We start from the raw sequence: 72,089 nt of genomic DNA on the forward strand, positions 1-72,089 counted from the left end.
GCAAACAAACCATGCTGGAACTGTGGGCAGGTTGGACACTGGGTCAAGTTTTGTCTTAATAAAAAAGCCAAGACTGGGCAGGCAGCTGTCAACATGGTTGTGGGAGGTTCTAACAGTGCTAGTACCTCAGGAGCAACTGGCGGGTATGTATCTGTACAACCCGAACTCCTGGCTATTTACAAACAGTATGATTGGTTGATTGACACTGGAGCAAATTGTGCACGTTTGTACTGATAAATCTCTCTTTGTGACTTGAAATTTCCTTCAGGGCGCATTCTGTCGTTAAAAACAGTTCATCATGTACCCACTGTTAGAAGAAACATCATTAGTAGTTCTATAATAGTTAGAGAAGGATATGAATTAGCTCTTAAATTTAATAAAGTTGTAATTCAATAATTTGTTATTTTTTCTGTAAAGGCTATTTAGACAATGACTTGTTCAAAGTTCGAGTTGAAAATAATAAAATTGATGTTTATGATTCTCTTATATTAAATGTGGAACCTTCTACTCTGTGGCATAGTAGGTTGGGTCATTTAAATTTTAATTCAATAAAACGAATGATGAAATTGAATTTAATTCCTAGTTAAAATATTGAACGAAATCACAAATGTCAAGTTTGTATAGAAGCTAAACAAGTTAGGAAACCCTATCAATCAGTTGAAAGGGATTCAGAAATACTTGATTTAGTTCACACTAATATTTGTGAGTTTCATGGAGTTTTGACCGAGGACCACAAACGATATTTTATCACCTTTATAGATGATTGCAGTAGATATTGTTATATGTTTCTTATGAAAAATAAGGATGAAGCCTTAGATACATTTATTTATTTAAAAATGAAGCAGAAACCCAAACTGGTAAGAAATTTAAAAGACTAAAATCTGATAGAGGAGGAGAGTATGAATCAAGTAAATTCAATAAATATTGTCAAACTTTTGGCATTGTTCATGAAGAGACTACTCCATATTCCCCTTCATCTAATGGAATGGCTGAACAAAAGAATAGAACTTTCAAAAACATGATTAACAGTCTCCTACTAACCTCCGGGTCACCAAAATATTTGTGGGGGGAGACTTTGAATACGGCTTGCCACATTCTGAATAGAGTCCCTCTAAAATACAATACGAATACTCCTTTTGAGTTGTGAAAAGGTAGGAAACCAAACTTCAAATACTTTCGAGTGTGTGGGTGCCTAGCAAAACTGCTAATCCTAGAACACAAACGAAAGAAATTGGATCCTAAGACTATTGATGTTGTGTTCTTGGGCTATATGGAGACAAGTTATTCCCTAAAGTTTCTGGTTATTAAATCAGAAATTTCAGGCATTGAGGTCAACACAATAGTCGAATTTCGTGATGATATATTTCTAGAAGATGTATTTCCTTTGAAAACAGGAATACCTTCAAATGTTTCGCTTGATGATTCACTTGTCTCCACATCTATTCCTGAACATGTGGAAAAGATGTCAAATGTGGGGGTTAGTCCTAGTAGTACTAATCAGACTCATGAGGAGTCAGATGAACCTAGACGGAGTAAGAGAGCTAGGGTTGTCAAGGATTTTGGAAGTGACTTTGTTACTTATTATATCGAGGATGATCCTATTACTTTCAAAGATGCTAAGGCTTCTTTAGAAGCCAAGCAGTGGAAAGAAGTTGTCAAATGTAAGATGGACTCTATTGTTTCCAATGGAACGTGGGTGTTAGTCGATCTCCCTCCTAGTTGTACTACTATTAGGTGTAAGTGGATCTTTAAGAAGAAACTAAACCTAATGGGACCATAGATAAGTTAAACGCCAGATTGGTGGCTAAAGGTTTAAACAAAATGAGGGAATAGACTATCTCGGTACCTATTCTCCGGTAGCTCTATTGACTACAATCTAGGTGCTTATAGCACTTGCTTCGGTGTATAATCTCCCCATTCATCAGATGGATGTGAAAACAACCTTCTTATATGGTGAACTTGAGGAAGAGATTTATATGGATCAACCTGAGGGGTTTGTAGCTCATGGCAACGAGCATAAAGTTTATAAACTTGTTAAGTCTCTATATGAACTTAAACAAGCATTCAAATAGTGGCATAAAAAATTTAAGGGATGAATGAATTAAATAGTGAATTTGGTATTTAAGAATCATTATAGCTACAGATTTTCTTTTATAATAGTATAAATTAAAATACAATTGCTTTATATAAAGTCTTTATAACTTTCTTTTTGTAATTCATAAAATCTTAAATATTTTATTTTATTGGCTTATAAGGTAATTTTATGTACTTAGATATTAAATTATCATTCCATCTAAAAATTTAAATTGATAATTAAAAAAATAATCATTTAATATTAACCCCATCATATGCAAAAACTGCACGTAATTAAAACTTCTATTTTTTATTATAAATAGGATAGAAATTAGTTAACCACTAATTGACATTATAATAAGAATGTGTAAAGTAAAATGTTCTATATAGGAAATGAAATTCACTTACTTCTTTTTTCCAATGTTTTATTAGTCCCATAAAGACGCAAAATGAGAGTGAAATATTCCTTTGTTTTGGAGACATTCCAATGTTTATTGGAAATATTGAAGTCAATTGAAAGCTACATCCACACACACACACACACACATATATATAATAATTATAATAATAATAATAGTAGAAAAATAAATTTCTCTTACCATTTATTCTATATATAAAACCATTTTACATACACAGTTTTATTTTCTTTTATGTTGACAAAAAGGATGATTATATAATTACGGACATCTATATCAATAAAATGAAAAATTACGTGGACTCGATCAATGAACTAATATTATAAGAAATTAAGTGAGACAAATTATAATAGTATGAGGACATTTTGATCACTTCACCACAAAAATAAATAAAAATTTAATAAAAATTAACAGATTGGATTAGTTGTTAGACGCCCGTTAAAATAAAAAAGTATTGATCGTATCTCCAGCAACAAAAGAATATTTGTAATTATATAAAATCTTAAAAAAAATTGTAATTTAGCCTCTAATGTTAAATGAAAGTGCAATTTCTATACAAGTAATTGTTAGTTTGTATAAAAGAAAAATTACTTTTGGTGACGAATAATTACTATGATTCAAAGTAAAAAAAAAACATAACAAATATTTAGAATAATCGAAGAGTTAACAGACAACGGGCTTAGTAAGATTTTAAATAATTTTTTTAAGAGAAAATTCAGTTTAGCCATATGTGATATTGTAAACGTGCAAATTACTCCAATATAAAGAAAAAAAAAAAGAATTAACAATTTATTCCCATGTATTTTTTAAAATGCAGCAATTTACCTCCTTATATTTTTTAATATTAAGCAATTTACATCCCTGATAGGACGTTAAATTACTTCATTTTAAAAAATACAAGAAAATAAATTATTTTTGTTTAAAAATAAAATAATTTATTTATTTACAATATCATAAAAACGTTAATCGCATTGAACTCAATTTTTTAATTCAAAGGAAGAAAAGTTAGTTAGTTGCATTAGAAAAAAATAATAATAGGAATATGTTAACCTTTTTGGGGGATAGACATCAACTGGTCCACGTTTCCGACTGTCCAATGTCTGGCCTGGTTTTGCTTTATATCGATTGACAATTTAATTCCAACAATCTAGAAATATGGCAAATCAGTCAATCAAACAATTTCTATTATATGCCTAAATTCTATTAATTATTATCATTATTATTATTAGGAAAAAGACTAATTTTAAGTCAATTGAATCTTGATTTTTTAGGCCCTTTCTTTACTTATTTAAATAATCTAAAATAATCCCTTTGCCTTTTACATTATCAGATACGATGGATCTCCTTTTCACTTTTCATTTTTTTTATGGGGTGATCAGATCCGAATGTCAATCAATCTGTTGAGTTTGAGTCTGTCTTCAATTTAGAATTTTTTTTTTTAATTTTTAAATAATTATGTGAGACTATTAATTTTAATTTATTGAACTATTGAGTAATATGCAGAGATGGTCGAAGTCAAGATCCAAAAGGCTTATTATTTACAAAACATAAATTTCATCCCAAGGACAGTTCAATAGTTCGGATACACAAGTTTTCTGTCGAAAGTCTCGTATTCGAATCTTGAATGTATGTGCGTGTATTATGTGGGTGAATGCAAAAAATTTAGAGAATAAAAATAAAAAAAACACAAATTTTATCGTGTCTGACTTTACCTGTATCCCAGTCCACACTAGCAGTCAAACCCTGTTCCACTTTAACATGTGGTTGGACTCGACAGCTAAAATCTTATTATTTTTTTCTTTTTAGTAACTAATATTTTTTTGAAGAAAAATAGGTCGATTATTTATAAGTATCCATCAAGTATTATTATATTTAAGATGTAAATTTATTTTTGCAAATATATCTATCGAATAGGAATTAAAATTTTTAAATAATAATATGATTTTAGATTTATCCTAACTCGATTGAGTTCATAAAGTTAAAATTCGAACCTGCCCCTATCTGTTTAGCTAGAGCCTCAATCCTCAAACCTGGCCTTGCGTAGGTGTAAATTTTAGCCTTGATCTACCGAACCCTAATTGCAAGTGATAATAATAGGGTGAGTACCAATTTATCCCTCTGTGATATTAAAAATGAGCACATTAACCCCCTATAAAAAAATAGCAATTTATCCCCTTGTACTTTTTAAAATGAAACAATTTACCTCCTTATATAGAAAGGTAAATTGCTCCATTTTAAAAATCATAGGGGGATAAATTGTTGTATTTTAAAAAATACAGGGAAGTAAATCGCTATTTATTTTTTCATACGGGGATAATTTGCTCATTTACAATATCACAAGAAAGTTGCTTACATTTCTCCCTATAATAATATGTCTCATCATAGGTATCAATTTTCCATAACATAATGGAGTCATCCAACTCATTTCATCACTAAAAATTCCAAGCTCAATTAAGGTAAAATCGATAGATGAACGGGCACGAAATTCAAGAAAACAAAATATCATCTCTCGGTTCAATTAAAATCTGCTGATGAAACTAAGTGATTTCAAGCCCACTTTCAGTCCGCTGATAGCCCAACCAACTTAATTAACACGTCAATATTACTTTCTATTTTAGAATGACACGTCGGACAAATGACACATTAGCAAGAAATAAACATATCAACTGAAATTTTGGGACAAGGCTAAGTTCGGTTCGGACAAATAGCTAACTTCCCTCTAAATGTTTGAGTATACTTATTTCAGCTTACTTAGTTCACTTACCTATCATATTATCTCATTTTAATAGCACTCCGCACCTTCTCCATATAAGTTCTTGCTAAATTCTTCTAAAAAATCATTACTGACCTAAGCTTGGAGTGCAAATCCATGTGTTGATCCCTAAATCTTAATATACTCAGTTGGTCCTTCGACGTTTATGATGTTGCTCGACTCCAAATATTGAGTATGGAGTTAAAAATTTTGACTTAAATTTATACATATAAAATGAGATGAAAATGTATTCAATTATTTTAGTGCGGATGAGTGGTTGCTCGTCAAGTTAATTTTTTTTTTCTCTAAATTGAATTAATTATGCCATGTGAAACATTACTTTTGTTGTATACTATTTCACGATAAATGTGATTAGCTTTCTAATTAATATTTTGAACTAATTCAAATTAAAATCTATATCGTGGCACGTAAAATCCTATCGTCGTCAAATATTTTATACTATCTATTATAAATTATTTGGGAAAAATACAGGCAACCCTCTTGTGATATTGCAAATGAGCAAATTACTCCCAATGAAAAAATAAATAGCAATTTATCTCCCTGTATTTTTTAAAATACAACAATTTACCTCTCTAGGTTTTTCAAAATGAAGTAATTACCTCCCTATATAAGGAAGTGAATTGCTTCATTTTAAAAAATATAAAGGGGTAAATTGCTATATTTTTTTTCATATGGGATAATATGCTCATTTTCGATATCATAGGGATAAATTACTATTCACCCTAAATTATTTTATTTTCTATATTATATATATATAATCTTTTTTTAGAATAAATAAATAGGTGTGAATTTCATTTTTGAAACATAAATGTGAATCCCAATTCACATGACATGCATACATGCACATATAATAGGAGATGTCTTGTCATTATAATAATAAAAATCTAAAAACTCTGAATTCACACTGGTGCGTCATCCAAGTGATCAATGACGTAAGCTTGACATGATGAGATTCTCCTTCCACCCCCTGGCGGGATTTTTCCTTCGTCTATAAATACCAGCTACTCTGCCCCGCAGTGTAAGCACACCACCACATAACCAAGAACCCAACCCACCCCACCCCAATGGAATACAGCGAAAACACCACCGCTATCGCCACGGCGGAACCTTCTCCCTCCGCCGTGTCTCCCACCTCATCATCTTCACCACCCTCCTCTCCACCGGTGATTCTCAGCCCATGCGCCGCCTGCAAGATCCTCCGCCGCCGCTGCGCCGAGAAATGCGTCTTGGCCCCTTACTTTCCGCCCACAGAACCACTCAAATTCACCATCGCCCACCGGGTTTTCGGAGCAAGCAACATTATCAAGTTGTTGCAGGTAATAATAACATTATCAAATTTCTTGCCCCTTATCCCTTTGACCTAATGCACCAACAATGTATAAAACGTACTTAAGGATCTTTACCCAATATTTGTTTTTCTATGTTTTTTACGCCTTATCTGTGTGTTTTCTTATTTTTTAATTTTTTATATATAATATATATACACTTATATTTATATATAATATAAAAGAGACATTATTTGATAATAAATAGTGTTTTTTATTTCTTAAATCACAAAATTAAACTTATACTACTTATTTTAAAATATTTTAAATTACCTCAAAATACAAATCCAAACATACCAGTAGCATCTGTGTTACAATTTCTTCACTTTATTTTTTTTCTATTTAAGGGTCAAAAAAGGCTTTATCTATGCTGCTAGTGAACTGCAGTATATTTATATGGTGATGTCATCAATATACGCGTTTATATATTGAATTAATTTCCGATGATTTTAATTTAATCATAAAACATTTCAAAAGGGCTCAAAAATTTTATTTCTTACAATGAATTTTAAGGTAAAGTAATGATGTGATGTTATTAATTTTTGAATCATTATTTTTAAGTGTAAAATCAAAAGTTTTATTTTTATTTTTATTTCATTTGAATCTTTATGTCAAGTCATATAACATAGAGATATGGAATAAATGAGGGAATAAAAGAAAGTAAAATAAACTTTATATTATTTCTATATATATATGAAGTGGAAGATCTTTCATGATCCACTAAGCAAGTCTTTGTTTTATCATTGTAGCTACCAATAAAGAGATGGAAATTTCGAATATGGTTTATTTTCAACATATTTTAGTTTGACCTCAATATTTTCCTACTCTTATTATTATTATTATTATAATAATAATAATAATAAAAGTTTCTTGTATTTATATATGTATTGTATTGTGTATATGAAGATTAATTGATCACTCTTCAAATTGGAAAGGGACATGTCTAAAGGTCAATAAGAGTAGGGCACCTAATTAAAATGACCCAAATTTGATGTTCAAACTCTAATTCAACTCTATCTTTTTTTAAGAAAGAGACAAATATACACAATAGGCTTAATTAATATACTTTTGGTCCTATAATTATATTTATTTGACACTTTAGTCGGGCTGTAAAATAATTCTTCACCCTTTTGAATTTCGTGACGTTAGAATAAAATTGGCTACAATAATTATAATATCACTTTTCAGATGCTGTGAAATTCCCGGCCAATTTTGTCCTTAAAATGACAATATTAAAAAAGGTGAATTACGGACCATATTACGACTCTAACAAGTTATAAAACTAAAAATACAATTAAATTTTATAATATCACGAAGAAAAAATATAAGGTATGAACAAAGAACACACGTGTGTGTATATATATATATATGTATATGTATTCATGAAATAATTGTTCAAATTCTTTTAAAATTTTTAAAATAACCTTTTGTACAAGTCAAATTATCTATCTCATCATCCTCTAAAAATTCCCAAAAAAAAAAAATTGTTTCCATACATGATTTACACCATAATCTTGAGCGATCATGATTTTGGTTTATATATAATCTAAATATTTTCTCACAATTTACTTGTCAAAACTTAAAAGATCGATCGATCATCTAGCTGATCACATTGCATATATATAGAAATAATTAGATTATTCAAGTTTCCAATATAAATATATATTTGTTTTTCAGGAACTTCCTGAGGCTCAAAGAGCAGATGCTGTGAACAGCATGGTGTATGAAGCCAACGCTAGGCTGAGGGATCCGGTCTACGGCTGTGCCGGTGCGATTTGCCAGCTTCAATACCAGATCAGTGAGCTCCAAGCTGAACTGGCCAAGGCTCAAGCTGAGATCCTGAACATGCAATGCCAGAACGCCAATTTGTTTGAGTTGATTGGCAAGCAAGTGGCCGCAGAAACTGATCGCCAGCCGCAAACACTACCTTCAGTTCATGAGAACACGACGTTTTTTTTCGATGAAAGTATTCTTGGAGTGGCTTGGGAGCCCCTCTGGACATGATGTTTGATCCAGTTAAGGTTGTCAAGAATTGACATATATATATACTTAGAAGAAAGAATCTTACCAAGAAATAATGGTTTTTGTACTCATGATGTACTAAATTAAGAGGAAGATTTGATGTGTTGAGGTTTGTGTATTAGACATAGACAAGGGGAGATTTGGACCTCTCCCTCCTACTTTTCCAAAGGAAAAGAGAGGTTAAAAGAAGAGGGAGGAAAAAGGGTCATTCGGGACTAGGAATTCTTGCATTTTGCATCTTTTGGGTGACCTAATGCTGTCATTTCAAGACAATTAATTCTTGTTTCGTATAATTATTTCCTTATCAAACTTTGATTTTTGACCAGGTGTTTGGGCTGATGTTTATTTTATATTTACTTCTTTGTGTATCATGATTAATCGCTTTGAATAATATTGATTGAATCAGTTATTTTAAGTGAAATAATTCCAATGTTTTCGTCCTAATTAATAATACGTTTAGTGGTAATTTTAGTCCCGTAATTACAGTTATTTGGCACTTAATTTCTGTAATTTTGTTAGAGTTGTAAGATAGTCCATTTTCTTATTTAGTGATTTCAGGACAAATTGTGTTGAAGTTTTCAAAGTTGACCAGAAATTTGCATGTGTCAGTTGAACATTGAGAAAACACATGTTATTGGTCGATATTTGATGATGCGGCAAATAGGTATGACGTGGCAACTTATGCCACATCACAATTTTTTCACATCAGCCACCACTTGCCACATCATCATAATTCAACCAATAAGATGTATTTTTTTCAATTTTTAACCAGCGCACACAATATATATTTTCCAGCTAACTTTTGAATATTTTGGACAAACTTGTTATGAGATAGCAAAATTAAAAACTGTGAAGAATTAATTTACAACCCTAACAAATCATAGAATTAAAATTTAAAAAAAAACTATATATAATTATAGGACTAAAAATACAATTAAATCTTAATAATATTAACCATGGACGGTACTTAAATCATGATTAGGTAGGTGGGAAAATATAGATCAAAGAAAGGGAAATAATTCATATACAGATGAACTGAAAATTATGCATAATTGTCCAACATTTTTGTCCTGATTCAGAAGATCAAATCAGAACAAACATACATACATATATATGTTTGTCCGAAAAGAAGCATTCCTACGCATGCACACTCTCATGTAATAAAAATGTCCTAATTATTAGCATCTATTTTTCACATGTTTGTAACATTTGTCATTTATCATTTATTGCAAGAGACATAAGTATTAATTTACCTTTGGAAAGTTCTTGTGGAGTATGTATGAGAACTAATTAATTTATTTTTCTCTAAGTCAAATATATATAGGAAAAAATGCAAGTAACTTCCTTGTGATATCGAAAATGAGCTCCTTATGAAAAAAATAAATAGCGATTTACCTCCCTATATTTTTTAATATACAATAATTTATCCCTCTGTGATTTTTAAAATGAAGCAATTTACCTCCCTGTATAAGGAGGTAAATTGTTTCATTTCAGATAATACAGGAGGGAAATTACTATATTTTTTTCATAAGGGAGTAATGTGCTCATTTTTAATATCACAGAAAAGGTAAATTGCTATTCACCCAATATATATATATATTTGACTTGTTAACTAATTGATATTAAGAAAAATATTTTAAATCCGACCAGCATAATAATTTTGCAGGACTCATTGCTAAAAGAGCGAATTATTTCCCACGTTATAAATAACGATAGCTTAAAAAGCATGGTGATTAAATGAATTATTATTTATCGTGGTTAAATAAAATAAATCAAAAAGTAAAGGTTCAATCACAGTTAATCAATATTGTTTTATAATTTTAGCTATGTCAGAATACTTATCATGATTTTTTAATTAGGACTAATATTTTGATCTTGCTTACAAAAATAATTAATTATTATTATGTAGTCGTGGTGAATTAGTATTTGTTATTATTTTTTACTTTTTGACCATATTGATTAATCATAACAAAAAGTTGTATTTCTTATATACATTGACATCTTCACGTTTAAGGTAGCACTTCATATCATTTGTTCCACGTTATATTTCATTACTTTTCGATTATTTCTTTCAAGGAAAATTCTTACCCAAATCAGGTTTGACTGATTTAAATCAATTACAGAGCAATTAGTGTGATACACCTGCCATGTAATTGATCATTTTTTCTGAATTATACACCAATTACATTGCAAGTGTATTGTACTTGTTATATAATTAATCAAAAAATAAATGTGATTTACCCCTCTTGATATGTGAAATGGACAAATAGTCCTTGTGAAATAAGAGTTTTAGCAAATTAATCCCTTGTATTTCAAAAAATGAAACAAACTACCCCGGATCAATGGTTTAGACTTTAGATAGGGGATAATTTGCTTCATTTTCTAAAACACAGGGGGTAATTTACTATTTTATTTTTTACAGGAGTTTTTTTACTTATTTCTCATATCACAAAAAAGTAAATTATATCATCTGAAAAAATGAAACATAATTTAGAATAAAGAATTAAGAAGAAGAGAAATTCAAACTGCTTTTTGATGATGGTGGGATGTTCAGATGATCTCTTTGTCTGTTAAAAATGTGACATTAATGTTGGTGGGCAATTGAATCCAATCCCAACCCCTTCTTCTATCCACATGACTTTTATATATATGTCAAAACACAAAGAGATGAGATCTTTTACATGCAGACAGTGTTGAATTCATAATCTTACAACCTTCGAATATTTCATCACTTTGACGTACTTAACTAAATTCTAACTTTTAACACCTTTCAATCTTCAAAAAGTAGCAGTGTTTTGTGATGAGTCTAAACCTTATAATATGTATATATGTGCATGTCGGCAAACCATGTGAATCCCCCCACACTCCCACTACTCAAACTCCTTTGTTATTTTTTTTAGTTATCGGATAATTATTTTTACACACTCTGATTTATAATTTATTTATACAAATTACTCCAACACCCCAATGATATTGACCTTTCTAATAGTTGTATGTATAATTATCCAAAATGCAAGATTTAAGGGTGTCAATGGGTAGGGTAAGATCCTACCCAAACCCATAACTTAATTCAGATAACCAAGCCGGATCCATTCAATATTTTTAGACCCAGACCCATAAAAAAATATAAATTGGGTTTGGATAGGATTTCTACTCATCAATACCCATAGGTTTATGTACTCAATTTGGACCCATAGGTTTATGTACTCAATTCAATTGATTATTATTTATCAATCGATCTAGTAAGAGTGTGCAATTTTCGATTAACCGAACAAAAACCGACTAAATCAAAAATTCGATTTGATTTTGGTTAGTTTTTTAGATTTCGATTATTCAATTCGGTTTGAATTTTTTATGCAAATTAACCGAACCTAACCGAATACTGAGTTTAAAATATATATAAATATAATTCAAATCTGCCACACCTGTTGCTTATTGGAGGCCACCTAGCCTTGAGAGGACAATGAGGTCTTGATCACTGTTTTGTTGGTTCTAGCATTCATCCATCATCCTTAGGAATAGTTCCTACGAACAGATTAAATGATTAGATTTTAAAAATACTAATTTTAAATTCAAAAGTTAAATTATTTTTTATACTTACCGTGACCTCTATTGCACTTGGACTGCCTCCTTTTTGTACCACTTCTCGAACACCTCCATCTGTTTGATGGGGGCGTTCGAGTTGTGCCTTCTTTTTAAAAATCATTTAAATTTTGCTAAATATTGCATGAAGGTCCAAATTTTGTCTAAAATTACTTTAAAGTCCAATCTTTTTCCTAAAATGCATAATTTTTCTTAAAAATTGCATTAAGGTCAAATTTTATCTAAAATATAGTAAGGTCCATTTTTTTTTCTAAAAATAGCATAAATGTCCAAATATTGTCTAAAATTACATTAAGGTCCATTTTTTCTTAAAATGCATAATTTTCCTAAAAATTGCATTCAGGTCCAACTTTTTCCTAAAAATTGCATTAAGGTCTAAATTTTACCTAAAATTACATGAAGGTAATTTTTCCTAATTACATGAAGGTCCATTTTTCTAATGTAGTTTCAGAAACTACATAAATTTATAATTGTAGAAATTACAGAAATTTATAGTTGTAGAAATTACATAACATAATTTTTCTTTACGAATTTTTTTTTTATAATCACTGAAAATTTACAGAAAATTTTTAAAAAAAAACATAAAATTACGAAAAAAAATTAAAAATTACAGAAAATGATTAAATTTTTTTAAAATTACAGAAATTTATTAGAATTTTTTAAAATACAGAAATATATGAAAAAATTACAAAAAGTATGAAAATAATTTATAAAAATTACAGAAATTTAAAAAAAAAACAGAAGATTACGAAAAAAAATTAAAACTTATAGAAAATGATTAAATATTTTTAAAATTACAGTAATTTATTAGAATTTTTTAAAATTACATAAATTTATGAAAAAATTATAGAAAATATGAAAAAAATTATAAACATTACAAAAGCGCAGCCGAACATTCCGTGCTCTTTAGCAAAATAGGGATACACCTGATCAAAATGCTTCCATGTCTCTGTATCGGAAGGATGACACATGGAGCCTACTCCGTCTAATGTGTGGCATGCCACGTCATGTGCTTCACAGTTGCTCTCAAAGTATACAACGTCTGCAGATGGGGAGTAAGCGGCAGGTACCTAATGATCGCATACGAGGACTTCTTCTGGTGGGGTTCTCGCTCTTGGGCCGGTTTGTACATAGCGTCTCCACAAAACTTGCAATATTCCAAATCGACGTCGTTCTTCCAGTACAACATACAGTCATTCTTACACGCATCAATCTTCTCAATGGGTAAACCCAAATTCTTTATCAACTTTTTCATATTGTAGTAATTTCTCGGTAGGGTGTGACTGGGGGCAATATTTTATCAGCCTACTAATATTCGATCATTTGATCTCAGAAATATGGTCGTCTGCCTTAGTATCCACCAACTCAGCAACAGATGTCAATTGAGATTAAGTGCAACCGTTCCATAATGGCTGGTAAACAACATGCACTACATTATAAAAACGGCTGCCAACCCTAAAACATAATCATAGGGACCACCCCATAATAATATAAACTAGGGTCGGCATCAATAAGGCAGAATCTTGTACCATCATCAGGCACACCATCGTGAGAAAAAGAAAATAACTCGGTCCGACTGCATAAAAAACCATCCTCTACGCCCAATTTATCTATTGTTCATCATCCTAGTTTAAACAATTACCCTCCTCATGAGGACCTAGGTTTTGCTTCTTCGGCACTGGAGGGGCAGCCACAGCATCAAAGTAATCATGCACCCTCTCCTCGTCATGAGAAATCCAATTATAATATTTTGGCATAAACATTTGCATTCACAAGTGATAACTTATATCGCTGGGTGTTTTGAACTTTGTGTTTTTGCATTTTCGACAAGGGCACATAATTTTGTCTCCATCCATATGTCCACGCTGACACTTGGCCTATTTTATGAAAGTTTAACCTCATCCTCAAACTTCAGTGTAAGACCTACCTTCCTGAGAGGTTCTTATGATACATTCATCTCCTTAGTTGTCATAGTATGATATATATCACTGCATATTCACAAGTATTTCTAATTATATAATTTAATCTATAAATTTGTAAATATTACATTACACTAATTAAGAATACATAACATATAAGACCAAAAAATTATAAAACTAAAATAATTAAACTATAATTAATTTAATTAATACAAACGGCTTAAATTAGTTATTACTTGGTCAACCAACTCAAGAAATCAGCTGTTGATGGTCCAAAAATTAAGCAATGTATGTTATCAAGTGTATATACACGAAAATCCAAGAGATATTGAGAGTGTGTGTGGTTAATAAGTAATTCTACAACAAATAAAATGAAATAAAAATAACTTGCAACACAAATATATATAAGATATTTTATACCGGCCTTTGGAACGAAACATATAGCTGTTGAAATATAGCCATTACAAAAAGTAATCATTATAATGTCCGCATTTTGAAAGGTTTTTGTAATACACTTAGATAAAAAAAAAATAGTCCATTTTCCCACGATTTTTGTAAGACCAAACAAACATAGCTTTTCTCACTGTATTTCACGTGGTTATTGTAATAACTCCTCATTTTTTTTATTGGTCGTTGCAAAATTAACTAACCGTGCCAAAAATCATATAAAAATAATAATGATCTCAAATAATTAACGTGTTTTGTAACGGTCTTTCTATTTTAAAACTTTGTAGCACATTGTTTATAATAGCTGACATTATAAGAAATGTTGGTCGTCCCTAAATTAATAAGCAATTACAGAAACTGTGACAAATTGTAACGTTCGTTGTGATGTAATGGCTTTTGTAATATATTCATGTTGTAACGGCCATGTAAAGGCTTTGGCCTTTACAACTTAGCGAAATTTATATTATTATTGACATGGTGTCAGCATAATTTATCCATTACAAATTTGTGCCAAAAATCGTCTGTATCAAAATGGCCTTGTGGCCTTCAGAAAATAGCTGTTATAAATCCCGTATCTTTTTTGTGAGTGACAAGGCCAATGAGGCATAGCTCAATTGACGAAGCTAACGCCACATGACTATATGATCATGGATTCGAATTCCACCAATGTGTGGGATGTTATTATACTTTAATAGTAGTTGTCATTCTACTTTAATAGTAATTGTTAATTAAATATAATCATACAATATGTGATAATTAGTACATGATTGTTATAGTTATCGATTATTGTTAGATATTTGATATTAATAATTATAATTGACATACTTAAAAAATAATAGTTCACCTCTTTTACTTTTAAAAAAGAGTACCATTAAGATTTGGTCAAAAAATCAATATGCATCCATTAAATATATATCTTATTAACGAGTTGTTCATCACCAAATTTTAAGACCTAATGGTCCTATTTAATGGGTTTTGAGAGACAAAATTCACGTCCGTCGGGCTCCCCGGCTCAAGGCGTGACTTAAAAAAATATACAACTTAAATGCAAGCCAAACGAAAGTTGAAAAGAATTCAAGTAATTAATTAAAAATATATTATCAAGCAAATCATGATATACCTGAAAATTTTGACTTTATATACATTTCAATCTGAAACTTTTAAATAAAAAATATGTATGTACACCTCAACCTCCTTATGATTAAAAATATTACATGCATACAAGAACCAACCATCATTTTAATTATAATTTAAATTGATTAGTCTGTTATATTAATTTATGCTAACTTTTCTACAAGCAGAGATAAGACTTGGTTGGGTCAGAAGAATTAAATAAAAAATATATAGTACATTTTAGAAGTTGAAAAACCATTTTTATATTAGAAATGGATTTTTAATCTATTAATGTTGCACTAACTCATTGACTTTGTACTCTTGAAGAATTTTAAATAATTCACTTAATTTAAGTATCCTATATAAGTACTATACATAATTAAATTCCAAGATATTGCAAAAAAAATGAGTTTATTATATATATAAGTGTGAACATTTGAATTAGAAAGATTATGAATTTTTTGGCCTAGTGTGGGCCGGAATAAATTTTCTATTTCACATTCTATTGCATCTTATATGCGATTAATTTATACACGTATACATGTATAAAGACATTTATATAAAGTGTAAACACTAGAAAAAAATTACTATTAGCTGTAATATTAACGGTTATGGCTAAAAATCATGGCAAATGACTACTATTAACTACGGTTAAATAAAACCAACGTAAAAAACTAGCTTTTTTGTCATGAAAAAAAATATTTTCCATGCGATTTGTGATCAACAACCGCTGCGTAGTTGTGGTCAATAACTATTTGTTACGGCTATTTATTAATAATACAGACAATTAACCGTAGTTAAATGTTATAATTCATCTAGTGTAATTAAATAAAATTTGTATGGTATATTTTGAACTCCTTGTAGTAGTGATATAAAAGGAAAAAATTAGTTACATTTTTTATCCAATAAAATATATTATTTTTCTTTTAGTCCCATATCTTTCAAAATTTTGATTTTAATCCCAACTACTTTAGTCTCACACTTTGCAATGTACGTAGCTAAGTAAAATATTTATAAACTGAAAAAGGCAAGAAGGAATAATAGGCACTATTTTCTATAAGATTAGGTATATAATTATAATTTAATTTCAAATCCCACCATAAATTATTCCATCCTTGTAATTATATATTAATTTAAGAAAATATATATTATTCTGAAGATGGAATCAGTGAGAACAAGAAGACTACTTTTTGAATGGAAAGTCTGCTCCCTCTCCTTCTCTCTCTCTCTCTATATATACATATACATACACACAGTGAGACACAAACAAAACAATAACATGTATTTAAAAGTGAATCTGACGTACGGAGATGTCCTGAAAGTTGTAAAGACGAGGAGTTTGTATGGTTTATAAGTTTTATGATTTTTTTTTTGAGGTAAGACGATGAATTATTATTAATTGAAATAAATAGATTGCAATTATTTATGTCAGATATCTAACAAATCAAATACAACAGTCATACTATGATCAATAATATCAAATACATTAAACCAAACCAGCGCATACTATTAGGATAAAAAAACCACCTACTATTCACTAGAAACAATACACATATTATTCAGTAGAAACAATATTCCACGCATAAAACGGAGTTCAAACCCATTACTTCTAACGTCATGAGGCATCAATTTCGCTAATTAAGTTAAATTTTATTGACCCAAGATCTCTTCTTTTTAAAAATACATCTTTTCAGGACAAAATCATAAAATTCTGATAAAATTACAAGGCGTATGAGAATCCAAAAAACACAGTTGCACGCAGAGTTTGTTCAAATTGTTGCATGGTTTAATTTCCAACCTAATGATAACAGTCAAACAACATCCACTAACCCAACAACGCAGTCTTTTTGTGTTGACTTTCTCTGCCCTCTTTCTTACTTCTTCACTACACACATTATTTACAAAAGTGTGTGCTTATATTTTCTATTTAATTTTTAAAAAAATTAATTATATAGTTACATTAATATTTTAATAAATTGAGAAACTGAATATTAATATATTAATTTAACCGATAAATCAATATATATAACTTATGAAATTTATAAAATAAATCACATTAAATTTACGTAACGTGATATAAATACCTACACGTCTTGTAGGATTTGAATCCATAACTTAAATTTTCTTTATGGGACCACGTTATGTGCATAATTTCAACTTTCGGGTACTTTATTTTTCCATAGTACCCATCAAGACGAAACCATTTTATTGATTTCTCACCATTTTTTTTTTCACATCTTGGTATATTTAAAAATCTATCATAATGTTTGGATTTGTATTTTGAGTTTTGGAGATAGAGAGAGAAAAAAATAGAGATAAATAAGTATGTGTTGAAAATAGATAGTATGTTCGGATTTGTATTTTGAGGTAATTTAAAATATTTTAAAATAAATAGTGTAGGTTTAATGTTGGAATTTGGGAAACAAAAATCACTGTTTATAGTCAAATCATGTATCTTTTATATTATATATGTATATAAATATATATATATATATTATATATATAGAAAGTTGAAAAATAAAAAAATACACAGATAAGGTATAAAACATGAACCCGAACATCGTATATTTTTTCTCTCATCGTTAGAATGTGTTGTTGATGACAAACCAGATTAATTTTCACGCAAAAACCTGCTTGGTTTTTTTTTTTTTAAGGAAACTCATTGTAGTCTAACTAGGTCAATATGGATGAAAATTGAAAATCTATGTAACTTTTATTACTAATATCAGCATTTTGCATTCAAAACCTAATAGATAGGCGTAAGGTGAAAATATTTTTTTTTAAAGAAAATGTAAATATAATTTTAATTTTTTTAATAAAAAATATAATTTTTTATTTTTAAGGGAGTGTAAATGAAATTAACTCATTATCTATTGAGGTTAGAGATAGTGGTTTGTGGTTGACTTTTGAGACCAACGCGGAAACTAAGAAGAAAAGATTTGAGACTTAGACCAAAAATCTCCTGCCTAACTCCAAATATTTTTTATCATTAGGATTAATTTAGTTGGCGAAATTAAATATTTTATCAAAAAATTATGAGTTTGAATCTTATTATTGGATATTGATCTACTTTATTAGTAATTATTGATCAACATATATACTCGGCACTTATATCATATATATATATAATTGAGGGAAAATCGCATGCTTGGTCTCATATGTCAGGGCCGTTTTCAGTTTAGTCCCATTTGTTATGATTTTCTCACATTGTGTTTCATAAATTGATAATTTTCTTAATCCAGTAATTAACGGAGCCCTCAGTAGTCTCACGTGCATGTCCGTGCGTTTTTCATTGAACGAAAAATGCACACAAAAAAAAGATGGAAAAATTTTTAATTTATGAAATGCAATATAAAAAAAATCGTAATAAATGGGATTAAATTACAAAAAGTCTTAACATATAGAACCAAAAATATGACTTTCGATCGATTAGATTATATATGAATATATATATATATATATATATATATATATGTATAGATATGTTGTTTTCTGGTAAGAGGTCAATAGTTGGATTCTTTGAGGGTGGAATGTTTTCCCCTTTCCCCACTGTGATAAGGTCCATTTGACATTTAATTGTGTCATAATTAAATACTAAATAATATATTATAATGATATATATATATATAAATAAATATATGCTTTAGACAAACGCACTAGACAACATCAGCTAGGTTCTAACTATGATATTTAATTATTTTTCTAAGATTTGGTTATTACATAAATAAATAATTTATGGATGTATGTATCTTGTTTTAATATTTTTTAGTAGGCGTAATTTTGAAATTTGATGATATACAAGGATATCCTGTATTGGCTGGCATCTGTATGTCAAAAATGCACTCCAACAACAACTAAAAAAAATAATATATCGATGTATAAATTCTAGAAAGGATTTATGATATGATACTAAAACAAGTATTTGAATAAATTTATACGTTTTTTAAAACATTTTCTAGAATGTGTGGACGCTTATTACGTATAATATTTAAAAAATGACCACGGTACAATATCCATGAATAATTGGAAATATCTAACTTACTTGTTTTTACAAATCTTAACAAATTCTTTTAATTTTCACTATACTATTATGTATATAAGCTTTATATATTTATTTTATCTAAATATTTTAATAATTTGTTCTAAAATAAAATTTAACATTTTATCAATCCTAAAATCATCTTATAAAATATTTGACTCAGAAAATCATTAAAAAAAATATATATGTTACAAAAGCCCATTTGAGATGACTCCCAAGCAATAGCAATAAATATCTCCATGTCACACAGGTATGTCCTCATAAATGTTTTGAAACTCAGCCCAGTTCAGACGGTCGAACAGTCCAGACTGCCACTCGGGCCACAAAATGGGTCAGATAAAACTTGAAAATTGAATGAGCTCAAAAGTCGCCTTTTTTTAGCGAAAACTGCCTAACTCAGTGGTTCAACCGTTGAACCAGTTGACCTAGTACTGGATTGAGTGAACGGACGAGTTAGAGTCAAGTATAAATACATGCCAAATCCCTAATTTTTTCATCATCTACCGTTGTTTCTCTCTGTTCTCTACTTCTCTTCTTCGCAGCAGATCTCTTCATATCTGCAAAATCTCCATCTTCTCACTCTCTCTTAATTCTCAAACATTTTCCTTGAACAAACCCAACACATCGCAGAATGTCCACAGTGCCAAGGAATTTTTTGAAGTGGCACAACGGCTATTAAGCCTTGACCGGCACAACACCTTACTTTTACAACTTGAGCATTGTTGTAGGCTGTTCTATGTGAAAGCGGTGAAGCTTGAGCAAGTTATGCTACAACGGGCCACGATGCAATGGATGAAAGGAGGTGACCAATGTGCTAGGGTGTTCTTCTGAAAAATAGCATAGCGACGCACAAAAAGGCGGATTTTTCAGATCAATGACCCTCGAGAAGTAATCCAAGAGTTCATTGCCTTCTATAGTAATTTATTGGGAGGTGAGAGGAGCAGGTGGTTCCTTGATCTTCGTTATTTACGCCCCTGGGCTCACCATATTATCACTGATGAGGAGGCTCAGGAGATGGTACGTCCTGTTACGGCAGCTAAGGTAAAATTGACTTTAGTTCATGTTGCTGAGGATAAAGCCCCTGGTCCTAATGGTTACACCTCAGCCTTCTATAAAGCGGCTTGGCCTATTGTGGGTTCTCAAATCACGCAGGTTCATTGACTTCTTCACTACTGGGCGGCTATTGAAGTAGGTAAATGCTACATACTTGGCACTTATACCTAAAGTCCATAACCCTAATCATGTGGCTGATTTTTGTCCTATTGCATGCTGCAATGTTCTTTACAAAGCTATTACTAAGATCATAGTGTAACGTATAAGTTCGATCTTGGATAAAATTATTAGCCAACCCAGGCGTTTGTCTCAGGTCATTCTATCAGCGACAATATTCTTCTGGCTCAAAAATTATTTACAGGATATAACCAGCAGCGACTCCCACCTTGTTGTGCACTAAAGGTGGATATCCATAAGGCTTATGATATTGTTGATTGGGATTTCCTTCTGGCTGCGCTCCAGTTGTTTGGTTTTCCGCATAGATTCATCTGCTGGATTGAAGAATGTGTTACAACTCCGTCTTTCTCCATTAGGATTAACAGAACACCTAATGGGTTCTTTGTTGGTGTCAAGGCCTTTGGCAAGGTGATCCAATGTCACCATATCTATTTGTCTTGATTATGGAAATTTTGAACCTTATATTGCAGCAACTGATAGAGTAGGTCATGAATTTTGCATTTCACTGGAAGTGTGAACCTCTTCGCCTAGGTCAGCTTGGATTTGCAGATAACTTGCTATTGTTATCTCGGGCTAAGGTGGAATCGGTTCAATTACTCAAACGGGAACTTGATTATTTTTTAGACATGTTTGGGTTTCGGGGCAGCCCTCAAAAGAGTCACCTGATCCTCTCGCGTGGTGGCCAAGGAATAAGGGAACAACTGCTAGAGGTATTTCACTTTCCCGAGGGACTTTTATCGTTAAAATACTTGGGATTACCTCTTATATCTTCCGAAGTGACTATTGTTTGCAAGCCACTCCTTACCAAGTTGGATCAACGTATTAAGGGTTGGGAGAGCATCTCCTTGTCCTATGTTGGACGTCTGCAGATTATTAAATCTATACTCACAGCACTCAATGTATATTGGGCTTCAGCCTTTATATTACCCAATGATGTCATTAGAGAGGTGGAGTAGAGGCTACGGGCATTTCTATGGCAGGGTACCTCTAACCGTGAATATGTAAAAAAAATATATATATATAATATTATATTATATATCCTACTGAACTATTAATCAAAGAAATAGAGTATAATTAAAAAGAAAGGGGGGGGCTAGGTTGTCAAGTATATTAATAATTTATTTTCTAATGTTATTTTTAAAATATTAATAATTATTTACGACATAAATATGACGTCATTGGTTCGACCATGGTTGATCCAAAGGTTGAACGAATGACCGTAACTCACTTTGTTTCCAGTTCGATGAACGGTTTGGGTTTCAGAACATTGGTCTTCATTCACTGATGGATAAACTATAAAGGGCTTTCTGAAAATTAAGAATATCCACTTATTATTTGAAAATTTATAAATACCCGTTGGTTTTAATAACTGTCTAACAAATATGTAAATACCTCTATTATAGAATGATAGAGTATTTGTTAGACAATCATTAATTTTAGAGAGTATTTGTAATTTTCAACAACGAAGAGGAGGAGCGCAACAGAAGGAAGGACCAAGCCTTATAGATAGTAGCACCTGCCCTATCGCTGACCGCTATGCGACTTGCTTGATTGCGCTACAAACCAAAGCAACCTTATGCTCTTAGTTGGGGAATGAAAGGTAAATCCTCTTAGACAACATAGTATTGCTAGTGCTTAACTAAAAGCCCTATCTAAGACCAGAGCAAAAGGGTGACCGACATAGGCATAGACCTAAACAGAGGGGGAGGATAATGAACCTTAGGGCACTTATAATTATAAGGAATAGTTGCAATTGCACCCCCTCATCTATTGTCCTTTTAAACAAACGATCGTCGCCTTTTTAAAAATTATGAAAATTACCCCTGATAGCTTTTAAAATTAAAAAATACCCCTGTTGACTCGATTAAACTAATTTAATTTTTCAATAATAGAAATGCGCTCAAGGATGTTTCTGTAATTACCTAAAGGTAGAAGGGGTGTTAAAATAATATTTATGGGAATAAATAATATGGCCCGCTATATTTTTTTTATCATTGATACCAATTTTAATTTAAACTTAAATTATTTTATTAATTTTTTATATTGAATCTCTATATAAAATTATATTTTTTAATAATTGAAATTTAAATTATTCAATTAATATTATTAATAACAATTAGTTTCTAGGTTATAAATTTAAATTAAAAAATTATCACACTTGTGTAAATTATTTTAAATTAAAAAAATTATTCTCTATTTTTATTTTTAATTAAATTTCATTAAAATTAATAAATTATACATATATTTATATTATATATGTATAAATATGCAATAATTGAACATATTCTATTTATATATATTTATACATTTATACATACATATTTTGATGGCCGATGATAACAAAAGAGGCTGAAGGATGAACACAAATGGGGAAAGGCCATAGGCCACAATGGGGTGCGGCAGCGAGGACATAGGCAGGAGTTGAAGGTGGGCATGACGATAGCAATGGGAAAAGGGGATAATTATTTATAAAAAAATAATTTAATAATTTAAAATATATTTAATAAGTAAATGATAATATAAACTGCATAAATTATTTTAAATTATTACATATAAATTTTATAAAATTTAATTATAAATAAAAATAGAGGGTATAATAATTTCAAATAAATATAAAAGTTTGATAGTTTTTTAATTTATACTCGTAATTTAGTAATTAATTTTATTAATATATTAATTGAATAATTTAATATTTTAATTATTAAAAAGTAAAATTTTGATATAAAAATTTAATTAAAAAAGTAATAAAATAATTTAAATTTAAATTAAAAAATTAATATAAGTAATAAAAAAATCTATGAGATCATATTACCCATCTCCACATGCATTAGTTTGTCATCTCCTCTACCTTTTAATAATTACAGAAACATGCATGAGGATATTTCTGTTCTTAAAAAATTATATTAAAATTTAACGAAACCAACAAGAGCATTTTGTGATTTTGAAGCCTACCTAGGATGATTTTTGTAATTTTAGAAAACGCAGGAATAGTTTATGTAAAAAGGCAGTAAGCAAGGGGTGTAAATGCATTACATCGTACCATTTTCATGGGAAATGCTAACGAAGTATTTATCATCAAACAGTTCAAAAAGAACTATCATCAGAGGTGTCTTCAGAACTTCATTTCCTGTCCTAATAGTCACATAGTACATTCACAAAATACTGTCTTCTGCCTTTTCTTATTGCATCTGAGGTCAAAGAATGATATATGCTAATGAAAAGATATACAAAAACACAAATTAGTTAGTTCCAAGAAAAAACCAGTAAGCATGTACTTTAACAATGAATCCATGTTAAGAGACTAGCATTTCATAACAAGTAAACCTGAAAAAACATATCAAAACAGTAGCCAAGAGAGAAGGAATCGTCGACGAATAGATGGGGTATATCAGATGCTGTATCTGGAGAACAGCTCAAAATTTTTTTCTCCCTGCGGGCAGATTTCAGATTACAAAACAAAGGGTGCTAAAAGTGGTACTCGATTTGTCACCTCGGAGAAAGGGACAGAGCTGGCTATCTATTTCTGCACGAGGGGCTCACCGGTTTCCTCACTTTTGTTCATTGCCTTCCTTGCAAGCTCGTAGCCAGCAAAATTCATGGCACCTAATGGAGCGATCCAGAAGAAACGGGGAACGGCTCCTTTGAATAGTCCAAGAGGCCCTTCACGACGAAGAATAGAGAATGCTACCATTGACAATGTTACTTGGTGTCCCTGAGGAGCCGTCATCATTCTCGTCTTCATGACATCGAATGGTGTTGTCAAGACAGCTGCCAGTCCACCAGATAAAGCCCCAACAGAAATGGCTTCCCAAGGTTCTAGCTCCCGTCCCAGAAATTGCTGGGCTGCCTGAAAGAAATCAAGTGGGAATCAGGTAGCTGTAATTAAACAGGACAAAAATTGGTCCTTGATTGCTTTATGATCATCCTATTGTTTTCTATTCAATCAAGACATTGAAACAAAGAAAGTTGGTTTATAATTGGTTTGTTTTGGTCTTCGAGAGATCATCCAAAGTCAGAAACTGAGTCATGAGATGTTCGTTTAAAATGTTATATCAGTTGAATCTTCTGTAAATTGCCATGCAGAATATCCAGGCCCTCCTTAAAATTGAGCAAAATTCCTGCCTTCTCAAACTAACATTCTAGGCAAGTATGACAAGAATCTGCGACCTAATTTTGTGGTCAAATCACCAGCATTAATTAACTCTCTTAACCCATTGCTTAGCCATGAAGGTCATAGCCTACTCTAGTACTCTTACTCTGACCAGTAGCAGCATCAAATCAACTTCAAGTAATCCAGGCAGAATAAACATCAACGATGCCGACAAGGCCATTTTGATGAAGCACATGTGTCAGAAACCAAAACTTGAACAATTCTATTATTTTAAGAACCAAAGGAAAGAGAACAAAATAACAAAGAGGTCCAAGAGAACATCAGCAACCCAGAAAAGAGTTCGGTGACTTCTTACCTTCTTGGACTCAGCATAAAGACCCATGCCCGCAACATAGAATGGAACTTCCCGGCAGAGAGTGGCACCAGTCCCACGGAAAAAACCCCGTAGACCATCTTGCTGCCAAGTTCCAAGAATAGCTTCCCCCACATTTTCAAATAGACCAGCTTGTAATCTTTGCTTCAATACTTCGCATGGAATTCTTACTGCTGTTCCGAGAAAAGTGCTACAGAATGATGCCACAGTTTGAACCTAAACGCAATGCTGACAATAAGTATCTACTAGGAAATGGGCAGACTTAATCCAATTAAAATTGTAAATGAAAATCTTAATAGTGCATTCTCCAAATGATAAACCTTTCGTACCAACCACAATTAAAAAGAAAAGGGAAAATTCTACATAAAATTTCCACATATAACTGAAGTCACCAACTTAGAACAGAGTGGGTTCAACATCAGAAGAAGTATCAACAAGCTTAGAATAAAGTGAAATTTTGCTCCCCCAAAAGAGAAATACTAGCATAAGTATAACAATGCTGTGGGCAATTACAATGTTGATTCCATAGGCGAAAAAGATGTAGTGGAAGTATTTATTTAGCTAGACTGTCACAAAAGAGCAAACTAGCCGTTAACATTGCTAAAGGAATGATGTAAAAGAGCAAATCACAGAACGGACCATCATGGCCTAACCTGTAATTCCGGAAGTGTTGGTGCAACATTTATCAACACAAGCTTGCTTGCTTCAAAAATTCCAGTTCGGAGACCATGACTGCACCAATAATTAAATGCGGGAATGGAACCCCTATATAATCCACGTGTTCCAAGTTGAGGAAGCTTGGATAAAATCTCCGGGAAGGTGAGGGTTGAAGCTTGCACTCGTGTCTGACAGACAAATCAGTTGAGAAGAGTTAGATGGTCTCATAGAACACTGAAATCAGACAACCTGTAAAATCTATGAACAACTCCTATTTGCCTCATTTGTGTAGTATTAGTTTCATGCCATAGGATCTATACACACAATATTGACCAAAGAACAATCTTCATTCAACCACCAACTTTAAGATTCCCCATATCATATTCTTTTAGTCATCAAAAGTCATTGTGAAGGATCATAAGATGCTTCAATCACCTCATAAAAGAAACCACATTTTGTACCATAATGATGTAATTGAAAGTGGTAACCACAATAAGGCACAATATTAAGAAAAGAATTAAGAGTTTAGAGATGCATTTCAGGAAACCTAAACCATGTGGAGTTATCAAAGGTGTTTGCAGATGAGTTTGGCAGGCCTCAAATGTATGTTTTAGTCTGAAAATACACGACAAAGTGTTCAGCCAAAATTGGCTGCAATACTAATTATATTTCCAGCGTGGCTTCTTCTCCTGTCCTGTTTCCAATTTATGCCTACAGTAACTCTTGAAATATAAAAAACCTAATAGTAATTCAAAATCAACTTTGAAAATTAAGCTTCAATATATCTACTTTTTATAATAGCAGTTCCTTATACAGTTAACGAAACCCGTGATTAGGAATCAAGTCCCATCAACAGTTTGCAAGACTTCCAGTAGAGCTAAATCACTCAGCTTATCCTACCACTGAACAAACAGATCACAACTACTTCAAAGGTTACTGAAGATGGCCCCCGATTTACAGAAGAGTTGATGTAGTATTTGGGATCAGCGCAACTCTAAAAATACGTAGCCAACTTGTTTCAAACTGTCTGAGCAATGAACGCATGTGCAATGTATATCAATCTATTTAAATAGTTAGATAGGGAGGAGTTGAAAGCAAGCAGTACGCATAAAATGATCATTTATATAATTCAAGTTTCTCGAGAAACAAATGACTCATTGTAGATGAACCCTAACACCAGAAGAAACAGGATGAAAACACTTGAAAGCAGTGTGCCTACCAACATGCGATCAAACAATCACCATTAATTCATGAAATCATCATCTGTAGGATTTCCAAACAATCAAAGTGCAAAAGAGAGATCAAAACAGACATCGCCTATCCATACATGTATCTGTTTCTCAAGACTTTACCTTAACTGTATCAACAGGATGCAATAAAGCTGTAGACAACGCACAGGATAGACCTCCAGCCAATGCAGATTTTAGAACACTGCCAGTAGGTATCTCCACAGATGGAGGAACAGCAACCACAGTAGCAGCTTCAAACCAGATACTTCTGCAAGTCACAAAGTAAAAGTCAGTGTTAGTTGCTATCAGAACCTGATACTAGGAGAATTAAACAAGCAGCACTAAGTGTAAAAATGAATTATTGTACACCATACTAGGTGGATGTGAAAACATTGGACTTTGTGATCACTCCAAAGCTGTAACAAAACCTTCTAAAGCTTTTGAAGAATCTAAGGGAATAAAAGTCTCATCATCCGAGAGTTGCGAAACCTAAATCTTTGGCGGACAAAATTGCATGGGAAGTTTTAAGGTGGATTCATAGACTTAAATAAACCTGATCCTACTAGAGAAGTGACTAGGAAAGACTGGATTAAGGAAACCCTTCTTCTACCAGGATTAGACAAAACTATACACTCATAACATATTCCCAACTTAAAAGACTCCAATAAGAGATCCTTCAGCTAAATAATTAAATCTATTCCTCAACATGGAATTCCAACACTTGAACGGATATAAACAAGAAAAAAAAAGTTAAAACCTAAAATAAATTCAGCTTAAATTTCCTAATGGCACTTGTATTTTCCCTGTAGATATCGTTGTGTTTGCTCTTCTTATGAAAAAAATTAATGTAAAAACAAGTCAGATCAATGAAATACAAAGACCGCATTCATCAAATTACTTGTATAAAGAGCATGACAGAAGGGAAACCTTAACAGGCTTAACGTACCGTGGATCTTCTTGAAGTCGGTCCGATGGGAGCAAAAGCATGAAATTCCGGAAATGCCCATAAGATATAGATTCCTCAGTGTCAGCATTCAGAAACCGCATCATTGCCACAGCATTATCTTCATTGGCAGGAAGTCCTGCATTCTGCAGGGATGCCAAGATTTCACTTTTCTGTAGTGTCCCAGACTTGCTCAAACAGAGACTGGTATAAGCCCGAAGAATGGTTGGTTCTTTCTGTTCCATCAAGGATAAGAACTGTTTCCAACCAAAAGAACGCGAGAACAAGTGACTCCTAGTACGGCGCATGAATTCATGAGCATATCTCTTAGGTAGTTTCCTCTTTCTCATGGCAACTTCAAGATCTTCCAGAGTAACTTGTCCATCACCATCTCTGTCCAACTCCAGGAAGAATCTCTTTCCTGCATACAGTGAATTACATTCATATTACAATGATACTAACCAAAAGCATGCATCAGTAAGCAGAAAAGTCATATGATAATGAAATTTCACAAGGTCAAAGCAATTACGAATAACTTATTTGGCACAAGCTTGTCTTATGGAAGCCCTTCACAGGCAAGTATTTGGAAGAGGAAGTTCCTAGTCAAGCTGGATGGAAGTAACCTGCCCAAGGAGATTTTCAATAATTGGCTACTCTATTTTTACAGTGATTAACAATTACTACGCAGAGACTCTAGCCTAAACAAATGCAAAGAATTGGCTTTATAATTTGCACTTAAAGATTGGCGTTATAGCTGCAGTCCAACTCTAATTCAAGAAAAAGGTTAGCACCTTCATTAAGCATAGTAATAGCAGACAGGAGGAGGACAACTAGAAGCCCCACCACACTGAAATCCTCAGGTAAAATCATTATTCACTTACGAAAGGTTAACTACTAAATCAATGGCTTGTCAGGTAATTGAGTCATTTTTGTCAGCAGGTAACAACTACCATACTTCGTAACGGGCATGAAAGAATTTCTGTTACAGAAAGTCCTGTGTATAAGTTTGTGCTTGAGGCTCCTTCCAGCCATGATTACAATAGCAAACATGTTCAGCATTTAAGTAGATACGGCTCTCTCGTTCAGAAGCAGTTAACTGTCTAGTATTGGACACATAAAGAGTGCTCTGCAAATACAAAAACCTCAGAAGTAACCACTTGCCAATTGAAATAAGTTTGATTTTATATATAGTTGTGCTGCATATTATCGGGGTATGCAAGAGAAAATGTACAGCATATCAGGGACAACTTCAGATCAAAAGTAGGAACATTATCATTCAAAATTTTCCTTGTAATTACAACACTAGCATGTCCTTTGTAACAATTTCAAGCTTTTTCAGTCAAATGAAAAAGATTTTGCAGTGAAAAGTATACCTTCAGCTTCTGTGTATCTGAAAAAGTCCTGGACAGAGAAAAGTTTCTTCTTGTCAGGATGGTCTTCCTTTGAAGGTCTCCCTATTTGTGGTAAAAGCTCGATCAATTCCGTCAATGATACAGTTGACAGGGTCGATCTCAAACGCTCGACATTGGACAGTGGAATACTTAGCAATCCATTGCCCAATTTTTGTGGCGAATTGCCTCCACTTTCTTCCTGATTAACAGCATTACTAATTCCCTCATCTCCCACATCTTTCACCGAAGGCACCTCAACAATACCTGATGGCACTCCTCCCACGCGAGCAAACTTCAAATTCCCCAAAAATCCATTCACATCTGCTCTTTTACCTTCTAAAATACTGAAAAGTGCCTTTAAGTGGTCAAACTGATTAACAGGGGCCGTTGAAGGTTTACACTCTGCATTATTGCACTCATTTTCTTGAACACCCACATCAAACTTTGGCAAGTGATTCAACTGATCAACCACAAATCCTATAAAATACTCAAATGGCAAATCTTTCCCTTCTTTAGCCTTCAATTGCTCCTTCTTAATTCCACATGTAGCCCTCGGCTTCACTTCAACTTTGATATGTGAATCATCACAAACAAAAGTATCCTCATTATTCATCTTCTGAACCCGCTTTTTCACAGACTTCAACGGTCTTGGGAAGGCCTGTACAAAACCATTAATCAAAAAGGATAACGCCAAATCAAAAGGCAAGCAATTCCCATATGAATTCCTATCCTCTTTCCCACCATTATCACTTCCATACCTCTCTTTCAATCCTTTCTTCGAGAGATTTACCTTAAATTTCTCTACCTCGTCACAACTAACATTCACGTTATTATGAACATTATTTCCATCCTTCTCCATAAAGATTCCCACAAATACTTTGACTGGAACTTTCCCTTTTCGACGATCATTGCCACTGACAACATGTTGACCACTCTTCTTCTTCAAATCCAACTGAGCTGCGACCACCTCATTATTACGATCGTTAACACTACCATTCAAGTTCGCATACTTCGAAGGCCCATTAAAGCAATGCTCGAAATTCTTGGCAACTTTCCGAAAATTCGATTCTAGAGGCGAAAACGCATTCTTAACCACCTGAATCGAATTCAAAAACGATTCCAAAGGGTCATTCCCTGACACCACCATCACTCAAAACCCTAGCTCAATCACAACTCATACGAATATCCCAATTTTCCAAAACACAAATTAATTCCAAACCCAAGAACTATATCCCACAGAAAACACAAAATCAGCCTTTAATTGCCCCGCCAATCAATATAACATCAAGAATTCCCACACCCATCAAAACCAAATAAGAACCGCATCAACTCAATGGGCAGGTGGAATTCTTGAAGGAAATCATAGAAACATAGTCAACTCTTGATGTCTTGTCTACGCGTGCTGTCTGCAACCGTATATATGTACAAATACATGCAAAATATATGTATATCATATGTGTGGATAGACTTCTCAGTGAAATGGGAAGTGTACGTATTTACACATTCGAGCAGCAAGAAATGTAGATAATGGGATAAATTCTGTCACCTGGGAAACACAATTTTCACAGGGAATTTTCAAGAAAATTTATGAGGCTAATAAAATTTCGGATAAGGGATTTATGTAATTCTGCAATTTTCAAGCAAATCTGGGGAATCTGAAAGATATGGTGAGAGTGAGGAAGAACAAACAAAGAGAGGAAGGAGGAGAGGTTCTTTTCCAGAATTTATTTAATTCACAACAACTGAAATGGCGAGAATGCCCTTCAGTTTCATCCTTATCCTTTTGACATGTCACTGTTGTGGCATGATGTGCAAAGGGCATATTTGACATTTCAAAAGTATTGATGGAATGACTCACTTGATATTGTCATGTCTCAATCATTGCACTTAACTTTTTTTAATTAATTTTCACTAATTAAAGTATAAAAGAAGTGATTTAAAAAGGTGAAGAACTTACCCCACTTTTCTTCACCATGTCTTGATTGATTTTGAGGTGTAATAAGGGATAATTAAATGCCCCTGCTTTAATTTTATAATATAAAAAAAATTATATTTAAGAATCTTGTAATTTGCTTTCAGTTCAATAAATAGATTTATCCGATAATTAAAATTTACTGAATTTATTGATATTAAAAAAATAAATAAAGATAGATATTTGCCCTAACTTAACATATTACTGATTTTTTGCAAATTAAATAATTTTTTTTACTACGCATAGATATATTACATTAATTTCTAAAATAAAAATAATTTTACTCGTAGATAAATGAATTATTGCAATTTAATTATAATATTTTGAGTATATGGGCAAATTAAGGTACTCATATTTTGGAAAGTTATTCGAATTTTGTTATTAATAAAACAAATATTATTAGTTGTTTTTTACTAATTATTCTAAGAAAATAAAATTTAGTTAAATATTGATATAATAAAGAAAAGAATTTTACAATCTTGATTAAAGAGTTTCATGATCTTTTACACTACACTATAAATATATTCTGTGATATCATAGTTGTAATTATAAATATATCCTATATTTAATGATAAAATTTCACATAAATACTAATAAAGCATGATGCCGCAAATAACTACTTTTAATGCAATTTTAAATGCGATAACTAAAGTAATTATATTCAAAAGATAATATTTTATCTCTTATTTTACCTTTCTCTTTTGTATCCTAAAGTACTTGCGACTCATTTTATTTTAGTTTTAATTATTTGTCAAATAAAGTTAAAAATAAATTTATACATGCATAAAATTATCATATTTATATAATTATCATATATATATAGATATATTAATTCTATATTTTTTTATTAGTTCATCAACCCTTTTGGTTTTATTAATTATATATTTTTTTAAATAAATATATATGCATGTAAAAATTTATTTTTAATTTTGTCTTACAAACAAGTGAAACTAAAATAATACAAGTCCCTAATATTTTAGGATTACGGAAACAAAATGAGCTTGATGAATAAGTTTATATATGTATATACAATTAATTTTCGTAATCCTAAAATAATTGGAGCTCATATTATTTTAGTTTCACTTGCTTGTAAAATCAGATTAAAAATTTACTTAAACAAATATAAAATTAATAAAATCAAAAGGGTTGATGACTAATACAAAAATATAGAATTAATATATATATATATATAATATTTAAATGTGGTGACTTTACACATGTTTAAATTATTTAAAATAAAATGAGGTACAAGTATTTTAGGATTACGAAATAAAAACAGATCGATGAACAAGTGGAACTAGAATTAGACAAATAGTAATTTTGACATTTTAAAAATCTGTTTATTTTTTTTTACACAAAGTTATTTTTTTAAGGGTAAAATAGACTTTTTAGACTTAAAAAATAAAGATCAGGAAGATTTTTGAAGGTTTTAATATTTCAAGGGGTAATTGATATAGGATGAATACTTCAAGAGTGGTAACTGTATTTAAACCCAAATATTTATACACACAGAGTGTATATACCACCCAAACCCAAACCTCAAAATCACGAGGGCATTCTTGGCAACTTCTTAAGTAATGGGGGATTTTAGTATTTATTATCTTAATTAGGGAGATTAGTACTAAATAAGTATTTAATGATGTGTTAATGGGGGAGATGGATAGATTCTGACGTTGGGCTGACTAGGAAAGAAGGAATCTATGGTTGGGATGGCGTTAAATGCAGTTTGTTTCATCCAATGTTGTATCAGTGGATAAGATTGAAATTTTATGAATAAATTTAAAATTTATGGGTTTGAATTTTATTTAATGTATAGGTATTTATATAATTTTATATGAATTATTGTAATTTATTTATTGTTTTTAATTATATTAATATATGGGTTAAATTAATATATTGATTAATTTATTGGGAAATTTATATGTATCACACGACTCTTCTCTCCAATTCTGTTAGTCCTGAGACTTTCTTTAATAGTTGGATAAAAGTAATTATCTCTAGTAAATAATAAAGTGGAACAAATTTAATTATAAAAAACATACATTATGTTCGGAGACAAACTTCTCAACCTTAATTATTGGGCAAAATGATTATCAGTGACTTATGTTCTTTTTTCGTATATAACAGCAGAAAATCTGTATGTGCAGAGTGTAAACAAATCAAACTCAAGTATACATGGAAGCGTTCAGAATTCATTTTGAAATTAATGCCGATACTGAAATTATGCTTGAATTTGATTGTTAGATGAGCCGGGCTCTGACGAACTTTAAAGTTTTTAAAATTATAACTACATCCTTTGAGATTATAGTTGTAATTACAACTGCACCCCTATTTAAAAGTAAAACTTGCGCGAATACTCCTTGAAACATATTGCACTAACACCTTTCAGGAAGAGATATAAAAGTAATTTTACAAAAGATAAAAGATGTTTCTCGCTTCATAGCCCCAACCGAGGCCCTTACTGTAGCTTACTAAGCACTGATTCTGTCCCATCCAACTAAACAATTTAGATGGATAATTTGGACTAAAATTAAAAAATGTCCCTTAACAACAAACAAGGAAACAAGGATTTGGTCTTCATCGTAAACGCCACACGATGCCTAAAAACGATTTATTTTTATCCTTTTAAATGGAGCAAATTGGGTTGACTGGATTTTACTTATTTAGTAGTTGAGTAGAGGAATTAGGATATTTGATGTGTATGTACTTATATTTCTAACTTATTTACAGTTAGAATTCAAATATAATTAATTATGATAGATAATTATATAAAGTATATAAGGTTAAATGCAATTTACTCGTCAATTTTTTTAAAATAAAGCAAAACATCCTTGCATATTTTTGCGTACTTCACGCACGGACTTTTTTTTTATATGTATATATTATAAAATAGTATTTATACTCTTATTTAAATAGTTTGGATCTTACTTTGAATTTAGGACCGAATTTTATTGGTAGATTAATTGTCTATATATTACTTAATTTGAATCAACGATTTTGATTTAATATTGTACGTATAACATACAAATATACAATTAAAATTAGTTATATCTAATATATTTATATATATATATAGAGAGAGAGAGAGACAGAAGGAAGGTCCGGCGGAAGAGAGGTGAAGGGGAAAGGACGGCGGCTAGGGGGAATGGGGGAGGAGGATCGGGAGAGAGGGGGAGGCGAGGGGTGGCAACAAGGGGAGATCGGTTTGGGGGCGTGGGAGGGGGGGACGTCGAGGGCCGGCAATGGGGTGGAGGAGGGATGAAGGTGCGGTGCTGACATGGACGCGGAGGTGGAAGAGGTCAGGGAAGGGAAAGAAAAGGCAAAAGAAAAAAATAATAAATAAAATTATATTATTATTGTTATTATTATCATAATTATTATAAAAATTAATATATTCATAAAAAAATAATTCATATATTATATATTTCATATAAAATAATATTTTATTATTTAAAAATCAAGCAAACACGCAAGATAAACATGCGCATTACACCACTGACCCTAGGGTTTTTTTTTATCTCTTCATTTCTTCTTCATTTTTCCCTTAAGAAAATTATATATATAAAATGAATAAATAAAAAACACTACAAATATTACATAAACATGTTTGGAGTTCGAGATAAAAATAGCGAGTTTTAATATTTAAAAATTATTTTTATTTATTAAACTATGAGAGTGTGTGGAATAGAGCTCGTTTATGCACACTCTGCTTGAGCTTAGTTCTTTAAACATAAGAAACCAATCGAACGCACAGTTTTTGTTCGATAAGAACGCACAGCTCAAGCTCGATTCAAGTAATAAAAAAAAATGAAATGCGTATAAGAAGATAAAACTTTTTCAATGCTCAAACACAGTCTGTGACGCTCGAGAAGGGATTCAACAAAACTTGAACGACAGTGTATTCAACTCGACTCTAAAGCTCGACAAGGATTCAACAAACTTGCACAGTAGTGTATTCAGCTCGACGAGATCTAATTTACACACCAACAAACCAACATGTTCATGCCAACGCAAATCTTAATGCAAGAAAACCTAAAATGACTTTCTTCCTCAAAAACCTATGTTTCACTAACCTCGTCATTTAACAAAGCCCTTTGGTCTTGCAACTAACGCTTTAGGTGTTTCTTAAATAACCTTGTCTAATTAGCTCCGAATTGGTGATTTCGTTGCAAATTTTATTCCATCTTCTACTTTATTAAATATACAAACGCGACATGAATAATAATGACATCATATAATTTATCTAGAATTTTTTTTTATACATGTGGTGCGTGTGTGTTGGATGGAGTAAAACGGAATAGAGTTTGCAACAGAAAATTCGACCCGAGTTAGTTCCATATTGCCAAGCATGAATTCTTGATGTTATAGAGAATAGAAAGGCAGCACAAACAACGAACATTTTCGATGTCTTATATCTTCCTCCATGATGTCTAGATGGAGCACCAAACACTTCAAAGATGCACAAGAAACAAGACAGGAAAAGCAAACAACTTAGGGACAGCCATCCTAGTCCTGCACTTCTTTCAGTTTCATTTTAAAAAATTAAATATTTGAATTTATATTATATACATAATAAAAAAATGATTATTTTATATATAAAAATTCAAACCCCAACCCCTTGCCTACCCCGTCTATGCTCCTTAGGCCAAATTTAGGTGACATCATCGTCGCCTAGACCAAAAACAGAGGGGAGGGTGATTGGGGGCGACAAACGCTGTCCTTATATGCTGCGGTGGTAACGCTATCACCTAATTTAAGAAAAAAATTAAAAATTATTAAAAATAAAAAGTCTTTAAAAATTTGAGAAAAGTAATTTAATTTTTTAAAATTTAAATATAATTCAAGAAAAGTACTATATTTTTATTTTGAATAAATATATGGTAATTAACTATAAATATTGTTTATAATAAATACTATAATAAATTTCATATATTTAAACTAAATAATAATTTACTTAATTAATAAAATATAACTATTATAGGTGATTAACATTTATATTCATATAAATATTTAAATTTCAAAAATAAATTTTAGTATATTAATCTTTGTACTGTAATTTTTATTATAGATTTTCTACTTTTTTTGATATTTTACGTAAATATATTTAAAAATAATTTTTTTTATATCTTTAGAAGGAATGAAAGTACAAAAGAAAAATAACTTGAAAACAAGGTTAAAACAAGTCAATTTAATCATTATAATTTTGAACACAATATGGGAACATATTAATCAATTAAGGGTTAAAATCCAGGTCAAAAACATTAAGTTCAAACGCACTTGAAACGCGTACAACCCACCTTCAGTTAGTATATCTAACAACGGGTGGTTAGCCTATTTTTAAAATAAGGAGATTTTTTATCTATTCCTCGAAAAATATAAGAGATAAAATAGAATTTAACCCTTCTTTTTATGGAGGGCTTCTATTTTCTATTAATTTCATTGCAGTCACTGTCCTCGTGGGTATTTAATCCTAAGCCCCTAAATTCAACTTAATTTATTCTTTTTTCCTTGAAATTTCAACTTCATAGAAATTCAACCAAATGAAAACTTTTCTTTAACATTTTCCTCCTGCACGACAATTTTATGCAACAAAATTGTTATATTAATTTTGTTTATAATAAATGTGATGCCGCGTGGGATGTTGGATGGCGCAAGGTATTGTCCGATTTAATTTCATAAACTCCATACTGCCAAACATGAATTCTAGATGTTCCAGACAACAGAAGGCAGCAAACACAACAAACATTTTTGTCGTCTACTATGAAGCATCAGCTCTTCCTTGACAATATCAAACCATAAGAACAAACACTTCAAAGATGCACAACCCTTCACTTCTTTCGGTTTCCTACCACCATAGCTAAATAAACTTTTCTTTCATAAAATACATGGATCTTTTCAATAGGCTGCTTTCGTGTTTTTCTTCCACGTTACGTTACTAAGAACTCCTTATTAATACAGATCAAGAAACGTTAGACGATCAACCAATCCTTACACGCCAAATATTGACATAAGCCAGAAAAGAGACACTTAAGCTTCATAGCACACAATGACTTTACTTTGTCCAGAGTTACTCCATAAACAATCACATTCACATGATAGAAGGAAAAACAGATGGACAATGCCGGATTTACAGGTCAAGTTGATCAAACCGAAGGAAATAACTAGTAGCAAAGTTTTCAAAACATCATTCAAAGATTTTGCTTTTACCTTTCATAACATTGTTATCTCAGTTTGCCTCGATCATTCACCATCAGAAACAAGTGACACCAAACTTTCAACATACACCTCTGCTCCATGAATGTCATCAGAGTTAACTATTCGGGCACTTGAAAGCTGATTATCTTTCGGACAGTAAACTACGAAAATGAATCCATTGACAACCAAAATTGCTCGTTCTGGACCTATAAATAACGGGGTCGAGAATGGACCTGCCCAACCATCACGAGGATAAGGAATGGTTAACACTTTACTCCAAGACTCACTCACTCCATACTCCTTCAAAAGCCAAACATCTAAACAGTTATCGCAATAATCACAAAGCACACAAAGGCATCCATCAAGCACTCCCAACGACGGTTTAAAACCACCCTGCCTATAACTTGGTTGCTCCACCACTCCATAAACCTCCCTCTCTAAGTCGAACGAAACGATATCCCACCGAAGATCCCGGCCTGATTTCTTGCCCCAATGAAGCTTGCCACTCACAAATTTCCCCCCTTCATCGAATGAAACCTCGTCCCTGTCCTTAATTCTTCTCCAAGAATTAGTCTTTAAACTGTATACATTTCCTGTAGCCTGGTATTTGCCAGTAATCCAAAACACAGACAAAACAGCAAACACCTTGTAATCACCAGAACCATCGACACCAAACCCGAATTTCGTAATGTCACCGTGCTTCAGTTTATCATCTATATCAGGCAATTTCTTGGACATCCTCGTAGAGGGGTTCCACAAGAAAAAACGTTTTCTGTCTATAAGAATGCAGATCACCCCATTACAGCAACCAACAATACGAATTGAATAATCCGGATTATACATAGGATCATCAAACACAAACGCATCGGTAACGGGTTCATTCAACAGGGAATTTAAAGAACAGTGCCTGAGGGTATGATTGGGTAGGAATAAATTCAAAACGAGCCTGTGGTGGGTGAAATTTGTGTTCTTTGTCGACTTCTCGAGGTGGGCTTTGATGAATTCTTTGCTGCCGATCAAAGAATACCATGATCTCGAAACGCACCTGAATTTCAAGAGGGATTTTACCGGAAGTCTTGACAGGATTTCTTCGACGATTTCTTCCGGAAGAAGACTGGGAATTTGATCAGCTTTGCGAGTTTTGATTTTGCTGAACTGCGGATGATTTGTTTCGCTCTGCATTTGCTGGCGGCCGTGGTTTAGGAGTTGGATCCCTTGTGGGTTTGAGGTTGGTTTTGTACGAGAAAGACGAGGTTTTGTTATATTTTTGTGGACTTCTATTTTCTGTTAATTTCATTGCAGTCACTGTCCTCATGGATAATCAATCCCAAGCCCCTACTTTCAACTTTATTTATTTATTTCCTTTTTTTTTAAAAAAATAATTTCAACTTAATAAATTAAAACAAATGTAAACTTTTCTTCTTCTTTTTTCAATAATCACTTAACAATGTCCTGTCCAAATATGGTGAATTAAAAAAAAATGGAAATAAAGTCATTTAAGAAAGATAAGAATAAAAATCAGACATCCTTTTTTCCAAATGTTTGCAAAGTTTTTCTAATTTAAAACCAAAATTGTTTTAGCGTATTTTTTTATTTTTTAAAAATAAATTACATTCATAGTTTTAAATTAATCAACCAACATGTTATTATTAAAATACTTATGCAATATATCAATATTTTTAAATCAATCAACAAATTCAAAGTAAATAAAGAGACAAATATACTACTATTAAAAGCAAATTAAATTCCAATATTCGTAGAATTTAAACTCACAATCTCTTTATTTTGGGGGTATTCTATAAATGTTATATTATTTATTTTATTTAATATATATATATATATATGAATGTGACGAGATGCAATACTGATTTGTTATAGAAGATCCAGTCGACATATTTCATCCATGGATCCATCCGTTTGCTCTGTTCTTTACAGAAGTATACTCAAAATGTTTCTGTAAATACAATGAAATATAAGAATCTAGTAACACGAAACCTTGGATAAAACATACAACACAGCACAAATGACTTCAGTTACAACAGGTAAGAATATGAACAACCTCTTAAGCCACAGTTTGCACAAAAGAGAAACGTGAAACAAAAATCCAAACCACTCCAATGAACACTCTCAATACCAGGTGGCCAGTCTCCGGTTTTGTAACAAACAACATAACCTATGAACAAACGGTTGTAATTTGTCGGAGGAAGAAGAAAAACCCGAGTCAGAAAAAACGTATCAACTTTAACCAATTCACTTTCTCAATTTGCTTTACTAGGATTAGAAGCATTGTAACGGTTAAATCTATTGTGGGTTCTTGGTAGCGTCCTTAGCAGGACTAATAACAGTTTTTGCTGGACTGGAATGCCGCCTGGGGCCGGTAGGAGAACCGGAGAAAGACAGACGTTTCTTTGCAGAACCACCTGATGCTGCTTTCTCGGGCGTCCCAACTCTTTCTGCTGATCCGAGTGGGCTTGGCCGAGATCTAGCTCTTGCGGACTCTGTGGAAGCCATGTAACTTGGAACACCAGCAGGTGAACTTGCAAGGCTCTCGTCATCTCTCACTGATGAGCCTGCAGTGCTGTGCCTCCGGCAACGATCTGATTGAGCACTTTTCACACTCTTGGAATCGTCGTCCATGCCATTTCCGAGGCTTGCTGGCCTTACCTTACGTGCAGCTTTCGAGTCAGGAGTCGAAGGTGATTGCCTGGTGGAAGGTTGGCTCAGTTTCCGGGCTGTTGGAGACTGCAATTTGGTGTCTAGTCGACTGGAAATGGAACGGCTTTTGGCACTCTTTACGGAAACATGGTCACTGTTTAGTTCTTTGTCAGTGGCATTTAAGTTTTCCCATGGCCGGGAAGCCATCCATCGCTCTAACCAACTCCAGCCCCATTGAGGATTTCTTGGGTCCATGAATGTTTGGGTTGCAGAGTTTGAGGAGCCCCTCCATGTTTGCTGATACAAAAAGTTTAGTCCAGGTCAGACAATCTAGGATTCTCAGAGTTCCCCTTCAATATACAGAGGCTATGGCTAAAAGCTACTGACAGAAAAAAATCGCAGTAAACCAGAAAGGCAATCACCATTTTGTACAACCACTGTAATCTGAAGCATAATGACTTATTCAATTTTGTTCATCAAGATAATATCTATTTGTTGCCGTTTATTTCAATCCAGATTTTGCTGCTACCGACGATCATCATAAAAACCTTTCCGATTGCTATAGAAATTGTCATGAATATATTACCTGATGTGAATATGCATAAGCCAATGCACGTTCCCTTCTGCTAGCGGCTTCTTGCCTGTGATGAATATTTGCTTCAATCTTCTCTTTGGACTGTGTGCTATCATTCCAATTCTCTCCAACCTGTCGCCATAAATCAATAACTCAGGAAAAAGCTACTTAAGTTTAAACAACTGTCAGAGACAGAGAAACAGTACTTTTCCCATAACATGGATTCTTTAAACAAGAACTTTGAAGAGGAACAAGTACAAAACAACGGATTCAAAGGCACACTTACAGATACACTCGGCTTCTGAAGCTCCTTCTCACGTTTCTGCTGAATTTGTCGCTGAAGAGCTGAGTTCTCTTCTGACATTCTGATTCTCCTTGAACGAACCTCGGATTGCACACGAGCCAGCGTCTGCATACATTTCAAGGTAGTCACAGACTGGCGTTTCACAGAGTGGCCTCCGACCAATGATTTTAGCCTCACAAGACCTCTCAAAGCCCTCAATGCTCTCCTTGCCTAAAGTTAGACAATGAATAACAAATAAGTTCACAGCATATAACAACTATGGACAGATGTTAAGTATGATCCAATCATTAAACAATTGCAAAAGCACATAATTCCTTCCTATTTCTGTCATGAAACTTATTAATAACAAACACAAATTCCTTCATTTTAGGCGTATAGAAGCATCAATATTTTGTTTCTGACATCATTGAGACTATCGTCATACCAAGTACCCTCGGTATGCTGTCTGAATCTTGATAGCAGCTAGCTCTTCTTTCGTTTTACCCAAACTACGGGCAGCTACAGCGAGCCGGGCAACTTCTGCAGCAGCACGAGCTGCAGCTGCAGCTGCCGCCTCAGCAGCTGCAGCAGTCGCAAGAGCAACATTGTAAGCATGCTGATTCTGTTGGTTGTCAACTTCCGTCAACTTCACGTCCCTTGTGGGAGAATGGGCTGCCCGAACAACCACAGCATCTTCTGTACTGGAAGCGTCTGAATCTATGCTCCTCCGCCTCCCCAACTGTTTTTCTGATTTACTGATTTTCTGATCATAAAAGAACGAAACGGTTATGCTTCCGTTTCAGAACAGCATACTTAGAGGGAATTGACGAAAACGATGAAATCAATTCACTACCTTTCCTCTTATCCCTCCTGTTTGGCATCCAAAAACTTTCTTCACTGCAGTAGCCCAGCCCCCTCTTTTCCCCATTCCTAGTTAAAAACATCAGGGAAGGAAGAAAAGACAGGGGTAAAGATGCAATTATTGCAGCATTTTAAGCACTATTTTCAGATAATTTCCTCATCAATTGCTTTATATTATTTTAAAATCTTGATTATTACTCATTCTTGATCAAGTAAAAATCACTACTTTCACATTATGATGAACAGATCTACCTGAATATACCTCACTGTCAAAGTTCCTTGACATTCCTGAACATTATATCACATTTTGTGAAAAAACACAAAACCTACCCTCATCAACCCCCCCACACCCCACCCCCCCACCCTCCAAAAGAAGAAGAAGAAGAAAAATACACACACACACACACAGATACACACAGAACCCCAACTGCAGACAGATAAAGGGGTTTGATTAACATACAAGTAGTAATCCAAGAAATCAAAACTCATTAAAGAATTATAAACCCATCCATTATTCAACCTCAAATTTATTGCAACCACCCCTCAATATAATCATGTAAGAGAATCAAAATCTGCAGGAAGCCCACCTCAAAACATTCCATGAAGAACACACACACACACAGAGAGAGACAAATACAAAACACAAACCTAACAAGAGACGTAAACAACAAGTCAAATGTATTTTTGTGAAGGGAGAAACAAAAAAGGACATGTTTTTCCACAAACCTGAAAATGAAAATTCTTCACACAAATTTAAATTCCCAATACAAAAGTCTTGGATAATTATTGAAATATATTTCTTTTTCTTGTTCTTCTGGTACTCTTCGCCCCTCCAACATCAGCGAGCATAAAAACATCAGAGAGGCTTAAGGCATTAATGTTGTGTGAAGGGGGGAGAGAGAGAGAGAGAGAGAGAGAGAGAGATGGAGAGAGAGATCTTAATCTGATTCTTGTTTAACGGAAGCCTACTAACGTTATAAGAAATGTTGTTGAGGACAAGAATAACGGACAGGGGCGTTTTGGGAATTGACAATGCCAAACAGGCAGGGTGGGGGGCTTGTCTGGGGCGGGCCCCACCAAAACTGGGAGATGTTCTTCCCCGACAAGTAATTCTTACTTTCTGAGGGTGAGAACTTAACCATGTTTTTATTTATTTATTTATTTTATATAGAAATAATTATATTCACACCTCATATTTTATAATCTACTTAAATAAATTATTTTTGTTATTTGGATAAATACATACACTAAAAAGTACGTCAACATCATATATATAAATTATTTTTATTTTTCAAAAAATTACGCATACACATTCTAAAAACGTTAATATCATTATACAAACTATTTTTATATTTTACCGTCAAAGATAATTCCGGTAATTATATAAAAAGCAAAAATAATTTATATAAGAAGATTATAGATCAAGGGTGCTAACATAATTATAATTCTTTTATTTATTGATGTTAATTGTGGACATCTTGAACAAAAGTTTTGAGTCGAATTCATTATTATAATTAATATTATATTTTGTGTTAATATTCGATATATATAAATTAAAGGTATAATTTTTTATAAATATAAGTAATATAAATTCAATGGGAGGACGATGTAATTATCATAATTTAAGGATCAAATTTGATTAAATTAGAGTAAATTAAATTATCCACCACACTTAATTGATACAATAAATTAAATTTTGACCATACTTAATAAGCATTTATCTTGGTTTCAACTATAATAAAAAAATATTTATTATAATTTTAAATTATAACTAATATTTTGGCTTCACTTATAAAAACAACGATTAATAGTCATTGCAATATTTTACTTTCAATCATAATAATTAATTATTATAAAAAAATAATATTTTTTCTAGTGATTGTTGGTATGATAAAACATATAACTAGAGTAGGAAAATACATAATTTTTCTTGAAATAATATTTTACTAGAATTTATAAATGGAGATTATGAAAAATTAATAATAATGTGTAATAATCCATTTCTTGCAAAGACAAATAAATAATATTAAATAATTAGGAGATAATATTATGGCCATGCTTGTTTGGAAGTACACAAATATATCATCACATGATGTGGGTGTGAAGTACATTATTATTACTACTATTGAATATACACAAAGAATATATTGGGAAAAGCATTTGACCAAAGTCAAAATCCACAACAACTACTCAAGTACATAAATCTATAGAATATGTTATCTTTTCTCTCATTGGATAAAACTAAAATTTGGAGACAGTATCTAAGCCATCCTTTTGTAAAATTGTAAATAAGCAAATTATCCCATTATGAAAAAAATAAATAACGATTTGCCTCCCTGTAGCAACAATTTACCCTCCTATGATTTTTAAAATGAAGCTTACCTCCCTCTAAAAGGAGGTAAATTGTTGTATTTTTTTTTTATAGGAGGATAATGTGCTCATTTTCAATATCACATGGAGATAAATTGTTATTCATCCCTTTTCTTAAATTTAGGAAAGTATCTAAGGTTTTTGTGAATTGATTTTTAAGTGATTTGGTAAGTTTCATGTTACAATTTTTTTTAATGTTCTTTTTATGTATTTGTTATGAGTATTTATATGTACTCATAGGTTTTTTAGTGAATTACAGTTACTATTTTTGAAATTTGGAGTAATTATAAATATCTATTATATATTATATTTGAAAAAGGTCCTTTGACTCAATCCTTTCATTTTGACCAAAAGGTGAACATTTAGAATTTTGATTTTCTTAAGAGTAAATTGCAACAGGGTCTTCTGAAAATTATCATAATTATAAATACCTTCGCGTTGTGTGAAAAGATACAAACACTCCTCTGAAATCACAAATACCCCCTTGTGACAACTAATTGTAGGAAGGTATTTGTAATTTCAAAAAAGTATTTGTAATTTTTCAAATAATAAAAAATATTTATAATTAAGGCAAATTTTAGAGGAGCATATTGTAATTTTCTCTTTTTTTTTTCTTTAATTATGAAAATACTTTAAATGATAGGCAAGTGTTTATGGTGAATACTAAAGATCAGTAACCTTAATTTTCAAAGTCCACCTTTCTTATTTTTTCAAACTTGAGTTATTTAGTTTCCAAAATTTATATATTTTTAAAATATTTACAATAAATAAAAACACTTAATAAAAAAGAACGACGTAGTTTTTTGTATTGATTTTATTTGACTATAATTAATAATGATAATTATTTACCATCGGTTTTAGGTAATAGTAATTTTTTACTCTAGTGCATGAGATTTGGTGAAAAGGGCATTTAGTATGAAAAATTGATTAAATTAATTACAATAAAAATTTTATGAGGGGTATTTTTGAAATATCACATGTAAAGTTCATCAAAGTCTATAAAATTACGCTTTTAGTTCTATAAAGTTTATGATGGTAAAATTACACTTTTAGTTCTATAAAATAGGGGGTTTAACACTTTTAGTCATCTGCTAGTTTGAAATTGAGAAAATTTGACACATTTGGTTCTATAAATCCTGCAAACCAGAGGATTAAATATGGCATATTTCTCAATTTTGGGACCATATTAAAAATTCCATAAAGTAGAGGACTAAATGTGTCGAGTTTTTTTAATTTGAGATTATTTTAAAAATTTCGTAAACAGAAGACTAAAAGTGTTTTTTTTTTTTTTAAATTGAGAGTAAGACTAAAAGTGCTGAACGTCTCATCTTATGGGACTAAAAGTATTTATCCACCCATTGTACTTTTCGAGTGATGATTGGGCTTGACTTGTTGATGTATTGTTGGGACTACGGTGATCAAATTGAACAATGTCTTAATAAATTTTGACGAAAAGAACATTCCAGGACAATTAAGTTCTCTTAATCGATCAGTTGGCCCGCAACGAATTTATTCTGATCTAATTTTAATTTTGATTAAAGGAAAAAAAGATATTGACATTAATTATTTATATTTGATAGAGTATGAAAATCAAGTTATTTTCTCTCTACCAAGGGACAATAGTTTGACCTTAGGGCTGGTACTCTCAAATTTCAAAATTGGCTCTTCCTAGTATGAAAAATTCCATCCACCTCACCTTCTCCATGTTTGACTTCAAGATTTAAAATCATTTTGAATTCTTTTATTTTAAATTTAATATTTTGTTTATTTATTTTACAGGAATATTTGTAATAATTTAAAATAAGTGCTTATCAATTTATTGCTAAAAATAGTGTTTTCGTAGTTATGCTTTTGAAGCAACTCCCAACCAATTATGAAAAATTAGTAAGATTGTAAATGCCGACATCAATAAAAAAAGAATAAATTCAATTGTACCCTCATTCAGTATCCCTCTTGTAATATTTTTATACTTGTAAGAAGGTAAATATAATATACATAAAGTTCAAGAAATGACTTCCTCAACCCGTATTTTATTATAATATAAAATAAATTAAATCATATACATACATGAAATAGAAAATAAAATAAAAAAAATATTTATGTATTAATAGAGACATCAAATTAATTCTAGAGAAGCCAAGAATTACACGTGATAGCACACAAGCATGTCACCACATTTTTAATTGTTGACCCATTATTTAATTATGTGAGCTAGTCCTCGTGACTTCATTACCTCTTTCGTAGCTTTGAAGTTACTCTAAACAAAAGTCTTATAATATAGGGTGAACTATATGATCAATATTTATTATTAAATGTTTTTAAATTATATATAATTATACCATATTCTTCATTGTGCTATAATTATAAGTAAGTTCATACCATATATAAGAAATATTGGATAATTTTTTCAATAATTAAGGGTTTGTTTGGTAGAATATATGGAAGGTAAGTGGAATAAGTACGGCAAAAAATGTCGTTTTACCCCGAAAAATTCCCACCCTATTCCCTTCATCGATCCATATTTTTCTTGAACATTAAAGATGAATATTCATATTAACAATGAATATTAAAGGGTAATAAGATCCGACAAGTGCGATTCTTGAATTGCTACCATATTTTGACAAAAAAATAATTTTTTTATTGGGTAGATGTAATTTTTATTAAATAAATAGTACAATCGTACAATACAACAGTGCTCGATGAGTGGCATCTTCCCTCGACAGGTCAAGAGATATGCCAAAGTTTATATAACGTACAAGAACTAACAAAGTGAGCTAAAGATACACTAAGAACCCTCTGTCTAACCTCTTCCACAATGAGTCCAGCAAGTGCGGTCGGTTCTCACTCTGAAAAAAAAATAATTTTTTTTACATGAAAAAAGTAATTCTACTAATATATGTTTAATTATGAGGATTATAATGATTATTATTATCATAATTGTTTATTTTTTGTTGTAGAGATGTGTAATACTTTGAATGGAGTGATGGACCCAAACACAAAATTGTGAGTTTGATGTTTGAAAAGTAGTTTCAACTTTGAGTTTTGTGGAATATAAGAAATTCCATTAGAAGTATGATGATGAGTTTGGGAAGAAAAGGAGTGTTTGGACCAATTCCAAGGAGTTAGAAAGTCTTAGATGCCTTCTTTAATGGGCACAACCTCTTGAAAGCCATTAATATTTATACACCGGGTGAATAGCAATTTATTCTCTTATAATATGGAAAATAAGCATATTATCCCCTTATAATATTGAAAATGAGTATATTATTTCCTTATAAAAAAAATATAGCAATTTACTTCTTCGTATTTTTTAGAATGAATCAATTTACCTCTTTATATAGGGAGGTAAATTGTTTTATTTTAAAATCATAAGGGGAGTAAGTTGTTGTATTTTAAAAAAATACAGAAAGATAAATCACTATTTATTTTGTCATAAGGGAATAATTTACTTATTTGTAATATCACAAGAAAGTTGCTTGTATATTCCCTTTTTATATATATATATTTCAAAAGAAAAAAGGAAAATAAAATATTGGGAGCTTGATTTCATGGTTTATGGCTATCCATTGGTACAAAAGTGCACTTGGCTTTCCAAACCACTCAACAATCAAGAATTGGTTCAAATTCTACCAAATTTTAATATAATTCTATCAAATTGAGGCTAATATTTATTTAGCTTCAACTAAATATTATTTGAGATTATGCTAATTACTGTTATTGGAAGGGGGGTTTAAAGGCAAAAGGGCTGGCTGTTTCTTGATTTTATTAATTTATTTATTTTTTAATGTACCCTATTTTTCATATCATCGTTCCTCAGACAAGACGTGTACTCATTTATGAGAATAGAAGAAAAACTACGAAATAAATATTTAATTGACTTTTTGCATAAAGATTACAAAAACTAAACGTTGTTTGTAACCATCTGTCGGTGAAAAATTCTATTAAAAAATAGTTTTAGATGGTAACTTGCAAAATTTATATAGATGGTATGCTAAATTTAAAAAAAAAACATGCTAGAGTACAAAAATAGCCATTGTTCGATCGGAGGACAGAGTATGTTTTATACTATAATTTAGGTAAAATATTACTTTTGGTCCCACTAGATAGGGCCCTTCTCACTTTTGGTTTCACGCTTTACGTGTTCAACACTTTTAGTCCCAAAATCTTATTTTTTTTAAAAATAATGGTCCTGTTTCGTTAACAACTAACGGAAACTTGTCACGTGCTGTTAGTCAGCTGGTAAGTAGTGGGGTTAGTCAGCTGGTAAGTAGTGGGGTAAGTCAACTGGTAAGTCACATTGGGCCTTTTCAAATGGAAAAAAAAAAAAAAACCTTTTTCCCCTTTTCCCCAAATCTACAAAACAAAATCCCTAAATCCTTAATCGCCCAAATCCCTTTTTCCCAAATCCACGAAACAAAATAATCCAATTTTTGGAGCAAAGAGCGGCGGAAGAAAGATGAGCTTGAGGCACCAAGTGCTAGTCGATTTTCCAGACCCTAAGTGCGAGAAATACGGTTAGTAAACTTGTGAATTGCTTTACGAGAAATACGATTTTCCAACTTGGGTTTGCTTTTTGTCAACTTGCAGTTGTTTGTACTGTTGTTTTGTAAAAAAAAATGGATTTGTTTTTGTCTATATATTGTTGTATATGTTGTTTCTGAGACATATTTTTAGTTTCTGAGAATGTTGTTGTTTTCGATTTTATCCTCAGAAACAGAAAGCAATGTTGTTAATTTAAATTGATTTTAAAGAATTTTAACAATTTCTATGTTTGTTGTAGAGAAAATGAGAAACTTTTAGTGTGGGTCCTGAATCGAACTGTTGTGTAACCTATGTGGGTCCATCCCTGAACTGATAAAGCTCATCGTGTAAATTGAAAAAGAATTAAAATTATCAAAATTTTAAATTAATATGATGTACTATGCTTAAACCTCAGGGGTGTATGGTATGATTATCCATTAGCCAATTTCTGAATGAAAGTTCATAAAGCAATTGGAGTGAGTGAATACAATGAGAATCAGAACATGACTTGACTATTTACAAATACAAGAAACAAAAGAAAAAGAAAAAATCAAGAAGAGTAGAAGAAAGATGGTGTTTTTGCAAGAAAATTTACATGTTATTCAAATTGGCATCAATTGATAAGAAATCTACACAATGATGAACACGTCATTTTTCTTAAGACCAAATGTCATGACTCGTGAGACGCTCCAGACGTGACCGTTTCATAGGCCTTGGCTCGTTTCATCGGTGGACTACATCCCCTGTCATCTGGTGCACGTTCCTTGCAGGGTTTTGCTTCAGACGATGTTTCCTTCTTACTAGGATGTTCATCTACCGGAATGCAGACATCAGATGCAACATCTTTGATGCTGGCATGATTATCTTCTGATGGTTCTGAATGTTTATCTGAATTCGACAATGCTCTCAGTTTTTCTTCCTCCATCTTTTTTTGCTGCTCGAAAATCATCTGGAGGTGCTTCCCTTGTTCTTCAATTCGTAACTGTAGATTTCTTTGAATCTGAAGAAGCGGGACTCAGTAGTTAGTAGTTGGTACTATCAGTTTTAGAGTGCCAGGACATGATATGTAGGTACATAAAATAAATTTATACAGGTTTAAGCTAATATATATGTAGATATCTAATTACTTGCACCGCTCGAAATGCATGGGGCTCTAGAAATGATCTGGAGTTAAAGGATAATAGAACAAGTTGGCCCTGTAGTTTCAACTATACCCAAAAACAGCTGATCAGTGGCAATGATTTTCGGCAAATGAACAACTAAAAATTTCTAGTAAGCACACTCGTGATATTGTAAAAAGGTAAGCCTAAGATTTAACTAAAGATTATCTACACATGAACAACTAAAGGTTCTACTCAAGCATAAAATGATACCCATAAGAAACTTGCAGGATTATTCTGCATGAGGTTCACGAGTATAAAAACATGGGAATGCTCAGAAAGGTGGCAAATTTGGCCATTCGGCTTTCTAGGGAACATTAAGCATTTTGTTACGTACCTCAAGTTGTTCATGTAGCTGCTTCTGTACTTCCATCTGCAGTCTGAGAGCTTCAGTTATCCCCATGGTCCTGCCGTCAAAATGATAGTTTAAGACAAGCGTGTGTCCCTGTGTGAGTGTTTGTGAGAGATGGAGAGCGAGAGAGAGAGAGAGAGAGACTCACGTCTCCAAGTCGAGGGATGTCATTTCTGATCCAGTATTTGACTTCTTCTCTGAAGTTCCTGCCAACAAGTGCTTAAGACATTTGCTAATGAACTCAAAAGCAGATGCAACACTCAAGAGTGCAGGGGTTCTTAAATTGAGTGCTAAATAATAAGATGAAATGTTGTAGCCAACCAGAAATTAAGGACTAGAAGTAAAATATCTACCTTCTGATGACTCTGGCTTGAATCTGGCAGTTCTATATTTCTGAAATTTTTACGACATGGTAAGTACGGAGATGTTCTTGCAGCAGAAAAAACCAAAATCTCAATGGATGTACTTCGTCATACCTGTAAATGGCTTTTCACATGATAGATTGTCAGGCCTTCAACATTCATGAGCTTCAAAACACCCTTTGGTGTAGCTTCTGTTCAGTTTTGTATCATAGAACAAATACAAGAGAAAGCTTGAGAATTTACAGGGAGTGTTCAGTTCTATTTTCGTTCTCATATTTCAACTTTAAAATATGTTCAGGTGGTCTTATTCTTTGTATAAGATTCTTATATGGAAAGAAGAATGGTTTTTATTTAGTCGATCCATTCGTATATTGTTAGAGGTGTCATATCAGTTATTTTTTATTTGAGTGAAGATTGATAGTCGTATTGTTTCATTGCTTAAACTAGTTAATTTATTATGATATTAGTTGTTTTATTAAGTTAGCGATTGATATATTATATATATTGGTAAGGAAGTGATTGAGGTGGGAAGATGTAAAGATATTTCCAGCTGAAAAATATACGACAACAAACACGTTTTTGCATTTCCAAACTGATGAAAACTGAATTGACGATGACAACTAAGTAGGCATCAATGTCTCATGAGATCACGAAACAAAAATTAGAAGCCTGAAATACTCACTTTCACTACCACCAAGCTTATTCACGGCATCCACAAACACTTCATGAAGTTCTGGTGTCCAGCGCATTCGTGCTTTTGTTGAGGTTGCTGTGGGAGAGTCGATTACTGGACAACTTTCTCCACTTGGCACGGGATGAGGATGAGCCTGATGAATTTGTGGCTGGCACGTGGAGACATCAGGTGGCAGATCCAGCAGCTGGAAGTCATTAATATTCTCAAAAACAGTTTCAGAAAGAGCATCCGCTAATAGATTAGGCAAATATATGGCAGATGCAAGAACAGAATCATGAATCTGTAACAGAATCAGCTTATAATTATGGTAATTGATGTTTGCCAAAGGATGAATAGAAAAACAAGGTAGCATAGCATAAAGTGGGGATTCTATGTCCTTAAGCTTTAGAAAAAGGGATGGTTTCTGTATTTCGACTATTCTTCCATAGTGTCGGTGTAACTATTCCTGAAAATGTTAAATGCAGGAATGGTAGTGTAAAAACTGACCTTGGGATCTGGATCAGGAACATCGACGTCAACAAGAAGATCACTCCAGTTTGAATCAAGTGCATCATCATTAACTCTAATCAACTGATCTGTCCAGTCCTGCCAATCAGTTTTCTTAGCACGGTCTTCTGATGACATTATGCCTGTAGAAGTTTCTATTGGGCCATTTTGAACAGGGATGTTCAAAGGCATATCAAGAAAGTTTTCAATCGCATCTACGTTCCAGGGAACATCATTGTTCTCTACAATTGAGACTGAAAGTTGGGTTGATGGAAAAGAAACTCCATCCCTTGGTGAGATGGAATAAAATGGTGAACTCATCCATCGATTCGTATTGGGTGACAAAGAAGAACAACCAAGACCAGAAGGGCATCCAGGAGCTGATGAAAATAAATTTCCTACCATTTTTTGATTAGAAGAGCAAGGACTGCGGAAAGAGGGTACAATATTAGAAGTCAGCTCTTGCGCTAAAGTAACCTGAGGTGAATCAGGCAACTGGGGAAACTTTTCTTTCACAGGAGAGGGAAGAATGCTCAAGGATCTTGACATAGCTCCAGAGGCTTCCATCTCACTTGATTGTGTTTCACTGTATTTCTTCTTAAAAGCTGCAGGGGGCATGTTCAAGTTTGTCCATAAATGACGAAGAACCAAGACTTCTAAAATAGTACGACTGTGAGCTCACAGAAACACAACTATTGCTTCCAAAACCCTGTCACTGCTACACTTGAAGAAATGCGTCTATCAACAATTCATCACTTATAGCACCTGGAAAACAAAGATATCAGAAGTAGAAGCCTCAATACTAAAAGATTAAAACTCAAATTGCGAAAAGGGGGTGGGTGGAGGATTCCTGTATTACAAGTAACTACTGCTAAACATATCATTGATTTTCAACATTCAAACAAATTGTGGGATTCAGAAATATGTAGGATATTTGTTCTTTTGTGACAAGGGAACCATCTTTACTCACAATGATAGTAAAGGGATCAAGAATGTAATGTTTCACAGCATGCGCAGAAAATTCGAAGCAATTATAGAACTTGATAAAATGAGTTACGCCATAGCCGATGCATACAAGAACTAAAACAAGCTGATATGGAGAACGACAAGGTAAAAAGAAGACAAAAAAATCACAAAACCGACGCCAGTTGAAACAACAATAAGGAACTGCCTCACCATCCTCATGTGTTGTAATAAGAGATCAACCATGTAAATTCCACAACGAGAGCCTCCACCAACTATCGTTTCGTAATCCCAGTATTCAATGTTATCACTCTAATAGCTTCTGATGAGGCAATTCCTATACAAATCCAGCAAACTGATACAGAAAAATAGCTGTTTTCCCCCTACATCATAAAGAATCCATCTTTTGGTGAATTAACCGAAACTCTGATCCAGCTTAAGAAAACCAGCCACCCAAAGTTCAGGTAAACCATGTCCATCTAATCCATCTTCTATCAATCTACAATTACAAAACAAGAACATAAAACTCAGGAACTCAAGGTGGGCCCATTCCATCATCCTCATTCACCATTCCAACTCATCATTACAGCAAAAAACAGAAAAGTTTGCAGAGCTACCTCCCCATATCAAACCAAGCAATTCACCAGTGGAAGCAAACACAAAGAACTTATACAAACATTCAAGAACTGAAAGAGGGCTATCCAAAGTACTTCAAAAACCTATAAAAAACGAATCTTTTTCTGGAACTAGTAACAACCCAATCCAATTCAAGGAAATCACCTACACCAATCAGACATAAACCACAAATGGGAAGAAGAAATGGCAGAAAAACCAAAGAAATTCAAAGTAGGTGTCCATGAAAACAGAGTATAAACTTCAATAAAGATGAGAAAACCAACCTTTGAGAGAATCTGATGGGATATCGGTTGTCTGGAGGCTGAGTAAAATGTATCGACAAGAAACATGAAACGATGAGTGAATTGATAATAACAATAGCTGGGATGATAATCTTTAGTAAATTTTTGCATAAATATTCTGTTAACGCTGACTTTCCAAATTAAGCGAAATATATGATGATGATGATGTGAACAAGTATGTTAGTATTTGCGTCTGAAATGAATGATTGTTTGGTGTTTGCGTGGGGGTAATTTGTTGTTTGTCTTATTGTCATCTGGGCCGTTGTTTATGTGTTGGCTGTTGAATCTACGGTTGGTAAGTGGTGAGACCGTCTTTAGCTAATTATGGTTTTAATTAATCATCATGGATTAACACCATTATTGGTGTTGATTATGTCGGAAAGTGGGGCATCTGTGGGTCCCACATGGAGAAGCATTCTTCAATAATTTGAGGAAAAAAAACAAGAGAAGATTTTTTTTTTTTTTGGTTATTCTTTTTAATAACATTATTATTATTATTATTATTATTATTTAATGTAGGAGATTGGTAATCTCCCAACTATGATAAGGATGTGTTTGCAAAAGTTTTGTGTTTAAAGAAGTGATTTTTATTTAAAAAAAAAAGTTAGAAGTTCTAATAGAATTAAAAGTAAATAGTGTTTGTAAAAAAAATAAAAAGCAGATAAAAATTAGATAATATTTGAAGAAAAATTACTTTTAAAATAAATTAATTAATGAAAGACTGTTTTGTCTCCATATGTTAAAGAGATACTATCTTTTTACTTATTATTTCACTTATTGTTTGTTATTATTAATTATTTTCTACAAAAAAATTATAAATTTTATTTCAATTATAGATATTTTATATTTATATTTTTAAAAATATTATAAAAATATTTTTAATTTAATAATGCTATACAATAATTAAGCTTGCATGTTTGCAAAAAATAATTAATTTATTAATTAATCAAATAATAATATATGAACGAAATAAAATAATTAGATGATATAGCACATGAAATAATAAAAATTTAAAATATTAATTATGTGAAAATATAAATTTAATTATTGTTAAAATTTAAATTATCTGAAAACTCCGCCCCCAATTTTAAATATACAATTTTACAAGTAAATTAAAAACGGTAAAATTGAATTAAAATTATTATAATAAAGGTAAAATAGTAAAAAATAAAGTTGAATTTATTTACAAAAAAATCAAAGTAGCTAAAAGCACCCCTTAAGGTGCTTCTAATTTTGGCATATAAGTGCTTTTTTAGCCTTTTCAGAAGCAGAAGTTGGTACTCAAAACACTTCAAAAGTGTTTTTTTGGAGCAAGAAGGTGAAAAACATTTTTTTGAAGTGCGCATGCACTCACTAAGAGAGAGTGTTTGCGAGCACTTAAAAAAAGTATCTTTTTTCAAGTTTATGGCTTCAAAAAAATATTTTTGAAGTGTTTCGAATGTCAGCTTCTCCTTCTGAAATACCTAACAAAAATGCTTTTAGGCTAAAAGTTAGAAGCACTTCTAGCCACTTTAGCTTTTTGTAAATAAATTCAATTTTTTTTCTACTTTATTCTTATTATAATAATCTTAATTCAACTTTTTACTGCTGTTAATTTATTTTTAAAATTATAAATTTAAAGTTGATATTGGAGTTTTCAAATAATTTGAGTAATTTAATAATAATTAATTTACACTTCCACATATTTAATAAAAGAACTTTGTAATATTTGCTATGTCATCTAATTATATTATTTCATTAACATATTATTATTTGATTAATTAATAATTTTTTTTGCAATGATATAAGTTCAATTATGTTGTATGTATAAATAATTATATTATTTAGTGGGAGCATTATTTAATTAAATATATTTTAAAAAATATATATAAAATATACTATCAAAATAATTTATTATTTTTTTTGTGAAAAGATAGCTATTATTGCTAAACAACAAGTAAAATAATATGAAAAATAATATATTTTTAATGCATAGGGACAAAACAGTTTTTAATCAATTAAATTTTATTTAGAATTATTTTTTCTCCAAATATTATCCACTTTAACTTTGATTTGCTTTTTACTTCTTTTACAAATACTATCAACTTTTGATTCTACTACAATTTTCAACTTTTTTTATAAAAATCACTTCTCTAAAAGTAAAAACCTTTTACAAACACTCCATAAAACCTATGTCCAAACTCATTTTTGAACTGCGGACAACTTTGGACTTATGCCATTCATTTTTAGTCATCACAACTTGATCTTGGTGCCTTCAAAATCCTAATATATACAGATTCACCATAATATTTGATCATTTTTGTAGATGTGATTAACGTGAAACGTACAATTAGAGAAAACAAAATATAAATATATAGCCCCTATAACATTTCTTACAACCTTAAATGTTTTCTCCTTATGAACTATCAAAGTTTGGGTTTGTTTGATTTTGATGAGAAGTGGGTGCACAAGAAAATCGAAAATAAAAATAGATGTATAAGAAAAAATTTGTGATAAAGAGAATAGTTAGAAGGAAAGTAATACTGGCTGTGTATAAAACCCTCTAAAATCTAATTTCTTTTCTGTTCAAAAGTGAGAGTAAAAAGATAAAAAAGTACATCATTTTTATTTACTCTATTAAACATATATATAATTTTTCTCTAACTCTTTTTTCCCCTCCTATTGATAATATTAGTACATAACTCTCAAAAGAAGATAACCAAATTGCTGAAAAAAGTATTACGATTTCAGTTATTGATAGTAATTTTTATTTTATTTAAATTAAATAATTTAAAATAAATGCATAAAACTCATTTAATGAATATTTCAATTAATAAAAAAATATTCTTGTTCGAGAGGAAGACTTGAGGCGTATCTGCTCGTCTTAGAAGTGTAATCCACATTCATTATCAAAATATTAACCTTGCTAAAAATATTATTATTATTATTATTACTCCTACTACTACTACAACTACATGTTCTTCCCCATCTGGAGTGAAAATTATGATGAAAATATATTGTAAATAAGAATATATGGTTTTATCTTGCCTTTCAAATTGAAAGAATAAATATATCTCAATTGATTGTATATCTTAAGTTTTAAAGCATAACTTCGCGAAAAAGATAGAGGGAATGAAATACTTGGCACTCGTGGTCGTGGTTAAAACAAAATAAATAATTATATTCATTCATTTTTAAAATTAATTTTGATTATACTATGAAAAGAGGTGGGATTTGGCACGGATCAGCCGATCGTTCCAAAGCTCGTTCTATATTGGAACGGGTATTGGAATACAATAGGAATGGAACTTGGTAGATGACAATCATGATCCCCATTTTTATGGGTTATTTTTTTAGAAGAGCCAAATTGTGCCAATATGTGCTCCAAAATAATAGTTACAATGCTCTCTCCCATGACCGTACCAACATAGTAACAATACATGGTTGGGAACACATTATTCAATTTAAGAACGTTCTTGCTTTATCGTTCCTATATGTGGGACAATTGATGTCCAAAAGATAACAGTAAATGTATTCCAAAATGAGGTACACTTTGGAATAGTTTTGAGTACGTACCTAAGCAATTATGCGAAAATCATTCCTACGTATGAGCTTTACTTAAGACGGAATGTGTTACAATGAATGTTCCAAAAATTAGTACAAGTTGAAACGATTTTGTTGTTTTATTAATATTGTATTACTAAAACCGTTCCAAATAAAGTACAACAGCTATAATTCAATGGACAAAATATTGTTCCTATGTCTGCTCCAATGACCGTTGCAAATTGTAAAATAATAGCTAAATATGTGTTCCAGTACCTGTTCCAAAGCCCGTTCTAATTTATATATATATATGTTCTTCTCTTTCCATTTAATCTCACTATTTTCTTCCATTCTTCTTATTTTCTCTTTATTTCCTCAATCTCTCGATTTCTTTTATCTCTCACTATCTCACTAATATTTTTATACTCTTGTTTGTCAATCTCTCTTGAATTTTCATTGATATTTGAAATTATTTTGATCAAGTAACAACTTTAACTCTTTATTTGTCAATTCATTATATTTGTTGTAATTTTGTCAATTAAATTTAATGTTATAACATATATATATATGTGTGTGTGTGTGTAGGACTTATCATGTTAAGACAGTTGATGAGATGAATGTATGAGAAGAACCTGTCGAGTAGAAGGGTCTTACTCTGGAGTTTGAGGATAGTGTTGCTACATTAATGGAATGAGCCAAGTCTTAACATGCATATATGGATGATGAGAAAATTAAGTGTCCTTGTTGGAAGTACAAAAATAAAGTTTTCAAAATTTCGGACTAGGTAAATTTTGACATGTATATGAAAGATTTTATGTCGGAGTATTATAATTGAACTTCTCATGGTGAGGAGAGGGTGCAGGAGTATTTTGAGACCGTCACTGTGGCCCTTTTGCAGGAGGAGCAAACTACCGTTTCTCATGAGGAGGAGGGTACCAGTACGCACTAGGGTGATGCGACATAGATGGTGTGCGCACAGAGGATGGTTTTTAATATTGTCGGGCCATATTTCTGATTTTCTAATTATAAGCAAGATGGTGTGCCTCATGATGGTATGAGGTTGTGTCCCACTAATGCCTGATCTAGTTCATATTACTGTGGGGCCCCTATTATTATGTGTCTGGGATGGCAGATTGATTTCACAATGTAGTGCATGCTGTTGAGCAGCCATTGTGGAACGATTGCAGCCAATCTAAATTGGCATCTGTGGCTGAGTTGGTGAATATCAAGACCGAGGGCTATATTTCTCAGCATATATATGATCAAATATCCCAGTGGGTTGATCATATATTGCCCCGCCATCACACCCTGCCCATGGATTACTATAGTATGAAGAAGTTGATAAGAGACTTGGGTTTACTTGTTGAGAAGATTGATGCGTGTAAGAATGATTGCATGTTGTACTGGAAGGACTATATTGATGTGAACCACTACAAATTTTGTGAAGAAGTTAGGTACAAGCAAACTAGGGAACGAAATCCTAACCGCATGAAGACCCCGTATGCCATTTTTAGGTACCTACCGATTACCCTTTGCCTGCAGAAGTTTGTTTGCTTTAGAAGCGACTATCAAGCAAATGATGTGGCATGCCAACCATCAGACGGATGAGGGATCCATGTGCCATTAGTCTGATGCAGAGGCATGGAGACATTTTGATCGGACATATCCCAATTTTTTTGTAGAGCTTCGTAATATTAGACTGGGTTTGTGCACGGATAGGTTAGCACCGCACGCGGAGTATGGTTGTTCGTACTCATGTTGGCCTGTTATACTTACACCATACAATCTCCCACTGGGAATGTGCATAAATTCTGAGTATATGTTCTTGACAATGGTGATCCCTAGTCCTTCCAGTCCAAAACGTCCCATCGATATTTACTTGGAGCCGATGATCGAGGAGTTGGAGAATTTGTGGCATGTGGATGTACTGAAATGCGACAGTGCGAAGAACGAGACATTCACGAGGCGCGCCGCATTGATGTGAACTATGAACAACCTATTCGCCTATGGAATGGTGTCTGGATGAATTTCTGTTGATGTTATGGGGTGTTCAATTTGTATGAAAGACACACGTGCATTCTATATGCAAAACAGTAGGAAGGCGTGCTACTTTGACTACCACAGACAGTTCCTCCACATTAGTATTATAGGAACAAGAAAGTATTCACTAAGAACCGAATAGAAAGGAAGGTTGTAATACCAAGATTGGCGGAAAAATAGATCTGCGATTGAGTTGAAGAGTTTAGTCTTGCAGTTGAAGTGCTGTTGTCATTCCCAGCCGAGTATGGTAGTGAGCATAAGTGGACAAAGAAAAGCATCTTCTGGGAGCTTGAGTACTGGTCGATGTGTTTGATACGTCGCAATATTGATGTCATGCACATTGAGAAGAATGTATTTGAAGATGTATTCAATATGGTGATGGATATAAAGGATAAAAAGAGGGATAGTCAAAATACACGGAAGGACCTGAAGAACATACGTAACTGACCGGAGCTTGAGATGGACGAAAGTAGGCCAAATGTGATGCCTAAAGCCATATATACGCTGACCAAGGAGCAAAAGAGGATGATATGTGAATGGATTAGTCATCTTAAGTTTTTTGATGGTTATGCATCTAATTTGGCCTATTGTGTCGACATGAAGGAGCTGAGGCTGGACAGCATGAGGAGCTATGATTGTCACGTATTCACGCTGAAGTTGATCCTGATTGTCTTCCGTGAAATGCTTTCTGAACCTGTGTGGAGTGCGTTGACAGAGGTCAGCATTCTATTCTAGATTCAATGTTCGACGACGCTAGATGTAAACAAAGTACGAAATAATTGGAAGCTAATCTCGGACCACCTTGTGCAACCTCCAGAAAATATTTCCGCCAGCTTTCTTCTACTCAATGGAGCACCTAATTATTCACCTGCCATATGAAGCAGGCGTGGGAGGGCATGTGCAATACAGGTGGATGCATCCATTTGAGAGGTAAGTACACGAGTTATTGTAGTTTTTTGAAATAATTCTTGTGTTATTTGGTTTCTAATAAATATTCGGTTATTACATTTATTCAAGAATTGAAAATGAAGGTAAAAAAACAAAGCACACGTTGAGGCGTCAATTGTAGAGACGTACCTTGTAGAAGAAATCGATTTATTCAAATATTCTGGTGCACCACCATTATTTGTTACTTTATTTTACACAATCTTTACTTGTTATAAATATTTACTGAATTGGGCGTCGGGGTGCCAGTGTATTTGCACTTCACATTCCAAGAGTTGCAGAAAATCAAGTCCAAAGGCATTAAGTTTGGACTTAACCCAACCAGAAACTTTGAATTTTAACCATAGTTAATCAATACCCATCATGATTTTTACATACAGTCAAAAGTCATAATTTTTTTGTATAACTAATACTTTAGCCTTATTTGTAAAAGCACCATCTAACCATTGCACAGTTGTAGAAAATTAGTATTCACCACAATTTTTTTATTTTTAACCATCACAAAAAGTCATATTTTTTCTAGAGATGGTCTGCATGTCACGAAGAAACTTCTCTTCAATTCTTGAGAGCTGAGTAAAACTATAAGAAGAAAAGCAATCTCGAATGTGCAGCAAAATCCTAAAATCGATTAGAAATTTTTTTTCTCAAATCAGATTCAACCTTAACCAAATTAATCATAGAGTTAGTGTGATATACTTGTCACTTGGTCACTTTTCCTAAATTGTACACTAATTATAAGATAAATATATTGCATTTGTTATATAATTAGTTCAGATTCAACCAAACTCGATTTGGACTAAAATTTTCTGAACGAATTCTTCTTCAATTTCCTGTCTCTGCAGTATTGGCTTCCACAGTGGCACTGGAAAGCCTTGACCGGATGCGTTTTATCATCAAAATCAATCCCATAATCCTAAAAACATCAACACATAATCAAACATAAGTACTTGTGAAAATTCATGATAATTTCAATAAGACTCACATTTTAAAAGCTTTGAGAATACTATAAAAGAACCCATTAAGTCTAAAAAATTTACATTGACGCACTCTAAAGCTACAACACAATTTTCTAAAAATTTGTATGAATTTTTTGAAGTATTCGTAGATTTTAAGAATGTCAATGTACTTATTTCTGATATATAAAATAAAGTTTTTGAATCATGAGATGTATATAATAATGTTGTAGTAACAACGTAAGTTAGAGTCTTAACCTGCTTTAATTAGATGAGATAAAATTGAAAATTTATGTAATATTTTTTGTAACGTCAATATTTTCAGTTCAAATCCTAATACAAAGAAGTTAGGTGTAAATAGAGAATTTTTGAAAAAGGTGTAAATATAATTTTGAATTTTTATAAAAAAGGTGTAATTTTATTTTTTCAAAAAGCGTATAAATATAATTAATCCAATTTTAAATCTATCGATCCAAATGTAACAAGAAAAAAGTCAATCAGGTTTAAAACCTATAAATTTTATATATGTATTGAACCATTCAAAAACTCACCCAAGTAAGCTCTTCTAGAGCATCCACTTTTCTTGTAGTGAAAAAAGCAAGCTGTAAAGAAACAAAAATAAATAAATATATAAGTTGAATTATGCTTTAAAAATTAAGATAAATTAATACTATAAATCACGGTCGAACAAATTATTGTAAAAATAAAATTTTAATCAGATTAATTAATATTTGCTATACTTTTTAATTATGAATGATGTTTTAGTCTAATTTGGTGAAACAAGCAAAAGTTGTCATGAAATTGTAGCTAATTACTATCCTACCAAAAAAAATAATTAGGCAAAATCACATTTTTGATCCTATAATTTTTAGTGGTTAGTATTTTTAGTCCTGTAACTTAGTTCATTTATACATTTAATTCTTTTTTTGACGAATTTAGTCCTAAACATCTCACGACTGGTCCTTTTTTGACAAATTTAATTTTTTGTTGACAATTCTCGTCCACTTCACACTGTAATATATCTAATTTTTTATCCTGTAATTATTTATAGTTAGGACCAAAATTGTCAATACAAAACTAAATTTGTCAAAAAAAAGGACAAATGTAAGATGTTCAGGACTAAATGTATAAACAGAGTATGTTACAGGACCAAAAATACTAATAACCTAGAATTACATGACAAAGAATATAATTTTTTTTCAATTAATTATTTCTTACAATATAAATAACTACAAGTTAAAAATCATAGTACAACAATACAATCTACTACAGTCAAACAGAACAGATGCGAAAGTTTTATGGTTAGTCAATACTCACTATGGTTGTACCTATAACCAAAATATTAACCACAGTAAAACACTTGGACCAAAACGACAACTAATAACATTACATAGCCGTGGTCATCTAGTATCGACCATAATTTTAACTTTTAACCATGAAAGATAACCATAATTAAAAGTCATATTTCTCTCAATATATTCACCATGATTTTTTTATTTTTAGTCGAAATGATTAATTGTGATAAAAGACTCATACTTCGTGTATGTCAAATTATTGCATGTGACATGAAAATTAGTTCATGTAATAGAATGCAATGGGTAAGAAACAAAGAGTGGAGTGATTGATCCTCGTACATGATAATAATGCCGATCAGGAGTCTCCACCTGAACTGGAACCTCAAGCAAGTTTCCATCCAAGCACCTTTATTCAACATACAAGACAAAAAAGGTTTAAGAATGTAAAATAAACAATATTTTTACTTTTATGGTGGGAATAAATTGTAAGAAAATCACGAATTTAGTTTGAAAATTGAGAGCGTTTGAAAACAAAAGTGAAAATTGAAGAAAAAATAAAGTTGAAATGACACACAACTTAATATTTACAACCTTTATGAATAAGTTGTCAAGTTGGTAGGGAGCTGCTTATAACTTTTAGCTTAAATTAATTTAATTTTAACAGTTCGAAATCAAAACTTATAAATCAAAAAGTACCTTTTTCAATTTATTTTTGGCATAGAACTGATAAATAATACTCATTTTTAGCTATTGCAAACTCTCATTTAGTGTTTGGACAAAAAATGTGAAGTGATAGTTAGCTCTTCATTTTGACAAATTGGTAATATCAATATGGTATTTGGCTAAGTTTTTGAAAGATCTTATAAATCTTAAGGTAAATTACACTTAAACCCCCTCTAATAATATAAATTATACTTACACCTTCTCCAAAAACTCATTGTTTACACTTGACCCTCTTTCGTAAGGGTTTGGACATAAGATGCTGATGTTTCCAATTTCATACCTCATTTAACATTCCCATGCAATAAATTTGTACTTATAAGGAGAAAAATATAATGATGTTAACCTAAATCTATAATATATATATATATATATTATATCCCTTATTAATTATAAAAGTATACATGAAAATATTAAATGAGGGGCAAAATTAAAAAATTTAAGTAACTATTTTTGCTAACATTAGGATTTTTCGACCAAATCGTAATAAAAGGGGTGTAAACTGAGAATTTTCAAAGGAGGTGTAAGAGTAATTTCAAAACCTTTTTTGAAGAAGTGTAATTGAGCATTTCAAATGGGGTCTAAATGTAATAAATCCTAAATCTTATAACATAGCCTTGAAGTGTATATGATATATATAAACACTTACTTTTAAAATAAACTCTTAGAATCTCTTGATAAAATAAAATTATAAAATTTTTCAAAGTGTTCGCCATGATAATTTAATAACTAACATAACTAGAATTGAATGAATTTTTAAAAGTACATAAAAATTCTATTGTCTAAGAAGTCTTGTAAGCTCATAATATTTTATTTTCAAATATTATACTCATTTTTGAAAAGTTTTACTAAATACTTTTAGTATCTTATAAGCTTTCTAACATCTTATAAATTGTTTTGATAAATTTATAAGATCAACCAAGCAGTATCTAAATACAAGGAAAGGAGCTTACCGATGGTTGATAAACCTAGCAACGTTCCCATAATGAGTTGCATCCAAGCAGAGAGCATCTTCGTCCTTTAGAACTCCTTCCGTAGCCCAGTCTGCATCGAGCAGCACTGGGTACACATGTTTGTCGTCGCCCCTGCTTTTCTTGTTTCTTTCATATAATTCTATGTTAGTCAAAATTTCTCCAACATATTCACAAATGAAACTCCCTTTTGGCAACTCCTCAAGTGTTCTTAGACCCCATCCTTTACCTTCACTTGTCAAGAAGACCTAGAAATATACATCATTATTAGTTTAGGCATTCATTAGAGGGCACCATCCCTTCAAGAGAAGACGTCCTTGTGCTTTTGGTTGTAATGTGATGTCTTCACATGTGCAGTGCATAGCTACATCCTCCAACAATTTTTGCAACTTTCACAACTTCAATATTTTCTTTTCACTTTTGGTTTCAAGCACTCCCAATGATCATTATAGCTAAATTTACAACTCTCTTTCCAACTCATTCCGACCAAAGAAGTAGAAGCTATTACAAACACACGTAAGTATTAAACGAAAACCAAAATCACTTATGGGACACGGAAAAGGAAGTATGCAAACATATGATCGATGCTTTTCTGATTCATTTATCAATTTACCTAAAATCATCATTTAAAGCTTTTCTATCAACTGGAAAAATGAAAACTTTTGTTCCAAGTACACTAACCTGTAATTTTCTTGTTATACCTCGCTGAACAACTCGATTTCCACACTGCATGTTGCAGCCACATTTTCTCCAGCATTCCTTGATGAACTTTCTCAACATGTGCCCCTTGCATTTTTCCGGCATGTTGATGTTTTTAGCCCTCTCCAGAGGGCAGTCCTGACAGTAGAAAAGGTGGTGTTTTTTGGGTGATAGCTTCATGGAAATGCAAGATTGTAAAAACTTTTCGTTTAGCAGGCCTTCTGGAGTATAAGCGAATTCCCCTCCAGTGTCACGAGCACATGTACAAGGTATGGATGATGATAGACAATCCCCAATACAACCTGAACAACAATCCTCATCTGAGATACGAGCTAACGATGCATGCACGTATGCGGATTCATATGTAATGTTCTCTGGACAATAGATGTAATGAGGCAGATCCTCATTGCCTTTTTCATCTAGTAGAGAAATCTTCACTTTTTCCGTGCCATTTGTTATGTCACTCACTTTATGGAAAACCTTTTTCTTGTCACTGTCTCGAGAAATCACATGACCACGTGAAACTGATGATCCTGAACCACTTGAAATCCTTTTGCCCTGATCAGCTTCTGGATGATCCTCTCGTGTAGAATCTCTGCTGCAGCTCAATGAACGATGAATATAATTTCCAGATGACCTGTTTGTTTCCAAATAACTCTCACAGAGTTCGTTCAATAGCTTTATCAAAGAAAACTGAGCACCCGTGGTTTCGTAAAATTTGTGGCAAGTGTTCTCTGCAAAGCTTAGGACCTCATCAGCACTTGGAACGCGGAAGTTATGTTGCCATTGATCGTGATTGCATGTTAAGGAGACTTTCACTTTTCCACAGGTCGATGAAGCTATATCATAAGCAGTTTGAAATGTAGTTTGATGATCATATGATGAGCCAGACTCAAGTTTTTTCTTTCTTTTTTCCGAATGTTCTGAAGTATTGCTTGAGCCTGAAAGAGCAAAACAATACATGATTGACAGAAAATGAACTGTGGTAAGACATGTCAATGGAGTGGGATCGATGCATGGAGTTCCACGTTTCGGACAGTGGGACGTTGTAGCCTTTAACACCAATATGTCACAGAAACACAGCAGTTCATTGGTAGCCCATCCTGTTATTTATGAATATCAAGAACAGTAAAAAGAAATAAGCTTTAATATGCTGATATACCTGGACAAATACGTGACGTGGGAGCAGCAAACTGTGGAGATCGCTGAATTTCCCTTAGGCCTATTGAATTTCCGTTTTCACGATCAAGCGCTATGTCTCTTATCATAGGATCTAAAACACAATTATTAGCATCTTGATTTGAACAAGGTGCCCTTAATATTAGCCTTTTCGATGAATTTTCCTCATCCAGAGCCGAATTTACACGAATGGGATTCTTGAATTTGCTTCCGCTTGGTGCTTCACCTACACAACATTGAGTAGGATCCCTGGAAACGGATTGAGACGACTCTACCATCATGATATCATTCGAACTTTTTGGAACTTCACCATCTTCTATATCTTTAATGCTTTTGCCATTGCCTCCAGTAGACGAAACCTGATCCTCAGGGAGTCCTCTGTGTGGTTTCTTGAATGGAGGCTCGACATCCTCATCGACTGTATCGCTGTTTTTCTCAGCCTTTGCCTACCCACATAACATTAATAAGAAAAACTTAGAACTACATCTTGTTGGTAATAAAAGGTGAAAATCTACTCCAAGTGCAAAGAGAACAGCTTCACCAACTATTTATTGAACTCTGGTAAAAACAAAAGCCAAATAGAAACAGGCAAAGCAGCTAAGAAGCAGAATCTTTCCCTTTAAAGGGCACTAATGATCCAAGGAAGCAGATTTAGTGAACTTTCAAGAATTCTGGGTAATGTCATACAACAAAATGGAGTTACTTGTGAAGGAGTGCAGAAAAGTTTCGGAGAAGAAACAAGAATTGAGAACCTTATCGTCTGAATGCTCAAATATAGCATCAGCAAGTGTACGAAAATTGTCTTCCTCAATGAGATCCCAATTCCTGTTGTATAACTTCAACAATCTCCTGAGGACTGGTTTTACAGTTTCTGCATCAATCCCCAAGCTCCTCATTGCCCTGAAAGCGTTTGCAATTCTTGGATCCCGTTCTGGCGCCATGATATACTCCAAAGTTCGATGATTTTAATAGAGAGAAATTCAAAGTCTGTCATGCCTGAGAAACAGAAGACAGAACAAGAGAAAGAAAATTCCAAATAATTAGAACAAGAAAGTGTCCTTTTCACTTGTACACTTGATTTTAAATGTGCGACTTTCATACAGAAATGAATGAGATGGCAGAGGATTCAAGAGAATATTAAGATGAACATGGATAAGCACGAACGAGAATTATGATATTCATCCCTATTACAAGACAATGTTTAGGTGTCATATTGGAACAATTATCCATATTACAAAACAATGTTTAGGTGTCATATTAGAACAATTCACTTGATGAAACTCGCAGCAATTATCCATGGTCTACCATCACCTCATTGATTTCTTATCCAAATACTGAAATACCTGCAGAATTGTGTGACAAAATAAAGAACAAAAAACGTCGGTTCTTGAACTCTACGAATCAACACGTATCATATCATTTCTTTGCCTAACGAATTCAAAGCTAGAGAACATTTACCAACTAATAACCCGACAACATGAAGAGCAGCACTTCCAGAGAAGAAAAACATTGCTAAAAACAAGATAACAAAGAAAAAAGTGCAGATACTGCAGTTCTCCTCATCTAAATTTATAATACCTTAATCTAATGCAACCATCCAACCAAGTCCATCACCAAACAATGCTGGCCCAAATACTTTGACTAACCTTCGCAAACTGACAGACTGGGGGAGTGGGGACATGAGATAGACCAAAAACGAATAGGTCTAGAACAAGAAAAAGGTTAGTTTGTAACATGTATGAAAAAAAAGGGAAGGATGTCCTCTAACTCCACGATTCTGTCTTACAACAGCATTTATATATACTAAGAATCATTCTTAGTAACTAATCGTTAAAGCAAATCTTTTAAGGTAATTACTTTAACAACTCTATTAGATCTAACTACACAACATCCCTTATCTTTTGCAAAATTACAAGTATATTATTTGAATTTATAGTAGTATTTACTAGGTTACCCCATACTTGATGGTGAAACTTTACATAACGGCCCCTACTTGTCACTAAGCCTGTAATTTTATAAAGGAATAATTGAACTCCCTTCTCCTAAAGTTTGGTGTATTACACGTAGACCTATTGTGGTGTGGAAATTACATCTAGCACTTCTGAGATTTGCTTCCATCTAATAAATAAGTCCATCTGCTAGTCAATATTCACTAATTTACTGATATTAACAAAAAAATAGAAAAAAATCCTATATTTACCCCTGATTAACTTATTATTAATTTATTGCAAGTCAAATAAATCTTTTTATAACCACATTACGTCTTCATGTGTTAATGCATGTGAAAAGGCATATCCTCAAGTAATTTAGTCAAAAAAAAAATTGCATACCCTGCAATAATTCAATAATAAATCAATCGAGAGTACATATAAAGTTTAATTCAAATATTTTGTTAATATTATCAAATTCAGTGAATTTTGACTAACAAATGAACTTATTTGTTTGATTGAAGTAAATCTCATATATCCTAGATGTAATTTCTCCCAAATCACAAGAAGTTCAATATAACTTCACCAAATCAAAACCCTAGGAGATGAGAGTGTAATTATTTTTTTTGTAAAAAGGCAAGGGGTATTTGTATAGTTAGATTTAACCTCAGCCGCGTTAACATAATTTACCCAATCTTACTTAATCATCAAGAAAAGGAGGTATACACACATGAACCATACTCCACACGACAATGCATGGTTAAATCAAGAACAAAAGAAGAACATCATCAGAAATCCAGAAAAACCTCCCAAAAGCGCGACAAAAAGGTCAAGCAAAAATTAACAAAATAGATTACTCAACGCAAAGGGTCTATTTCAAAACTATCTTTTTTCAAGCTTTGGACAAAACAAGCCAGAAAGAAAAAAGCAAACCCTTCATCAACAACTCCATGAACACCGCAAAACAAAGAACAAGAACATAAAGAGCCATAGATTCTTAACGAAGAGATAAAACAGTACCATTACAAGCGTCGGATTCCACGTTTAACAAGCAACCCAATGCAGGGAAGGCCTTAACGAGAGTCTAAATCTTAAGGGAACAGAACAAAGCATGAAAAAGGTATCATCAGCTTTGTCACTTTACAAACAAACAGAAAAGAAAAACGTCAAGCAGACCCAGTGAACAAAACCAGAAAAATCCTAACAACTATATCTCTAGAGAGGGAGAGAGAGAGAGGGTGGCAATAGCAAGAGTCTCCGACTATTTATATGAGTGAGTTACTATTCTATGCGGAGTAATTATTTTGTATGTTCGGGTGCAGGGTTGAATTGATTCTGGGCCGACTTTGATTGGAACTCGTGCTGGGAGGATGATGAGTTGGCTTCTAATGATTGGGTGTGATTGAAACCAAATTTTTTTATGAATATTTGTTTAAAGGCAATTTAATTTGATTCTCTCTCTATCCCAAATTTAAAATTGTACATATAATCCTATTTATTATCGATTTTAATATTTTTTAAAATTTCTTGGGTTTTAATAAATATTTCACGAAATCCATCAAAGCAATTTTGTTTCAATAATCCCTTACCAACGTTATGATATAAAAGAAATATATTGGACTTAGTAAGCAATTAATATTCATATTTATAATTGATGATTAATGCACTATTTATATATATAATATTTCCTATAATACGTAATTTAATGCATGATGCACTATTCTAATAAATAATTATCTTATTTACTTAAAATATGGAAACCACAGCGAAATTATATACATATACACTGACATAAAAGGCGGCCCCTACACGTTTAATAACACCGTTATATAAATTTTTAAGTACGACAAATATATCCATAATTAGATAATTTTAAAATTGATTGTAATTATCTTTATATATATGTAAGTGATTCCACGTCATTTTAACATCATCACACCAATTATTTTATTGTCGATACTACTTTAAGTTGATTCTCTTTCTATTTTATTCCTTTTTGTAAAAATATGATTTCTTAATTTATATATTTTATTTTTATATGTGCATAGGAACAACGTACCATAACGACTAATTACAACATAAGGAAAACAAAAACGACCTAAATATTCTAAAAAAGTTTTAAATAAAAAACAAAAGTAAACATCAAGAGTGAACTAATTAAAAAGGAGGAAGGGCAACGGGATAAGAATCTCTCATGCCTCACGACCCGCCTCAATAGGAACAAATTAACTCGCAAAGGTTGCTCTTGAAGTCGAGTCTCTCGTTCCCTTATGGAGAGGCCGACCCTCCGCTTTCCAAGGTAATCTCGATATTATTACTAATCGTCATAATTCAGACACAAAAGGAAAAAAAATATAAAATAAGCTATAAATTGAAAAAAAAATTACAAAAAATTAGAAGTAATGAGTACCTTTCTTTATAGAACATGTGAAGACTGAAGAGTGATGCAAGAAAGAATGAGATGACAAAGAGTTTTTCAAAAGAATAGGGTAATTGATGAGAAAATGAGAACTCTAGACCTCTTAAATATATGAAGAAGGAATATTGGGCTCATCAAGCCCATGGGCTCAAGTCAACTCCCAAATCTTTTATTTCCAAAATTCTTGGGATTTGAGGTTGGAGGGGCTGATGTGGTATGATTTGATTGGACACAAATTACGTCATCAATATTAATGAAATAGCAAGAATCATGCTATTAGCAATAATAATTAGATATGATTTTAGTTATCTACATTGATACAAAGCGTCTCAATTAAGAGGGTGTTCCCATGCGGGAAAAGTATTATTTTAATCTGTTAAATATGTCTAATTTTAATTTTAGTTCGATAACTATATTCATTTTTATTTAGGTTCAGTAACTTACGGAATTGCTTACTTTTAGTCCTCTGGCAGATTTTCGGACAATTTTACCCCTATGCAACTTTTGAAATACAGTTTTAGTCCATATGCACTCATAGTGGTAAAATTGTCCGGAAATCTACTAGAGGACTAAAAGGAAGCAATTTCATAAGTTACTGGACCTAAACAAAAATAGACATAGTTACCGGACTAAAATTAAAATTAGGTATACTTAGCAGACTAAAATAATATTTTTCCCGTTCCCATGCTTTGTTAGGCTAGAGACTAATCAATCCCCTGTTGCAGTTCATGACTGTTGCAAGCTTGCTAGAATTTGCATCCAATGGGATTCAAATATGAAATTCTCATTAAATAAATTGACCCCATATATAAGAACATAACGAGGACTGACATCATCTCGCCAACCCTTCGAATTAGTGTGCTTTTATTAAAGAATGCCCATGAAAGCCTTTCACATGGGGCTAGAAGGTCAATTCCCTATCTCTCATGTGGATTGAATTTGACCACCGATTCGAAACAGATATCTAAAGCTTAAAACAATTATTGTAGTTTTTTATTGACGAGCTGATCGAAAAAGAGTGTCGTGTCCCAAAAGTACGAATCCCTTTTTTAAACCCTATTCTTGGGATGCTACAAAATCGAGATTATAGCAACAACGTATTCACAAAAATAATAACTTGTTATAAACTTAGAGAAATTATAAGTTTATTGGTCTGTTACTCCTAATAGAATACAACGAAAACAATATATGGATTTCCTCAAATTACTTTCTTATTCTCTCCAAAAGCTATTTACAAATGAAATACATGGTGGTATTTATAGACGACGATTAATAATTCAATTCCTAATCATTTGACCTTCGTCCCAATCACCTTGCTCTTTTTCTAGGTTGGTTAGATCGTGACTTGTTCAAGTTATAACTTGCATTTAGAGGAAGGAATTCAAACTA

The 72,089-nt window shown here is 32.2% G+C and overlaps 7 protein-coding genes across 10 annotated transcripts; 2 read left to right on the forward strand and 5 right to left on the reverse strand.

The window, feature by feature from the left end:
* On the forward strand, positions 6,294-8,934 carry LOC105161147 (LOB domain-containing protein 1-like). Its single transcript, XM_011078745.2, has 2 exons — positions 6,294-6,578; positions 8,265-8,934. Exons 1-2 carry the CDS (start codon positions 6,327-6,329, stop codon positions 8,589-8,591), a joined length of 579 nt encoding a protein of 192 aa, XP_011077047.1. The 5' UTR covers positions 6,294-6,326; the 3' UTR covers positions 8,592-8,934.
* LOC105161208 lies at positions 20,745-21,916 on the forward strand. Its single transcript, XM_011078827.1, has 3 exons — positions 20,745-20,882; positions 21,075-21,368; positions 21,473-21,916. Exons 1-3 carry the CDS (start codon positions 20,745-20,747, stop codon positions 21,914-21,916), a joined length of 876 nt encoding a protein of 291 aa, XP_011077129.1.
* LOC105161148 (calcium-binding mitochondrial carrier protein SCaMC-1) lies at positions 24,191-31,360 on the reverse strand. The gene is made up of 6 exons (XM_011078746.2): positions 29,647-31,360; positions 28,277-28,694; positions 27,454-27,598; positions 26,098-26,289; positions 25,427-25,660; positions 24,191-24,807 (listed from the first exon to the last, which is right to left on the reverse strand). The coding sequence occupies exons 1-6, from the start codon at positions 30,809-30,811 to the stop codon at positions 24,478-24,480; spliced, it is 2,484 nt and encodes an 827-aa protein (XP_011077048.1). The 5' UTR covers positions 30,812-31,360; the 3' UTR covers positions 24,191-24,477.
* Positions 37,625-39,114, reverse strand: LOC105161149 (F-box/kelch-repeat protein At3g23880-like). The gene has a single exon (XM_011078748.2). It carries the CDS (start codon positions 39,011-39,013, stop codon positions 37,877-37,879), a length of 1,137 nt encoding a protein of 378 aa, XP_011077050.1. The 5' UTR covers positions 39,014-39,114; the 3' UTR covers positions 37,625-37,876.
* LOC105161150 (protein IQ-DOMAIN 1) lies at positions 39,803-43,146 on the reverse strand. 2 transcript variants are annotated; one of them, XM_011078749.2, is made up of 6 exons: positions 42,931-43,146; positions 42,197-42,273; positions 41,789-42,106; positions 41,347-41,574; positions 41,073-41,192; positions 39,803-40,783 (listed from the first exon to the last, which is right to left on the reverse strand). In XM_011078749.2, the coding sequence occupies exons 2-6, from the start codon at positions 42,269-42,271 to the stop codon at positions 40,133-40,135; spliced, it is 1,392 nt and encodes a 463-aa protein (XP_011077051.1). In that variant the 5' UTR covers positions 42,272-42,273; positions 42,931-43,146; the 3' UTR covers positions 39,803-40,132. The 2 variants fall into 2 exon arrangements, with proteins under 2 accessions (XP_011077051.1, XP_020549083.1); XM_020693424.1 differs by lacking the exon at positions 42,931-43,146 and having other exon boundaries at positions 42,197-42,521.
* On the reverse strand, positions 49,686-54,236 carry LOC105161151 (protein PHR1-LIKE 1-like). Of its 3 annotated transcripts, XM_020693084.1 has the most exons (9): positions 54,012-54,235; positions 53,326-53,611; positions 52,150-52,914; positions 51,652-51,847; positions 51,084-51,160; positions 50,961-51,000; positions 50,756-50,813; positions 50,593-50,662; positions 49,686-50,095 (listed from the first exon to the last, which is right to left on the reverse strand). In XM_020693084.1, the coding sequence occupies exons 3-9, from the start codon at positions 52,765-52,767 to the stop codon at positions 49,766-49,768; spliced, it is 1,389 nt and encodes a 462-aa protein (XP_020548743.1). In that variant the 5' UTR covers positions 52,768-52,914; positions 53,326-53,611; positions 54,012-54,235; the 3' UTR covers positions 49,686-49,765. The 3 variants fall into 3 exon arrangements, with proteins under 3 accessions (XP_020548743.1, XP_011077053.1, XP_011077052.1); XM_011078751.2 differs by lacking the exon at positions 53,326-53,611 and having other exon boundaries at positions 50,756-50,804; positions 54,012-54,236; XM_011078750.2 differs by lacking the exon at positions 53,326-53,611.
* Positions 61,230-69,493, reverse strand: LOC105161152 (probable inactive histone-lysine N-methyltransferase SUVR1). The gene is made up of 8 exons (XM_011078752.1): positions 69,302-69,493; positions 67,106-67,349; positions 66,337-66,799; positions 65,157-66,115; positions 64,458-64,723; positions 63,124-63,190; positions 62,041-62,091; positions 61,230-61,449 (listed from the first exon to the last, which is right to left on the reverse strand). The coding sequence occupies exons 2-8, from the start codon at positions 67,292-67,294 to the stop codon at positions 61,333-61,335; spliced, it is 2,112 nt and encodes a 703-aa protein (XP_011077054.1). The 5' UTR covers positions 67,295-67,349; positions 69,302-69,493; the 3' UTR covers positions 61,230-61,332.

Source organism: Sesamum indicum, linkage group LG4 (assembly GCF_000512975.1).
Source record: "Sesamum indicum cultivar Zhongzhi No. 13 linkage group LG4, S_indicum_v1.0, whole genome shotgun sequence".
NCBI classification, from domain to species: domain Eukaryota; kingdom Viridiplantae; phylum Streptophyta; class Magnoliopsida; order Lamiales; family Pedaliaceae; genus Sesamum; species Sesamum indicum.

Coding starts and splice junctions, on each gene's coding strand:
- LOC105161148 (XM_011078746.2), bottom strand. CDS start 30,811: ATGGTGGTGTCAGGGAATGACCCTTTGGAATCGTTTTTGAATTCGATT. Junction 28,695..29,646: donor CAGATACACAGAAGCTGAAG/GTATACTTTTCA, acceptor CACTGTATGCAG/GAAAGAGATTCTTCCTGGAG. Junction 24,808..25,426: donor TTTATGCTGAGTCCAAGAAG/GTAAGAAGTCAC, acceptor GATTTCTTTCAG/GCAGCCCAGCAATTTCTGGG.
- LOC105161150 (XM_011078749.2), bottom strand. CDS start 42,271: ATGGGGAAAAGAGGGGGCTGGGCTACTGCAGTGAAGAAAGTTTTTGGA. Junction 42,107..42,196: donor CAGGAGGGATAAGAGGAAAG/GTAGTGAATTGA, acceptor TTTTATGATCAG/AAAATCAGTAAATCAGAAAA. Junction 41,575..41,788: donor CAGCATACCGAGGGTACTTG/GTATGACGATAG, acceptor GTCTAACTTTAG/GCAAGGAGAGCATTGAGGGC.
- LOC105161151 (XM_011078750.2), bottom strand. CDS start 52,767: ATGCCCCCTGCAGCTTTTAAGAAGAAATACAGTGAAACACAATCAAGT. Junction 51,001..51,083: donor ATGTGAAAAGCCATTTACAG/GTATGACGAAGT, acceptor TAAAAATTTCAG/AAATATAGAACTGCCAGATT. Junction 50,663..50,755: donor ACATCCCTCGACTTGGAGAC/GTGAGTCTCTCT, acceptor TTTTGACGGCAG/GACCATGGGGATAACTGAAG.
- LOC105161149 (XM_011078748.2), bottom strand. CDS start 39,013: ATGCAGAGCGAAACAAATCATCCGCAGTTCAGCAAAATCAAAACTCGC.
- LOC105161147 (XM_011078745.2), top strand. CDS start 6,327: ATGGAATACAGCGAAAACACCACCGCTATCGCCACGGCGGAACCTTCT. Junction 6,579..8,264: donor ACATTATCAAGTTGTTGCAG/GTAATAATAACA, acceptor TTTGTTTTTCAG/GAACTTCCTGAGGCTCAAAG.
- LOC105161152 (XM_011078752.1), bottom strand. CDS start 67,294: ATGGCGCCAGAACGGGATCCAAGAATTGCAAACGCTTTCAGGGCAATG. Junction 66,116..66,336: donor CACGTCACGTATTTGTCCAG/GTATATCAGCAT, acceptor TTGCTCTTTCAG/GCTCAAGCAATACTTCAGAA. Junction 61,450..62,040: donor CTCTAGAAGAGCTTACTTGG/GTGAGTTTTTGA, acceptor TGATGTTTTTAG/GATTATGGGATTGATTTTGA.
- LOC105161208 (XM_011078827.1), top strand. CDS start 20,745: ATGGTACGTCCTGTTACGGCAGCTAAGGTAAAATTGACTTTAGTTCAT. Junction 20,883..21,074: donor TGGGTTCTCAAATCACGCAG/GTTCATTGACTT, acceptor TAAAATTATTAG/CCAACCCAGGCGTTTGTCTC. Junction 21,369..21,472: donor GTGTCAAGGCCTTTGGCAAG/GTGATCCAATGT, acceptor TTTCACTGGAAG/TGTGAACCTCTTCGCCTAGG.